The following is a 72089-nucleotide window of genomic DNA, read 5'->3' as shown; positions in this document are numbered from 1 at the left end:
ACACCCCCTACTGGGGATATGCCCGCAACCAAGGTACATGCCCTTGACCGGAATCGAACCCGGGACCTTTCAGTCGCCAAGCCGATGCTCTATCCATTGAGCCAAACCGGTTTCGGCCCTATATCAAACAATTAAACTTGGCACCACTATTAGTGAGAAACCCAATATCATCTATAATAATAAAAGTATAATATGCTAATTAGACTGGACAGCCGAATGACCTTCCTGACATCCTCCCAGATGACCTTCTAGATACAGCCACAGTGGTGGGGGCCAAGACAGAGGTGATTAGGGCTGTTTAGGCAGGCAGCCAAGCAGTTAGGGGTTATCAGGCAGGCAGGCAATTGATTAGGAGAGATCAGGCAGGCAAAGTGGTTAGGGGCTATCAGGCAGGCAGGCAGGTGAGCAGATAGGAGCCAGCAGTCCTGGATTGTGAGAGGGTGCAAGCTGGACTGAGGGACCTCTCCCCCTCATGCACAAATGTCATGCACCAGGCCTCTAGTAGTGTCATATAAAAAGTAATCAGGCCGAAGCCGGTTTGGCTCAGTGGTAGAGCGTCAGTCTGTGGACTGAAAGGTCCCGGGTTCAATTCCGGTCAAGGGCATGTACCTGGGTTGCGGGCACATCCCTGGTAGGGAGTGTGCAGGAGGCAGCTGGTCGATGTTTCTCTCTCATTGACGTTTCTAGCTCTCTATCTCTCCCCCTTCCTCTCTGTATAAAAATCAATAAAATATATTTTTTAAAAAAATAAAAATAAAAAGTAATCAGGAAGAACTGGCCTCAACTAGTGGCAGAATAAGAAAGCTCAGATCATTTCCCTTGCAGAAGCACAAATTCAACAATGAAATGAGCCAATTTCCTTTGTTGATAAACCTTGTGATTTGTTAAAACATATGTAGGTATTACCAAAGGACAAATACTACATGACTCTATTTATATGAAGTTTATAAAGTAGTTAAACTCATCGAAGCAGAAAGTAGAATGGTGCTTGTCAGGGGCTGAAGGGACAGCGAAAATAAAAAGTTGTTTTTCAATGGGTATAAGTTTTAGTTACACAGATGAAAAGTTTTAAAGATATCTGCTATGTGACATTGTGAATATAAACAGCACTATATATACTTAAAAATTTAAGGAGGTGGATGTTATGTTTTTTTTACCTCAATAAAAAAAAAGTAGATATGATTACTGTAACATTTAGCAATTTTGTGCAACATTTAACTATAAGTTTTTGCTTACACATCTGCAAAATGACTGGGGTTCTGCCGATTCAGGCAAGGCTTAGCCAGGCTGTGGTTTCAAATCAGGTGAGATCTGTATATCACCAGGTTCTCTGAGCCCTAGAAAATGTTCTTCACATGTTAATGCAGAAGCACAAGAGGACAAGCCCAATTATTCATAACATGTCTGCTAACATCCCACTGACTTCAGCAAATCACATGGCCAAACTCTATAACTTGAGTAGAAAATATGCTCCTTTAGCTGAGAAATGTTGGAAAGGCAGGGAGAAGAGTAATGATTTTTTCTTGGGGGGAAGGAGGAAAAATAAGTTAATTTACCTCAGCCAACTTTGCAATATTCCTACAAAACAAAGGTTATAATTTAATTATAAATAGTCAAACAAATCCAGAATAAACAATGTTAGACAAAATATCTAGCGTGGGTCTCAAAAAAAAAGTAATTGAAGCAAAAAAAAAAAAAAAGTAATTGAAGCAGAAAAAATCAAACAAAATTAAAATATGAGGGAAATTTTTTAAGTAAAAAATACAAAATGCAAAGCCTGAAGCTTGATTGTATCCTAAAATAAAAACAAAACAAAACAAAACAAAAAAACTATGGCATTTTTAGGCCAGCTAAGGAAATTTAAAAATATACATTAAGTAGTAGCATGTGATTCTTATTAAATTCTTTGAGTGTGACACAGTTGTTAATAGCAAAACATCTTTATTCTTAGGAGAGCAGTGCTAAACTAAATATTTGTGAGTGAAATGTCATAATATCTGCAATTTCTTTTCAAGTAGTTCATAAAAAATATACGTATTTATATAAATAAATGTAAATATTATGTTAACAATTGATTTATTAATTCATTTATTCATTAATTTATTAATTAATTAACAATTAATCCAGGAAAATGTGGATAATCATTGTACTATTATTTCTCCTTTGTTGTAGTTTTCTAATATATAGGATTGAATTAATTACCTCAGAAATTCATGAAAAATTTAAGACATATTGAGGAAAAACCACGCTTATTACACTGAATTCAACAAATTGGGGCTATAAGGATTACATCTATATATCTATGGATATATAGATATATAGCATTCAGTTTGCTTCACACTTGTTGTGAGTTGCTCAATAAACTAAAAGCAGTGAAACTTGACACAGAGCTTGGCAAGTTAGACCATTTATTTAGTGATGGTATTAATTTGATTTGGAGGAACAATCACTAATGATAGAGAAAACTATATAATAGATAAATATTTGTAGTAAGAAATCCAACAAGGAATAAAACTACTAATGTGCAGGCCATAGAAGATGGAACTGAGGAAAACACAGTATCTCTACATCTCCTGGTAACTCTGACACCTGGTATCTTCTGAGGAATTCATTTACATAGTCATACTTCCATGCTAAGTAACACTTTCTAGAAATATTGTGGCCTTGAGTCCCTATTGAGGGAGCATCAGCAATAAAACAAGAGAGAACAAGAGGTAATGCAAATGTAGCTGCTAGTAGGCACATCCCAAGTGACTACTTTCTCATATATATACAATAAACTCAGCAAGCCTTTGCTGTTCAGGAGTCTCTTTTGGGAACTGCAGTCAGTCCTGATGAGGAGTCTGCTCATTAATTGGAAGGAGAGTTTAAGGATTTTGTATTGTTTAATTCCCATTTTCCTAAAAAAAAGAGAACACTGCTATTCTAAATTTACCTCAAGTAGTCTGTTGGTTCAAACCTCTGGAGCTTCCCAGGTGAAATCTGAAACTGACCCTGTACACAGAGGGCAAGGAGAGACCTAAGGAAGAGGAACCACTCCAGATTGGTAGGTTTAATAGGCAAGGGTCTTTACACATGAGGTTTGACTGGGACGGGTTTCGAGGTCTACAAGACTAATGGATCTTGCAACCCACCCTTTGAAATATTTAAAGTTTATATACAGGCTTTACCAGGGGGTCGGTCACATATTCAGTCCAGACAGTCTCAACCACACATTGTTCTCTCAAACCTGTGTCCTCGCCAATGGCTCTGGCTGTGGGAATGGTGGGAGAAATTGCAGTGGTGACATTTACAGAGCACAGGGGAGTGGGGAGGAGCGTCCCATGGCTCCCTCCAGTTCGCAGGCCAATCTGCAGTCACACCCTTTGGATGCCTTCTTCCCACACTCCACACCTCAGGACTGGCTCTCACAATCTTGTATGCCCCACTCTTCTGCAATGATTCCGGAGCAGTCAGCAAGGGGTTTCATTAGCATGGAGGAGGCTTATTTGGTGACTATCTGGCTACACTGGAGTCAGATATCACAGTAACATATAGGCATATGAAAGAGAAAACACATATTAAAAGAATTATTCCCAAAATAAGTACCAATTTTTTTTTCTGCCAAGAGCCCTGTGATCTGGACACCGATTTATTAAGTCTCCTAGATGGACGGTTAGATCACTCAGAGCATACTCTTGCATCCTTATGCAATTTAATGAAGATGATACATTGGCAGACTCATCAGGCATGAACAGAAAATCCTGGGAAATGTCACAGGAGCCTCTTTCAAGGCAGTTGCAATGTCCAAGGCCATTCTAATTTGGAGGACAGCTTTGCCGGTTATTATTTAAAGCTTGCTGGGTGAATATAGTAAGAGTTTGTATGCGTTTTATAACATCCCCAAGCCAATGGAAAGGACAAAGATGGCAACCAAATGATCATACCAGTGAAAAAGAGAACATGCCCATCAATCTTGGGGAGTGGGAAGTTGGCAACTTTTACTCTCATGGGCAGATTCTCCTCTATGCCTGGGAAAACCCCAGCGGGGAACAGCTCAACCACCAAGGTGGAAGCCACACAACACTGGATACCATCCTGGGTTTCTCAATAAATATCTGAATAGCATGACCCTTAATGTGACAGAATGACCACCCAGTTCTATTGATATATACCATATTCATGGTGTAATTGGGTTGGTTCTGTTTCAAGTGATTTTTCAGTTTCCAATATAGAGGTGTTCAAATATACATAACCATGAAGAGCCACACTTATTCCTAGACCACCTGCTGTAGTGCAGGCCTCGGGGATAATGTTCTATTTGGGGGATGGTCCTCCCATGCCACAGATGTAGAATACGGGCCAAGATTGCCTTCAGGTGAGGGCTGTTGGAAATTATTGGAGACCTCATGTTGAGCTCACTATATACTAGTCCCCCAGAAACTAACAGAAGGAAATGTCTCTGGTTGACAATAGAATCAATCCTGTAGTATAATATATAATAACCCTCAGAAGTTTCCTGGCCCCTTCAGCACCATCCATGACCTTTGTAGGGTCAAGAAAAGTTAGGAGATAGCCCAATTCCCCTTCACAGTCAGTGGAAAGGTATCTGCCTGGCCAGTAGCCACGAGATGCAGAGCAGCACAGATCCAAGTGTTTCCCACATCTTTGACCGGCTAACAAGCTTCACCAGGTTCTTTATTTGTCCTTGGGCTGCATGCAGGCCTTTCTCAGCATGTCTCCCTCTCTCTCTCCCTCCCCTCTGCTAGGTAAGCCCCTAGTCTACCCTGGCTGAGATCAGAAAGTCTCCTGACCAGCTCTTATTAGGCCTTCCCCAGATGTAAGTAATAAAGGCTATGTCTCTTCTCTCTGGTCCCTAGCAAGTTTCTTTTTATTGTTGTTGTTGTTGTTTGTTTGTTTTGTTTTGTTTTGTTTTCAGAGTAGCAAAGAACAGTGTGGCACTCACTGGGTTAGGACTCCTACAGTACAACTTTTTCCAACAGAGTCACTATGTTTTGACTTTCTTATTTAAGCTCTGATAGTAAAATCACTTTAAAGTTATTCCTTTAGCACTTTCTTAATATAACCTTTGGTTTTAAAGGCACTTGATTTATACAGCTACCTTATGAGAAATATCCATCTGGTTAGAAATGGCTTTATCTATAAAGTGAAGTTGGACTGTTTTTTTTTTTTCATTCTTTTATTATTTTATTATTTTATCAGCCTGCAAACTGAGGGTTCCCAGGTTCAATTCCAGTCCAGGGCATGTACCTTGGTTGCAGGCACATCCCCAGTGGGGGGAGGGGGGCCATGCAGGAGGCAGCAAATCAATATCTCTCTCTCTCATCGATGTTTCTAACTCTCTATCCCTTCCCTTCTTCTCTGTAAAAAATCAATAAAACATATTTTTAAATAAACTGTTCTTAATATATCAGATATAATATGATGCATAAAAGTGCAGCATAAATTCATCCTATCAGGTAAATATTGAGACCCTTGGTTTTCTGATTAAAAACTGTAGGTACTTGAAGCCATAGCTGCTTTGAGAGTCCTAAAAAGTACCTACATAGATAAAGAGGATGTTTGCAATGTTTAAATTCTTATAAGGTTTTTTTCCCCTTTAGTTTTTTTTCTGTCCTAAACATTTGTATTAGATTCAGGGTTTTCTAATGATGATTCTAAAAACTATTGCTTTCAAAAAAATCTGCTTTCTCTCTCAAATGGAGTCAGAACCAACAAAATTTACCCCTCCTTTACCTGCACACACCTTCTAAGGGCTTCCTTGACGGACAGGCCAGCCAAGTTCTTCTATACAAGTCGTCAGGGGCAAATATGTTATTCCAGACCACGGCCAAAACTGGCCCCAACCTGCAGAGATTTAGAGCCTTCACCACTATGGAGGTTCAAGGAAACAGGACGAGGCAATCTCACTTGGTATAGTAAACATTTAACCTGGCAGTGTTTACTTGAGCTGAGAAATCTAAAGTTCCCTGTGAAAGACTCGAAGGTCACTCTACACTTTAGAAAAGTGTTTTGTGTCTGTTTGCTTTAAGAACAAAATAAGTCTTCTCAAGATCAGGAAAGATAAACCAAACCTTGGTGGACTCAGAGGGACATGGAAATACAAATGGCCTTGTCTCCATCATGCTACCCTCTCATCCCCATCAAGAAGAAAACTACAGCCAGAAGGACCTGGGTTAGGATATTGTGTTTTAAATAGCCTTTGGGTTCAACTGTTATTAAATGACAGAGGAGGAAGGCCATGAGGTTTAGGTTCACAAAACTGTTAGAGAACAAAATTAAGATTAAAATTAATAACTCATATTTCTAGTCCCGTGTTCCATACTCCCTTCCCCTTCTACTTTTTCATATTTTATTCTCCATTTAAATACATTTGGCTCTCATCAACATGGGCTTGAATAGAGAGGGTCCACTTATATGCAAATTTTTAAAAAATACCTGAATTTTGCTATATGTATTCAGGAATCCACAGATGTTAAGGACTGACTATATGCATTGATCTATGCCATTTTATGTAAAGGACATAAGCTTCAGAAGATTTTGGTATCTATGAGGGGGAGTTGGGGGAACCAATTGGGCCAGGAACCAATCCCCCACAGATACTGAGGAACAATTAAATGGGAGGGTCAAAAGCTATCCACAGATTTTTGACTATGCAAGAATGGGCAACACTGACCTGAGTTGTTCAACATTCAACTATATAACTATGGTAAAATAAGAAAGAAATCTAGCATCAATCAATATGTAAGAGTTTGACCTTTTACTCTCACCTGTTCCTTTTCATTCACTTACAGTTGTTTCTTTAAATCACGAACACTGTCTTAAAAATCTATAAATAAAAGGCTTGATTTAGACTGTTCTAATTTCCATAATGATCCTCTATTATCATCTGCCTCTAAATCAAATGTTCTTCAAATATTGATGTTTTGCTCCTTATTTAATACCATCAACAGTATTAATTATTTTTTCAATAAACAAAGGAGACAGGCAAAAATATTTTTTTGCCTTAGCTCTTCAATTTTAGGAGTATCTGAGATTACATGTTGAACTGCCTTGCTGTTATATTATTACTACCAATTCCTCTTAATAAACATAATAAAAGAGAGAAAACTGTATGTAAATATCTGTGTATGTGTGAGAGGTGTGTATATATACTATGGACACATACATACACATATGCACACATATATGAAAACACACAATTTATAAGATCTGTGAATAAAAGTAAGCATAATAAAATCAATGATGCCATATTCTGTGCTTTCTTACTTTTTTAATCACTCAGAAAACAAAATGAATAAATAAACATTGGATTAAAATATTGAGTTTTAAATTCTGCTAATTACTCATTAGTACCACCATATATTTTTTAAGTATCTGTATATATCAGAAATTGTTCTTGCCCTAACCAGTTTGGCTCAGTCAGTGGATAGAGCATCAGCCTGCAAACTGAGGGTTCCCAGGTTCAATTCCAGTCCAGGGCATGTACCTTGGTTGCAGGCACATCCCCAGTGGGGGGAGGGGGGCCATGCAGGAGGCAGCAAATCAATATCTCTCTCTCTCATCGATGTTTCTAACTCTCTATCCCTTCCCTTCTTCTCTGTAAAAAATCAATAAAACATATTTTTAAAATAAACTGTTCTTAATATATCAGATATAATATGATGCATAAAAGTGCAGCAAAATTCATCCTATCAGGTAAATATTGAGACCCTTGGTTTTCTGATTAAAAACTGTAGGTACTTGAAGCCATAGCTGCTTTGAGATTCCTAAAAAGTACCTACATAGATAAAGAGGACAAAGGGATGTTTGCAAAACAAAAGAACCCCTCTGAAAATATATGAAAAGCAAACCAGTCTTATGCACAGACAATGGAATGCTGATTTAGAAAATATAAGTGTAACAAAGGACAGTGACAGATTAAAACTCATTAAAATTAAATCAGCTCATTGTGTATCCTTAGCTAAAAAGAAAATGATTCTTTTGTAAAAGCATGTATAAGGTTTTTTCCCCTTCATACACAATAGTCCAGCAAGGCATTCCTCGGGTATATTAATGCCTATTCCTATTCCTACAGTGTATTTCCCTATAGACAAAAGTAAAAGTGTCAAGGCATCCAGCCATTCAGGACATATGAGAAACTTTGTAGGAGAAACTTTGTTTGACCATCAGCCACTGGGCTGAAACACAAAGCAGGCAATACTGTCATCATGGTCTCTGTGGGAGTTTTATGTAGAATTCTAATTAACTAACTCTCCATTTCTTTTCAGATATTGGAAAAAACAATCTGACTAAAGTTCCTAAGGAATTTAGAAGGAAAATACGAATTTATATGTGGCATACATTACAAGGGGCTCCCTGCAGATTCTTCTGGAGACTATTCAGGCATCTGTTTAAAACATTTCTTTAAGTCATGAAATTGTAATGCCATTCATCAAATATCGAAACCCCTGGAAAATATCAGCTTACAAAGAGAAAACTGTAGCATTTCAGTGTCTTGGGGTTGATGAGAACAAAGTCTAGGTGAAAAATCTTTGAAGCTCAAATCCAGTTTGTAATACCCTTTTTAATGGCCATCTCCTCACGAACTAGAAGCTCCAGGAAGGACATGATGGTTGGCTTGGTGGCTGCTTTCTCCCAAGGGTTAGCACAGAGGCCAGCACAGAGGAGGTAGTCAATAAATATTTGTTAAGTTCTTTCCTAGTAGCTTCTTTATATACATTGGAAGAAGTGGAGGAAATGAACAAGATCAGCAAATCTCAGTACAGAACTAGGAGGCTTTTGACAGAAAAGCAGAAAGGGAATTCAGAGAAGTGAATTCTCGTCTCTTGTTAGTGTTGCTCAGGTTTTCCTCCCTTTTTTGCAAGAAAAGTTTACAATGATAATGGCAGAAACAAAGCATAGATAAGAGAGCATACAGACACATTTTCCAGGTTTCCTCTGACCCTTAATGAGACATCACAATTATCTCATTTGGCCCAGGTGTCAACAACCAATTGGAAATCTGTGAATCACGTATATGTGTTCTTTTGGAAAAAATAAAAATCCAAACAATCAACAGAATGATGGACATCAGTATGCAGTGTTTATTGTTGCACTGTTTGTCATTGCGCATGCTTAACAACCTGCTTTAAAAATTCAAAACTGGTACAAGTGTCTGCACATATGATGAGAATTATGCAATGTAAAATGCAACATGGCCTATCTGATGTCTTGGTTTTAGCACTTGTTCTTTTGAAAAACATCTGTGGCCTGTTTGACAACTACCATGGATGAAGCACAGATGCTTCAAAAAGAATTCCAGATAGGCTGGTGCCTATTCTGGCCTATGAATTATTCTGAGTCAGTGTCTCAATGTTAACATGCTTTCTCTGGCTTTAGCAATTATTCCACCAAGCTGTGTAAAGGCTGTTTTCACATGGGACAAAATTAGCATAGGTAATTGCGTGTAAGCAAATATCTGCCCTTCCATTGGGTAGTCATAGCATCACCCATGTTCCAGAGCACCAAACTCCCTTTTTAGGAATACACTTGACATGTTATCATTGAAGTAATTAGCATGCTTGAGGGTTTTTTAATGTATAAATGCATCAGATTTCCACTAGGGACTTTTGTTCTTGTCAAAAGCCTCTAGTGGAAAAATCTCTTGCATCTCTACCATTACAACCTGTGAATTACTATAATAGAGGGTAATTGAAACACAAAGTTCCATAAGAACCTGCTGAAATATAAAGCTACCTCTGTGTAGCATTAGTTGGGGAGACAGGTGCAGATTACCAAGCTCTCTATGCTATTTTCCTGAGTTTCTGTTTACACTGTAACTCAAGAAGTTCAAGTACACGAGCCTGAACTAGCCACAATCAAATGGTGGTACAAACACATTAAAAGTAAGGAGAGTCCCCCATAATTCAGGCAAAGCAATTCAAAGCACAATGCAGAATTCAGAGACTTTCAATGCTCACTTATCTGCACTAAAAGCAACAATAGCCATATTGATTTTGTTTATTTGCATGTTGATCCAAAAACTGTAAATGCATCTTAACAAAATACAAATAACACAATGGTGACTTTTAAAAGCAACTTCAGAACTCCAGGGGAAAACATACACACACACAAGAGAAATAAAATGAAGTCTGAGGATCTCTGTTCAATGTGGCTCGGTTGGTTGAGCATCGCCCAATGCACTGAAAGGTAGCCAGTTTGATTCTTGGTCAGAGCACACACCCAGGTCGTAGGTTTGTTCCATCCCCAGTCAGGGTGCCTTTCGGAGGCAACCAATCTATGTTTCTCTCTCACATCTATGTGTCTCTCTGTCTCTAAAAAAAATCAATTAAAATATTTTTAAATGAAGTCAGAGTGAATTAACACACAAAGTGCAATCCATAAAGTCTCAATTAGGCATTGATAGTAGCACAGAGAGTAATAGGACCAAATTTGTGATGCCATTATTCAGGAGAAGCACAACAATTCATGGTAAGCAGAAGGATGTGTCCCAAATTAATTCTATTTGGTTTAGAAAGATACCTGGTGATTTATATTCTTCACTGGATTTACTTTCCTAAATAATCTAGACTAGGGTCATTCAAGTTTTGAATTACCCAATAGTAGGTTAAAAATAAATTTTTGTTCATGAACAAAACATTTTAAAAACCTTATTAATAGGCATTACACATAGGTTAATTATCTATCTATCTTTATAAAAGGCTATATGTAAAGAGTGTTCCCCCAGAAGTTCTACTGGGAGACTGGGAGTTCTATCACTCGCTATGATGTGCACTGACCACCAGGGGGTGGCACAGAACATAGGGAGGCCCTGGGCAGCAGCAGGAAGGCCCTGATAGTCCCTGATCACAGGCTAGGCCTAGGGACCCTATCCATGCATGAATTTCATGCACTGGGCCTCTATATTTCATTGTGGCTAGTTCAGGCTCATGTACTTGAACTTCTAATATATATATATATATATATATATATATATATATATATATATATATATGCTGGATTGTAAAATTGTAACACACACACACATATACATATACACACACACACACACACACACATATATATATATATATATATATATATATATATATATATATATATATATATGCTGGATTATATGCTGGATATATATAAAATTGTTTGGATTTTAATGGTGGATTATAAAAATTTTAATTTATTTCTTATGGTTGTGGTCAATAAAAATGTTGAAAGAGCCTATGCTAACCTGTCTCTACTTACTTTCATTAGGCAACAACATGAAAACAGGCATGAAAAATGCATAGAATTGGAGTAAGGGAGTAGAACTGTGCTTCAGAGCCTTGCTCAGTGATGAAGGCAGCTGTACGTAGATGAGGCAGTTTCTCTGGAGAGTTCTTAGTGAGGCTTTATACCTGAAGCAAGTCCCAAAAGACAATTATCTTCAACTGCTTTCTTGCTAATACTTTTGATGAATTTTAATTAAGATGAGAAGATAAAGACACATATGTAATACCTTAATCAATAAAGGAAAAAACAAAAAACAAAAAAATAAATGTCAACAATGACTAATGGAAAAAATATACATATAAATAAATAAATCTGGCCGAAACCGGTTTGGCTCAGCAGTAGAGCATTGGTCTGCAGACTGAAAGGTCCCAGGTTCGATTCCGGACAGGGTCATGTACATTGGTTGCGGGCACATCCCCGGTAGGGGATGTGCAAGAGGCAGCTGGTCGATGATTCTCTCTCATCAATGTTTCTAACTCTCTATCTCTCTCCCTTCCTCTCTGTAAAAAATCAATAAAATACATTTTAAAAAATAAATAAATAAACAAATAAATCTGTAATAATAAAACCATAATATGCCAATTAGAACGAACAACCTTCCAGACATCATTCTGGATGACCTTCTGAATGAAGCTGGGTCTGTGAGGGAAGCCTGGATCCTGGGTGTCAGAAGAAAACCAGTGCTGGTAGCGGGGGAAGGAAGGCCTACTCTTGCACAAATTTTGTGCATTGGTCCTCTAGTAAATAAATAAATAGATAGATAGATAGATAGATAGATAGATAAATGTATGTTTTTAGCATTTGTATGAAAATTGGAGCATAATTAAGATAATTAAATGGCCCCCAAGCAAGGATGACAAGGACATTCATGAAATGTTTCATATTTTCACAATGTTATGTGTCCATTATATCTTGATGAATTAAAATAAATTCACTGTTCACAATAAATAAAGAAGATAATAGATATTAAATTTTCTCTACTTCATAAGCCAAACAATAACACTGACACCTGCTTTTGGGCCCTGTTTAGGAGAACCTGGAAGTGTATGACTCCTTACCCAAAACCCTCCCAGGTACAACCTATGGATCTAGTAATCCGTTCCACAAGATTCTGGGGGTCTGACAACATTCTTGTATGCACATCCATCTCCCTCACTACATTGAGAAACTTCAGAGATGGAGAGTGTGCCTTTCTAGCAGCAATCACACTGCTCAGCACTTTGTAGAAACTCAAAGCATATTTGTGAAGGAATGAATGCATAAATAAGTAACTATTCACTGCTGGTCCTGTATTTCTCCAATGCAGTAAAAATCTGATCTCATAATGAGGACCACCTGACAATCCAACAGACTATAGTGCTTTCAGAATTAAGAGAGAAAGGGGGCTTTAATGTTAATTTCTTAAAATTAGCCAATCACTCATCAAGGATGGCAGATCAGCTTCAGCTTATGAGCTGAAACTGAGGGACTGGCAGCAGCTTCCAGGCTCCAAGACTAACTCAGGGCTGAGTTAGCAGAAGCAAACTTGGACTGTCAAACATTGTCCCTGAGGAAATGACAATGGTCCATGTGCCACATACCTGCCATCTCCAAAGAGCTAGTCAGAGAACGTGCATATTCACCAGTATCAGGAATTAAAAACTGGTTTTGTTTAAAGTAGCACTCCCAATCTTCCCCACTCCTGCTCCTCCTGAGAAATAAGAGACATAAAGAATTAAAGAATGAGCAACGTAATGACCATAAGTGGTTAAATCCAGGTTCTTTGTTGACATTAATAGTACAACCGTTAATTCCCATGTGGGAGAGATGACAATCCTATCTAATAAAAGAGTAATATGCAAATTGACTGTCACTCCAGCACACAAGATGGCTGCACCCATGTGGTCAAAGATGGTTGCCTCCATGTGGCCACAAGATGGCTGCCACAAGATGGCCAGCTGGGGAGGGCAGTTGTGGGCAATCAGGCCAGCAGGGGAGGGCATTTGGCAGAGACCAGGCCTGCAAAGAAAGACAGTTGAGGGTGATCAAGCCTGCAGGGGAGGGCCATTAAGGGTGACCAGACTGGCAGAAAAGGGAAGTTGGGTGTGACCGGGCCTACAGGGGAGAGCAATTGAGGGGGACCAGGCATGAAGGGGGGTGGGTGGAGTTGGGAGGGCTAGACCTGCAAGCGAGAGCAGTTAGGGGTGACCAAGCCTTCAGGGGAAGGCATTTAGGGGCAATCAAACTGGCAGGGAGAAGTTAGGCATCAATCAGGCTGGCAGGGTAGTGGTTAGGGGGTGATCAGGCTGGTAGGCAGAAGTGGTTAAAGGAAACCAGGAAGGCAGGCAAGTAAGCATTTTGGAGCCAGCAGTCCTGGATTGTGAAAGGGATATCCGACTGCCCATTTAGACCCAGTCCTACCTAAGTGGGCAGTTGGACATCCCTCAAGGAGTCCCAGTTGGGGGCTGGGGTGAGGGACATACATCCTCTTGCATAAATTTTGTGCACTGGGCCTCTAGTAGAAAAATATACACAATTTATTCTCCTTGGAATGGGGCAGAGGAAGAGAAAGAACTGTCAAGCATTTAGGTTGTAACTCCTAAAACAGGTATTTCATAATTGCTACTTAACAACAATTTTTAAAAATGAAGTGAGCAGCTGCAGTAATTATAGTTGAGTTGTCAAAACCATTCAGTATTTGTTATATTTTGATAGATAGTCTTTCTGCCATTTCCTCCAGGATCTGTAGGGTTGAAATAGGGTAAGTGAATGTCATAAAAGCTATAGGAGATATGCATTTCAAAGAGGGTCAGTTGTTTTGCTTTGTTTTTCTTAGATCCCTGATTATATCCAAGATCTCTGTGAAGTAGAAAGTAATGTACTCTAGAGAAAATTGTTTGCAAACCCAAGAGAAAATTCAAAATTATGGGTCAGAGCCATTTGTATGCAATTATAATGAAAATCAGGGTTAGATTTCAGTGTGCTGCTTAATCATTAAAGTATTGTTTGTGCTGCTTTACCTGAGAAATTAAATAATGGACTCTTAATATCACTCATGCTGGTAATGTCCTCCGGAGTAGAGAGGATCTTTTTATTTTTTTAATTTCTTTATTGATTATGGTGTTACGTATGTGACCTTATCCGCCCATTACCCACCCACCCCAACCTCCCTTCATGACCTCACCCCCTGTTGTCCGTGTCCATTAATTAGGCTTATATGCATGCATACAAGTTCTTGGGTTGATCTCTTCCCCTTAGCCCCACCCCCCCTATCTTTTGTCTGAGGTTTAATAGTTGATCGATGTTTTTCTGTCTCCGGATCTGTTTTTGTTCATTATATTCCACAAATGAGTGAGATCATGTGATATTTATCTTTCTCTGCCTGGCTTATTTCACTTAACATAATGTTTTGCAGTTACATTCATGCTTTTTTTGCAAATGGTAAAAACTCTTTTTTTACTACAGTGTAGTATTCCATTGGGTAGATATAGCACAGTTTTTTGTTTGTTTTTTTTTTTAATATATTTTATTAATTTTTCACAGAGAGGAAGAGAGAGGGATAGAGAGTTAAAAACATCGATTAGGGAGAGTCATTGATCAGCTGCCTCTTGCACACCCCCTATTGGGGATGTGCCTGCAACCAAGGTACATGCCCTTGACCAGAATCAAATCTGAGACCTTTCAGTCCGCAAGCCAATGCTCTATCCACTGAGCCAAACCAGTTTTGGCTGTAGCACAGTTTTTTAATCCACTCATCTGCTGGAGAAGCTTTCTGATGGAAAGCACACATCAGTGGAAGCCCCTTTGCCCCATGGAAAGACTTAGCCAACTTAGGGAGAGCATGAGTTCAGAATGGTGCACTGACTGGGAGGAAACACATGAAAGCCCACAGATACAAAGCTACTTGCACTTGCCTTTGTACAGACATTTAATAATTTCCAAGAAGGGAAAAAAAAGTTGAACCCATTTAGATCTTTGTTTAACAACACTTGGGCAGCAAACTGTATTCCAGAGAAGGAAGTTTAATTGGTTTTGGGAAGGATCTCATGAATAAAAGTTCTGGGCAGAGCGCTTTAGGTTAAACATGGGGAAATTTGGAAGAAGACAAAATGGGAACAATGTAATCATACTAGAGTCAAAAGAAAGTGCAAAAGAGGAAGAGAAAGAGATGTGACCACAGATTCAAAAACAAAGTGAGAACTGAGGTTGGCAATCTGGAAGAATTAAAAATAGCAATAAAAACAGGAGACTTCAGAAATTGCATTTGAAAGGAAGGAAGGAAGGAAGGAAGGAAGGAAGGAAGGAAGGAAGGAAGGAAGGAAGGAAGGAAGGAAGGAAGGAAGGAAGGAAGACATCTGTCCCTGGCTACTGTTTTAGTTTTTTCAAGGGTAAGAGCATTGGCCCCTAAGAATAGCAGGTTTGGCCCTGGCTGGTTTGGCTCAGTGGACAGAGCCTCAGCCTTCTGACTTAAGGGTCCCAGGTTTTGATTCCGGTCAAGGGCACATGCCTGGGTTGTGGGTTCAGTCCCCAGAAGGGGGTGTGCAGGAGGCAGCCAATCAATGATTCTCTCTCATTGATGTTTCTATCTCTCTATCTCTATCCCTTCTTCTCTGAAATCAATAAATATATATTTTTTTAAAAAGTGCTATAGGTTTGATTCCCAGTCAAAGGCATGTACCTGGGTTGCAGGAGACAACCATTCAGTGTCTCTCTCACATTGATCACATCTCTCTCTCTCTCTCTCTCTCTCTCTCTCTCTCTCTCTCTCTCTCTCTCTTTCTCTCTCTCTCTCTCTCTCTCTCTCTCTCTCTCTCTCTCTCTCTACTCCCTCCAACCCTCTACTCTCTCTCTTTTTAAAAATACATTTCTATTGATTTCAGAGAAAGGAAATGAGAAGTAGAGAGAGAAAGAAACAACAATGATGAGATGAGAGAGAATCATTGATCAACTGTCTCCTGTATACCCCATACTGGGAATCTAGCTAGCAACTGGTGCCATGACCAGGAATGGAACCTTGACCTCCTGGTTCATGGGTCAACACTCAACCACTGAGGTACACCAGCTGGGCCCCTCCACTCTCTTTAAAAATCAATGGAAAAATATCCTGGGATGAGGATTCACAAACAGAAAGAACACATCTATAAAACAATAGCTCAAGCTAAGGTAATAAATAACAACAAAATAAAATGAAAAGGATCATAATAAATAAATTTAAAGCATGAAAAAAAGAAAATGTCCATGATTAAAGATCAAACTAGTCACTTCAATCAGAGGTCTTCACACTTTTCTGAAAAGGGTCCAATAAGCTTTGCAGGCTTTGTTACAGCTATTCATCTCTGTGGCAATATACTATATATTTAATATTTACTATCCATGAAGTGTTTAGAATAGGTCCTAGACATAGTCAGTGGTTATTATTATCATCAATATCAAGGCATACCCAAATTAAATTATGAACTTCAAAGAAATTATTCAGAGATTTAAGCAGAAAAAGTCACCCAGTGGGGAATCAGGCTAGCCTTAAACTTTCCCACAGCAATATTTAATTCCAGAAGTAGAGTCAACAGCACAATGTTTATAGCATATTAAGAAGCAGTATGTGTAACCAAGAATAGTATACCCAATCAAGGTTTTCAACTATAAAGGCAATAGCCAGTCTTTTCAAATATAAAAGAACTCTGAGAATGAAGAATTTATAATCCCTTTGCTAAAAATTTAAGCAAATAAAAAATTTTAAAGCTATACAACAATAAAATCCAACCAACCAAGTGATAAATTAAAAATTAAACTCAGTAATGGAAAAGTCATGGTAAAAGAACTAGTGCTGAGCATTGCATCCCTTTAAATAGAGAACTCATGATGATTAACAAGGAATTGTGTTTGCAGAACAAAATATAATGCTAAATTGCTGACAAAGAAAAACAATTTGAAAAAAAATTAGGAGGAAGAGGAAAGAAAGGAAAATCACCATTCCTGTCAGGTTGCCTATCAAATACTATTAAAAGTTGAAATATGAAATTTTAAAAAGGTTGGCTCAATCTTATAAAAATGTTATGCCATTAGTGAAATGACATAAAAATTATTTGCTATTGTTTAAAAAACATTGCTAATTCTGTAAGTTTCACTTCAGCTTCTTTTTTTCTAAAATTTAAATAAAGTTAAATGCATTTTACATAGAAAGTGATTGCATTATTTCAAAATTATTTTTCACTTATATATTCAACCATTTGTCTACCCATGCTGTATACTTTCAGAAAAAGATGTACAGAATAATATTCATCAAATTATTTTTAGGTGGTAGAATTTAGTGTGATTCTTGCTTTCTTCTTTGTACTTAGTTGTTATTGTGTGTGTGTGTGTTTTGTTTTGTGGGTTTTTTTGTTGTAGTTGTTTTGTTTTTTGTGTGTGTGTTTTTTGGTTTTTTTGTTTGTTTGTTTGTTTTTACAAATAATGCATGGCATTCCTAGCTGCCCACCCTAATGTATTCTTATTTTTTACCTGTATCCATGACTACAGCCATGTTTTTTAACCTTTCTTAAATCTACATGTGACCTTGTGACTGAGTTTTATTCAATATAATGTGAGCAGAAATAAGGTTCAACTTCCTTTGAAATGATCTTTGATTTCTTTCTTTCTGCTTTCTGACTGGTGATCAGTGAGCTGTATGAACATGTGTGAAACAGAGCTACTGAAATACCAGAAACACCCACCTTAGCTGTGCACAGAAAGAACAAAGGTTGTATTCTTTTAGTCATGTTCTTGTGAGTCTCTTGACAGAGCATCCTATTCCTTTACTATCCTACCTAATAAAAGAGCAATATGCAAATTAACCATCACTCGGCTCCACAATCCATGCCCACCAGCCACTCCCATCAGCCAATCAGAGTGAGTATGCAAATAAACCCAACCAAGATGGTTACAGCCACAGAAAGCAGGAGGGAGGCATTTCCCCGGCAATGGAGAAAGCCAAGCTTTCCGCCTGCCCTTGCCGGCCTAAGCCTCCACTCCAGGCTACAAAGTTTCAATTACAGAAGGTAAACAAATCCAAACAGAACCGCTGCCGCCACAGGGCAAGCAGGAGGCTTGGCTCTGCTCCAGGCTACAAAGTTTAAATTGTAGAAGGTAAATATATCCCAGATACATTTAGGGCCTCCGCTTAAGACTCTGGGGGGCATGGCCAGCCTGAAAACTAACACAAGGGAACCCCCACCCTAATCCAGGACACCCTTCAGGGCAAACCAGCTGACCCCCACCTGTGCACCAGGCATCTATCCTATCTAGTAAAAGAATAATATACAGATTGACCATCACTCCAATACACAATATGGCTGCCCCTATGTGGTCAAAGATCCTGCCCCTGTGTGGACACAAGATGGCCACCACAAGATGGCCAGCAGGGGAGGGCAGTTGGGAGGCAGTTGTGGGTGATCAGGTATGTACGGGAGGGCAATTGAGAGGCACCAGGCCTGCAAGGGAGAGGCACCAGGCCTGCAAGGGAGGACAGTTGAGAGAGACCAGGCCTGCAAGAAAGAGCAGTTGAAGGCGATCAAGCCTGCAGAGGAGGGCAGTTAGGGGTGACCAGGCCGGCAGAGGAGGGAAGTTGGGGGCAAACAGGCTGGCATGGGAGCAATTAGACATCATTCAGGCTGGCATGGGAGTGGTTAGGGGGTGATCAGGCTGGCAGGCTGAAGCAGTTAGGGGCAATCAGGAAGGCAGGCAGGTGAATAGTTGGGAGCCAGCAATCCTGGATTGTGAGAGGGATGCCCAGTGGGATGTGGTCTAAACGGGCAGTTTAACATCACACCCCTCAAGGTGTCCCAGATTGGAGAGAGTGCAGGCTGGGCTGAGGGACAACCCCCTGCCCCTGTGCACAAATTTCCTGCACCAGGTCTCTAGTAATTAATAAAAGCATGCATTATTTTATTTAAAAATAAATAAGCCAATAAACTAAAAATAGAATCAAACTAGTCTAAAAAAAAATAAGCAAAACCTAGGCCCAAATCCCCAGAACATAAGTCACATATTTCAATTATTCCAGCAATAGTGTAAAAATAAATGTGCTGCCACCATCATGACAGACAACCTTTAAATATGAATTTCACCAGCTAAAAGACCTAGTGGTAATACCACTTAGTGGCCTCATTAATCTTCTGAATTGATTTAATCTTTGAGACTTATTTGTTTTTCAGAGATAGTCTGGTTTATAATGTTTTAGATTAGCCAAGAGAATGTTTTCTCTAAATTCAGAAGGATATTGGTCTCTAATATCATTATCCTTGCTACTCAACCAGATATTCCACTTTGGTTTGATCTAGATCAGTTGGATCTAGACAAACATTATATTCTCTAAGTCTAACCCTTGTTTTGTGGCATTTTAAAAATTAATTTTTACATAGAACCTTTTTACATTCATTAATTAAACTCCTGTGTCTAGGACACAATCTGGGAATCATCACCATTACACCATTCTTTGTATTTGTGACATGCAATAAGGGATTATAACTCTATATTAGTGTATTGGGCTAATGAAGGATCATTTGGATACTAATCCTTGCACTGAAATATTTATAGAAAAAAGTCATCTGAAAATTGGAAAGAGGCTCAAAAAGCTCTTCCAAATAAGGCACCAAATATTTTTCTTAAGCTTTTTAATTAAGCTGCAAGATGACAGGTTTCCAGATTTTATTTATCACCACAGAGATAAATGGTTTTCAAATAATCACTGAGGAGAGGAATGTGGGAGGTTAACATAAAAATTCTCATTTAGTTCTCTTCACACATCTGCCCCTGGAAAATCTTTTTTTACTCCATTTTTTTTTAATGAAAGGAGAAATTCAAATATTAAAAGCATGAAAATCCTAAATGTCTGGTTCATTTCCTCTCAGAAAATAAAAATCTTTCAACAATGTGTTTGTAAAGTATAAGCCAGACACAAATACTAATTTTGTAGTCCAGAGATATCCAAAATCTCTGCAAACCAGAGTGTTTTTAGAAACCATGCCAGACTCTGGCCAGGTAGCTCAGTTGGTTAGAGCATCATCTGGCTGTGCCAAGGTTGCAGGTTTGATACCAGTTAAGGCACATACAAGAAGCAACCAAGGGATATATAAATAAGCAGAAGAACAATTCTCTCTCTCTCCTCTCTCTTTCACTTGTCTAATAAATTAAAAATAAAAAAATAAAAACTCATACCAGTCAAAAATAGTTAAAACAATGCTGCCTGATTCTTTTCTGAAGTTACCTTTGTACCTATTAGCTATTATTTCTAGTGAGTACTTGGCCCCCTTAAAGATAACCATTCCATTTCTTTTATTCTTGACTATCTTATTAATTTTGACATTTTTTCCTTTTATACATTAAGGTAGCAATATCAGCACTATCAAATATATCAAATAGAGAAAGATACTTCCAACCTGAAATCTAATTAATTTTTCATGTTCATTATCTTTTAAGAGTGTCTCTTGCAAAAGGATATTATCTGCTTCTCTTTTCATGATAATTGATGCAGTTCTTCCCATGTCCTTCTATTTTTTCTAATAGGTGAGGAAAGACTTTTAATACTTATACTTACAATCTTGCCAATAACTTTTTAAAGGATAAGTATTAAACATGTCATTCAAGATGCATAATGTGTTACAAAAGTCAGATCCATTAAAATAAGGAACTCATTAAGGGGTAAGTTTAAAGAGTTTACAGAAGTACACCATTACTTTATAAAGCACTAAATTGTTAATATGAAACATGGTGATGTGAATTAACTTTATATTTTTAAGAAAACATGTAAACAAGAAAATTATTCTAGTGAAAATATAACAAACAGAATACTGAATATTGTTAAATGCTGACTCCCAATATAATAGACTAGCTTAAAGGAAAAATGAATTTTAGGAGATAAAGGTGAGAGTGTGTGTGTGTATGTGTGTATGTGTGTGTGTGTTATAGGAAAGAAAAGGGAAATACTCTGGACAGCCAAAACTGCTTCAGGTGCTAAAGCACTAGCTGTCCGTTATTAAAAAGAAATAATAAAAATTTTAGATAAAATTTTAAAATTTTTTAATGTTGGCATTGAAAAAAATAGGAGTGAAAGCTTGCCATTTTATATATATATATATATATATATATATATATATATATATATATATATATGTATATGTGTATATATATAGTTTCTTATAATGTACATACTAGTAAGTATGTCTGCTAAGGGTATGTCTGAGACTGTGAAAGGTCTCTGGCATTCATTCTAAGCTGATATACCCAGATGGGCCAGAAAGCTGTAGGTCAATAATAATGAGAGGATAGTTATACATTGTCAAGGAAAAGAAAAGAGACTTAGATCCAGAGAGAAGCCAGATAAAACGAATGGGATCCAACTACTGGAGTAGCAAATTCCTGACAGCAATGCCTGGACAAAAAGAAATCAGAGTGAGTGGCAATGGGAAAATACACACTAGAAAAGACAACTGCTTTTCAAACAGAAACTAATACATTAAAAATAAATAAAAATAAAAACCCATATCAGTCAAAAATGTCTAAAACAATGCTGCCTGAAACCTGGATAGAATTAGAGAACATCATGCTAAGTGAAATAAGCCAGTCAATGAAAGAGAAATATCACATGACCTCACTCATTTATGGATATTAAAGAACATTATAAACTGATGAACCAAAACAGATATAAAGACAGTAAAGCAACAAGCAAACTATCAAATTACAGCGGGGAGGGTAGGGAGATCTGGGGGAGATAAGAGATCAATCGAAGGACTTGTATACATGCATATAAGTATAACCAATGGACACAAAACTCTGGGGAGGGAGGGTATGTATGGAAGGGAGGGGCAATGTTAAAATATGTACCGTACACAGATAATAATTTAATTTAAAAAATAAAAAAAATAAAGTAATGCTGCCTGATTATTTCCCGATGTTAGCTTTGTACCAATTAGCTATTATTTCTAGTGAGTACTCAGCTCCCTTAAAGATAACCATTCCATTTATTTTATTCTTGACTATCTTATTAATTCCTCCTTAGGGGAATGAGTACATTGAGCACACACAAAAAAGCTATTATTAGTCCAGATCAAGCCAGGGTGCCTAGCAGATCATAAATGAAGAGAGGTCCAAATCAAAGCTTAGTAAGACTAAAGCATATACTAGAGTTTGATTAACTTTTCAATCTCCCTCTTTTTAAATCAGCTATTATTTTGTAGATGGTAATCCTTCCCTTTCTCCAGTAAAATGTATCACCTTTAGTTGTCTTCTGAGCAATGGAAGCACACTCCCTCCCACTTCGGAATCAACAGAGCACACTAACAAATTGAAACCCTAGCTTTTACCTAATGAGTGAAATTTTTCTCTGTGAAAATCTAACTAGTTCATTAACTAGGATTGAAACCATATACCCAGCTTCATTAGGCTACAAGTCTAGTGAACTGAAATATCCAGCCCCAAAATACATTGAAATGCATGTAATATGAACAGAACAATTCTGAAGAATCATATAAACATATACCATTGCTTCTCTACTCAGGTGTAGATTTTAAAATAATTAAAAAATATATTAAATGGAACAATAAAACTGTAACAGGAAGGAAAGAAAAATTGCAAAAGGAAATTAGAGAACTTGAAATTTTTGCCTGACCTAACCTAAGTCTCATCTTGAAGGGGAGCAGGAGGTTTGACAGTTATATGGCAAAATCTCTGCTGGATAGTCCTCAGGCTTTGCCTAAAAATTTACATCAAAACCAAAACAGGCTCTCAGCAGGCTGATTTTAAAGCTAATTTAGAACATAATTTTAATGCTTTCGAAAATTATGGATTTTGTATGCATTTTCTTATTTTAGCTACTTACGTCTCAATCCTTTTTCTTTATCACAGAAAGAAAAAATGTAAGCAAAGTTTGAAGAACGAGGCTAAAGGGTGAGCTGTTTTATAGAGATGAATAAGCTAACATTCCCCTGGTCGTGATTTCCTGTGCTATGTAATTTCATGAGAGAGTAAAATGAGTCTCATCTTCAACCGATGAGTCTTCAATTGCATTCTGAATAAACCCAATTATAACACCATCATCTTCTCCATTTAGTCTTCTATTAGATACTCAGAGTTTAAATGATCACCTTTTCTTAGGAAAATGCATCCTCTCTCCCTGTAAAAAATAACATTTCCTGTCTTGGTGGTACCTTCTTCAAGGGAAATCACTTCTGTGTTGTACAAAACTAGTTCTGCTTGCCTGATCATTATCATTATTAAGCATTTATAAAGCACTTTAGACTTATTTACTAGAGCACATGATATCATAAGATAGGTTAGTATAATGGTATTCTCATAAATGAGAAAATAAAGGTTAAGCAACGTAGCCAAGGTCACATAGTAATTTAGAGAAAAGACTCAAAATCCCTGACTTTCTAGTTAGTACATAAATTAAAAACTCACATATAGAATAAAAATATTTGTTTTAAAACTTTACATTTCCACTGTTACTTAACATGAGTAACAAGAGAAACTGTGTATGTGTGTGTGCATGCGTATGTGCTTGTGTGTTTGTGTGTCTTCTAGCCCTATGGTTGATGGCATTGTTTTGGTGAATACCTGACACCAGACCAGGATCTCTGTAGTTCTCTTGTTCTTTCCTTTTTGATCTCAATATTACAACAATAATACAGCTCCAGGCTAATGTTTGCATTAAAGACACCAGAAAAAGGAGAAAGTGTTTTACCAGCCTGTCTATACCCAAAAGGAAAGCAGATTTTTTTTTTCTCATAAAATTTCATTAAAATTCCTACTTATAGGCCTGCAAGGAAGTTTAATAACCTGATATTGGGAACATTTCTTTCTGTAAAGATTCAGTATGTAATATTTTTTTTTAAATAAATCTTTATTGTTCAGATTATTACAAATGTGTTCCTCTTCCCCCCTCAATTGCTCCCCTCCACCAGGTTCCCACCCCACCCTCTGTCCTTTCCCCATCCCCCATTGTCCTCATCCATAGGTGCACAGTTTTTGTTCAGTCTCTTTCCGCACCCCCACTCCCCTTTTCCCCCAGAATCGTCAGTCCACTCCCCTTCCATACCTCTGATTCTATTATATTCACCAGTTAATGTGGTTCATCAGATTTTTTAATTCCCTTGGTTTTTAGATTCACTTGTTGATAGTTACATATTTGTTGTTCATAATTTTTATCTTTATTTACTTCCTCTTCCTAAAGAACCCCCTTCAGCAATTCATATAATTCTGGTTTGGCAGTGATGAACTCTTTTAGCTTTTTTTTTTTTTATTTGTGAAGCTCTTTATCTGGCTTTTGATTCTGAGTGATAGCTTTGCTGGGTAGAGTATTTTTGGCTGTAGGTTCTTGCTATTCATCATCTTGAATATTTCTTGCCATTCCCATCTGGCCTGCATGGTTTCTGTTGAGAAATCAGCTGACAATCATATGGGTACTCCTTTATAGGTAACTACCTGCTTTGCTCTTGCTGCTTTTAATATTCTCTCTTTGTCTTTTGCTCTTGGAATTTTAATTATGATGTGTCTTGGTGTGGTCCTCCTTGGATTCCTTTTGTTTGGGGTTCTGCGGGCTTCCTGGACTTGTAAGTCTATTTCTTTCCCCAGGTGGGGGAAGTTTTCTGTCACTATTTCTTCCAGTATTCTTTCGGTATCTTGTTCTCTCTCTTTTTCTGGAATCCCCATAATTCTGATGTTGGTTTGCTTGAAATTGTCCCAAAGGTTTCTTACCCTATCTTCAACTTTCTGGATTCTCTTATCTTCTCGCTTCTGCAGAGGAGTGTCCTCTGGCTCTTTGTGTTCTAAATCTTTGTCTTGATTCCTGTGATCTTCCAGTCTGTTTTTAGGACTCTGTGTAATATTTTTTATTTCAGACAATGTTTTCTTTATTTCTAGTTAATCCCTTTTCATATCCTCATAGGACTCATTTATTTTATCGGCCTTTTTTAGGATATTGTTGAATAACCTTATAACTGTAGTTTTGAACTCAATGTCCAATCTTTTCTTTTCCTCCATCTCCTTCCTTTGTGTCCTTCCTCTTGTCTGCATTTTAGTTGTTTTTCCCTGATTTGATGGAATAGCTTTGTGTGCTAGGTGTTCTGGTAGAGCCCAGTAGCACGGCCTTCCCAGTTACCTGCTTTGGACAGACTTGGTGTAGCCCTTGTTGTTAAGCCTTGCTTATTGTTGGTATCACTGGGAATTGTTGATCTCCAAGCCAATTGGCTGTGAGGATCAGCAGTGTCTGAGCTAGGAGGGCTTCTGTACACCGCTTGGATAGGGCGGGGTCTTGGGTGGCACAGACAATTTTTGGTTCCCTGTCAGTCTCGCTTTAGAAAAGTCCTGTTCGTGGAGAGTTTCTTAAGATTGGTTGCAGGCGCACACACCTCTTTGGTAAAGGTGCAGACAAGCTTTGGCTTCTGGCCAGACCCTCCTTAGAGAAAGCCAGCCACTGGGAGAGCTTCTGTGTTCAGCTACAGATGAGGCAGAGTCTCAGGTTGATGCAGACAAACTTTGTTTTCCCTTAGGCTCCTCCCCAAGTCCCGCAGTAATGGCCTCTGGCTTCACATACCTCTGAGAGATCTCTGCCCACTGCCTGACAGTCTGACCTCTCCCTGTCTGGGGCCATCTATCAGAGCAATAGGCTGATTCTGTTTTCTTCTCAAATAAGAAAGCCAGCCGCACATTAGCTGTCCGCCCTCTCCGCGCGCCAGGAGTAAGCCAGTTGCAAACTCAGCCCGGCCCGCCCTCTCCGAGCCAGGAGTAAGCTAGCAGCAATCTCCGTCTGGCCTAGGGGTGTCAAACTCAATCAGAGAAGGGGCCAAAATCTAAAATCCAGCCTAAATCGTGGGCTGAATGGTTTACTGAACAGTCATAAACTGTCATTGTGATGGAAACGCACCGGAGTGCAGTGATGACAGCAGGGTGCGGGCCACATTGCAAGGCCTGGCGGGATGGATTTGGCCCGCAGGCCTTGTGTTTGACACATGTGGTCTGGCCCTTCCTCTCCCCACGCCAGGAGTAAGCCAGCGCTTTTTTGCGCACACAGTTCTCTGTACCTTCACAGTTCCTGAGGTTCAGCATGCCTTCTCTCTCCTTCCCAGATGGCAGAGCCTCCTCTTAGCTAGCCATCCAGCGCTTCAGGGCAATGCCTCCCCTGTTTTCCAGTTCTAAATTCAAATTTGTTGTGGTAGGCTGCATTCGGGTATCTACCCTATGCCACCATCTTGGTTTTCCAGTATGTAATATTTCAATTATGTTTATTTCACATCCTCAAAGAAGTGACCACTTTTCTGTTTTGTTCTTGCTGGTAGTATATGGAACAAAAGTTAACATTTATTGAGCACTCAGTATGTGTCAAATACTTAATACATAGCTCATTTAATTCTTACAACAACCTTATGAGACCAATATTAGTATTGTCCCCATTTAATAATGAGATAACTATGTTCAGAGAGGTTAGGCAACTCACTCAAAAATACACAGGTAGCAAATAATGCACCCGTGATGCAAATCCAGACACTCACTTTTAATCATTCTGGGGGTTTTCCCCAGCTTATTGAGATATTATTGACATATAATATGTCATTTTAAGATATAAAATGTGATATGATACACATACATATTGAAAAATAATTAACACAATAAGGTGTTAACACCTCCATTCCCTCATATAATTACCATTTTTGTATGTGTGATGATAACTTTTAAAATCTACTCTCTTAATAACTTTTAAATATGCAATATAGTATTGTTAATTGTAGTCACCATGCTCAACATTAGATCCTCAAAATTTATTCATTTTATAATTGGGAATTTGTACACTTTGACCAACATCTCCTCTTTCCTCTGCCTGTCAATCATTTTGAGATAAAGGAAGGAAGGAAGGAAGGAAGGAAGAAAGGAAGGAAGGAAGGAAGGAAGGAAGGAAGGAAGGAAGGAAGGAAGGAAGAAGAAGGAAGAAGGAAAGGAGGGGGGGGAGAGAGGGAGGGAGAGAGAAAGGAAAGGAGGGAGGGAGGGAGGAGTTGTGTGGACAGTAGTAAGAAGGATAAAGGTAAGCAAGTAGGTAGCAGATAGAGGTGGATTTACTATGAAGCTAAAGAAATTTAACCTTTGGGGCCCCTCATTTGCACAGGCTTTACCAACACCTTGAATGAGGCCCTAGAAATATATTTATTTTTTTAAAAAAATTTGTGACATTTTCAAAAGTTTAGCTACAATTAGTTAAGATATCTGTCTCTTCACTCTAACTCACCCTCAGTTATTCTTGTCCTCTTGATAGGGACATTGAATGGTCATGGGTGATTTTAGATCCAGCTAAAGGTAAATTGAGTTTAGGGTGTGTTTAGTTTGGATTTAACAGAATATACTTATGTCCTGCTCATTGAGGTGTATGAATAACTTTTATTTTTAGTTGTTATAAATTGAATGTTTGTGTCCCCCTAAAATTCATATGTTGAAATCCAAATGCCCAATATGATGGTATTAGGTGGTGGAGATCTTTGGGAGATAATTAGATCATGATGTGAAACCCTCATGAGTGAGATTAATGCCCTTATAACAAGAGATATGACAGAAATGATCTCTCTGTTATATGGAGGCACAACAAAAAGATGCTTATCTATAAAATAGGAAGAGGGTTCTCCCCAAAACCCTACCATTCTAGAATTCTGATTGTCATACTTCTCAGCATCCAGAACTGTGAGAAATAAATTTCTGTTGGCTAAGCCACACAGTTTATGATATTTTGTTGCTGTTTTTTTTTAAAGCCTGAAATAATTAAGGTATTATTCATCCTGATATAAGCATGGCTTCTAGGGAAATTCCTACTCCCTATTATGTCAAGTAACCAGCTTCATTATATGAAGATACCATATATGCTTTCACCAGAGATAGTGTCATCATATGAATGTGGTCTATGGTGCCTGTTCTGAAAAAACGTATTGGCATTAAAAAAGAACAAGGTTTGAAATGCATGGGGTCAGAGCTGCTCTACAGAAAATTCTGAGTATCAGATATTTAAAATTGTAAGCAAGGAATTTGTTCAGTGAATAGTCAAATGAAATGTTTTCCTTCTTATGAATATTCTAGCTAATACAGAATATGACTTTATAATACACCTTATGTTTATTTCCTTTTGGAAGGGAATTGTACTACATATAATTAACCAGCATCCTTACATTTTTAAGGCAAAAACCTATGGTTATACTACAAACAAAAATATGGCTATGAGTAAACCCAAATTTTACATGCATTTTACTGTGCCTTAGGATTGCACTACCAATAACTAAAGTATAAATACTATAGACTGAATGCTTATGCACTCAACCCCTAAGTTAATATGTTGAAACTTAAACCCTAATGTGATGGTATTAAGAGGTCATTAGGTCATGTGGATGAAGCCTTCATGAATGGGATTAGTGCCCTTAAAAAAGAGACCCTAGAGAGCTCTCTCCATTTCTACTCTGTGAAAGCACAATGAGAAGATGGCCATTTATGTGTCTATGAACCAGGAAATGGGTTTCTACCAGAGGCCAAATATGTTGGCAACTTGATCTTGGATTTCTTAGCCTCTAGGTCTATTTATATTAGTAATAGGGAAATATGCAAATTGTCCAGGACACCATCACAGTAATGACCAAACAGCAGGCTGCATGGGGAAACAAGGCTTGCAGGGGAAGTTATTGAGGAACATTAAACGACTGAACAGCAGGCTACCTGGGGCAACCAGGCCACTAGGGGGAGGCAGTTAGGGGTGACCAGGCCAGCAGGGGGGAAGTTGGGGTGACCATGCTGGCAGGGTGCAGTTGGGGAGGACCAGGATGGCTCAGGGGGTAGTTGGGGGTGACCAGGCTGGCGGAGGGGACAGTTGGAGGTGACCAGGCTGGCAGGGGGGGGAAGTTAGGGGTGATCAGGCAGGCAGGCAGGCAGATGAGCAGTTAGGAGCCAGTGGTCCCAAATTGTGAGAGGAATGTCTAACTGCCATTTAAGCCCAATCTGTCTGTCATCCCCCCAAGGGGTCCAAGATTGGATAGGTGCAGGCTGGGCTGAGGAGATCCCACCCCAATGCACTAATTTTGTGCATTGGGACTTGAGTAAAAAATAAATTTCTATTGTTTATAGGCCACCCAGTCTGAAGAAATTTGTCATAGCAGCACAAATGAATTAAGACAAAAGCTCTTCTATCAATAAAAAGATACAAATTTTTTCAACTAGTTGTGCTAGAGGAAAGGATTAATTTAATTTTCCATATATATAGAATAATACTACAAAACCTTTGTCATATAAAGAGATAATTAAAGAGCATACACCCTAAAAATGTAGGAAAAAGTGTTAAAGAGGCATTTCAAGGGATAAATTAATAAAGAGATACATTATTTTTCTGAATTGTGTGATTATTGTGGGTTTTTATTCAGCTTTTAAAAATTGTAGCTTGTTATAATTTGTTTTTTAATTTTAGATAAATATTAATTTGTATTTATAATTTTGTGATCTTTTTCTAAAAGGGGCTTCAAATATTGCATGAGTGATATGACTCTTTATAATATGGTTCTGCCCCTGAAGAAAGAAAGGAAGATAATACTACCTAATCAGCATATACTTAAACAAGAGCAACACAAACACTATTATAAAGATTACAAGTATGAGCAGTGAATGGATCAGTCAGGGTGGTGAGAAAAGCACCCCTTTCCCTGTATGATAACTATGGAAATTTGTGTTTAAAGCCTCTATAGTACTTAATGTTATCCAGACTGATTACGGAAAAGCTGAGTAGGGAAAATTGGCAACAGCATTTATTCACTGAACTTTTGAAGACACTCAATATTTCTATCTACAATTTTTAGTACAAAATCAAGTACCACAATATTAGTATAGTCATGACTATATGGAAAATAAGAAACAAAGGCATTGAACCAGCTAATAAAGAATTCAACTTCTGAAGGAGTAATGATGGAGACAGATGATGAATGCTCTCAGCAAGACAGATTGTATCAGAGATGAGAATAGAGAATAATGTGCAAACATCAGAAACAAAAGGACAAATGACAACAGTACGAGAGTGAGCAAGGAGGGCTCAGAATAATTTCAAGGGAGTGAGAGAGCCTAACACTGATGTTGCATAGCTCAGTTCAGCATTGCTCTATCCACACTTACCAGTTGAGGTTTTATGGAGCTAGACAAAAGAACGGTAATGTCACAGGGCCTATTGGGCTGTGTTTATTGTCTCTTTAGCAATTTAAGATCTAATTAAAGGAAAAATGATAAATAAAAAGAACTAAATAAGAGGGAATGGAGAGAACATTGGAAATGCTGAGAGATATATATACAGAGAATAATGACAGAAAAGAAAGTGGAGAAGGGAGGAGGATGCATACTTACTAGAAGCCCAGTGCACAAAATTTGTGCACAGGTGGGGTTCCTTGGGGTGGCCTGCAGAGATCCAGCCCCAATTCAAGCCCCCAGGCTTGCAGCCCCACTTGTATTCACCTTGGCCTGGAACTGCCTGATCCATCATCTCACTGCGGTCTGGCTCTCATTAGGGCTCATTGGGGCTGGCGGCACCTCCATTGCTGCCTGCTGCCAGTGCTGACACCTGCCATGTTCTGAAAGCCCCCTGGTAGCCAGCACATGTCATAGCCAGCATGTCGAGCTGGTTAAACAATTTGCATAATATGTTTTTTTTTATATAGGATAGTTTTGTTTTAGTTCCATGGCTGGCCTTCGCTCCAACTCCATCCCATGCCATAATACTCTGTTCTCTGCTTTTACAGAGGACAGGGGTTAGGGGTGAAGAGTGTTGATTAAGGAGGACTCCTGGGTAAGTGATTTTTATAATAGAAAGAAGAGCAAAAAGAACCTATCTTGGAATGAGATGTCAGCTACACTTTATTGGATTTACCCAAACTATAATCATAATAGTAATTGCTTGTGTTGATTGAGTATGTGTCATGGACCAGATATTAGTCTAAGCACCTTACAAACAATTTTGCATTTAATGTTCACAACACTGTGAAGTAGGTATAAATATTATTTCTATTTTACAAGTTGAGAACATTCAAGCCCAGAAAAGTTAAGAAATATGCCCCAGGTCACAGAAATAGTAATTGGTGGAGTTTTTAGAATGGTCTTTCTGAAAAGAGAGTTCAGGTTCTTTTACTCTACAACTTGGTACCTACAATTAAAAAATGAACGCTCAACTGTGACTCACTTTAGAAGCAAATAATTTCCATTTATAATTTTTCTAACTTAAAGTTGCGGATAAGATGTCATTTCATCTTTTATTATTTATCCACCTTTCTCATTCACCCATGTACCTCTGTATGTGCAGAGGAGGCATTTCACTGCTGACTTCCTCAAGTAGAAAATGTTATAGCAGTCTATGCTGAATCCTTTCTTTCATGTTTCTTATAAGCATCCAGATATTGGCACCAATCTCCTAAATTAGTGCTCCAGCCAAAAGTTAGAGTCAGCTTGTTGAGCATATTTTATATTCCATCCTTACTGGTTAATGAATTTGGGTTCCATTAACCAACACCCAGTGACTTTCAGCATTCCCTTAGAATCTGTGTAGCAAGTTGTTCTTTACAGATGGCTCCTCTGCATGCAGGCTGGAGGTAACTGTGCTGTCTAAATCTCAGTGTCTTGCCAGTTTAGTAAATCAATACAATTATAAAAAATAGCTAAGACGCTAATTCCCATTAGGAACTAATAGTCAACAATATTTCTTCTTCTTTTTTAAAAATATATTTTATTGATTTTTTACAGAGAGGAAGGGAGAGAGATAGAGAGCTAGAAACGTCGATGAGAGAAAAACATTGACCAGCTGCCTCTTGCACACCCCCCAACTGGGGATGTGCCCACAACCAAAGTACATGCCCTTGACCGGAATCGAACCTGGGACCTTTCAGTCCGCAGACCGACACTCTACCACTGAGCCAAACCGGTTTCGGCAATAGTCAACAATATTTCTTATCTTGCCTTGAAACTGTGTTTGAGTTAGAAAGCACTAGATTTATCTTTACCCTTATATAACTCAACTATTCAAAGTTGGCATTGCATAATTTTTATCATACAATACATAAATTATCTCTCAAGCAAAAATATTAATAAATTTTTACTTTAAAAGAAATTTAGATTTCTATAATGAATATCAATGAAAAGTGAAAATCTTCTCCAAGATTCTGGTGAATTTTAGACTAGATATTACAGCCATCTAAAAAATACATGGTGTCCCAAGAAAATGTATACAACCTTTGAGTAATTATAAAGGCAGTGTTTATTAAAATACATTTCATTTTCAAAATGTAATAGAATCAGTTGTTAAGTATATATACATTTTGGGGGATGCTTCTGTATATAATATTGTGCCAAATAATAAATATATGTCATAAAATATGACTAACCATTAGCAATTCTAGGCTTGTGTTAATTAAAACATTATCAGAAGAGCTCACATTAAGGGTTTGCCGTGTATATGTTATAGATGTGGGAGAAAGCAAGTCAAAACAGGCAATGTTGTTGGGAATGAAGAGCAGTGGTCTCTGGAATGCTTTTGTCTTGGATCTGTGAGAAAATGAAGGGAACCATTTTAGATCCTTGGGTTTGGAATAAAATAGGTCTGATATTGGCCTTGAGTAAGTTACTTTAGCCTTTGTGAATTTCAATTCTCACCTGCAAAATTGGGATCATAATTTAGCTGAGCACTAAACATTCTGTGTAAAAAGCACAGAACTATAGACATTCCATAGGACATCTCATAAATTTCCCTCAGGGATTTAAAATCCAAAAGTGAACTTACCAACTCTCCTTCCTTCCCCACCACTCCTGCCCATTTCAATTACTCAAATCTAAATCATAGAATTATCATTGAGTCCCTCAACTTCCATATTTAGTTAGACCTGCAAATGCTGTAGAAACTCTCTCTTCAATGTATCTGACCTTGTACCAAGGTGAGGAGGGTTTTATATGAAGCCTTGAGAGTCCTGGGGGAAAGGTGGGGGGGGAAGGAATGTAATATCAGATGCATCTCTTGGCCCCTTTTTCTCACCCTCTAAAAGCTCAGAAACTTCATATGGTCCAAGGTCTGCCACTTCTATTCATACTCTGGCACAAAATTTTTCTGATGAGGTTATTACCTTAAATTGTCCCTCATGATAGTGTGAAAAAAATCCTAAGATGACTTCCAATTTCATTTAAAGCCACCAACCACAGTCATTCACAGAGCCTCCTCACACAGATATAAAGTGGTGGAAAACAGAAATATTTTGAAATCCTTACCAATATATTTTCCCTTCTTGGTAATTGTTTTAGATTTAATAGTGTTCTCAGATCTCAAATTCCTATGTTGACATTCTAACCCCAGTACCTCATAATGTCATCTTATTTGGACATAATAAGATCTTTACAGAGGTAATCAAGTTAAAATGAGGTCATTAGAATGGACCCTAATCCAATATGACTGAAATCTTTATGGACGGAAATTTAGACACCAACAGATACAAAGGGAAATAATGTGACCATACCAGGAGAATACCACAATCTACAGACCAAAAAGAGGGTCCTGGCACAGATTCTTCCTCACAACCTTCAAAATTAATCAAATATGCCAGCACCTTGATTTCAGACTTCTGGTCTCTAGAAATGTGAGACAATACATTTCTGTTGTTTAAGACTCTTAGTTTGTGAGAATTTGTTACAGCAATCCTAGAAAACCAATACAATAGTCCAGATTCTTTCCCTACAGCCCTTCAGCAGTCCTGCTGTCTGGGAAGTGGCAGATGAAAGACCGCTGAGGGAGGAAGGTCGAATTGAGTAGTGACTCTTGCTAGGCGACAGGGAATGGAAAGCCCATCAGAAAAGAGACAGAGGAAGTAAAAGAGAGGCAAAAAAGAGGAGAAGAAAAGCCCAGAAATACCTTAAATTTCTACCTAATATCAGAGTTGAACATCTGTGGAAGGGTCAAGTAGAGACACCCTTTACGGGTGTTGCTCCTCACTTCTCTAGAAATGTGTAAGTCCTTAGAGAAGCCATGATTTGCTCATGATGCCAGAGCATATGGGATGGAAGGAGGGGTGGGTTGTCTAGCTGGATGGATGGAGGTAGTACTTCTGATTCTCCACTGCCTATGACCTAGAAGCCCTGCTTTGCTCCAGTGGGGGGATATGAGGGTGCTGTGCAAAGTTGTGGACAGGAGATACCTAGGTCTGGACAGAGTTCACAGGGCGGGGAAACTCAAGACCAGAAGTGATTGCCCCTGACTGGAGCAGCAGCTGTCAGCACAACACAAAGCACAAGGCAGGGCCAGCTACACATCAGTAGACATCCACTTGTGTGCTCAGTGATCAGATGAAATGAGACATCTCAGAAAAAAACAAACAAAATCTCAGAGGACAGTGAGTACAACCAAGGTCCCTCCCTGTTCCCTTGTGGATACTTAAGCATCTGCTTGCACACAGATGGCATCTTTCAAAGAACAGAGGCAAGAGAGGCCCTCTGTGTTGAGAGAAACAGACAGGAAATTTAACCCAGCAGAAGCCCTATTTTAGAGCAGAAAATTCTGAGCTATCTATAGCTGACAAATTGATGTTTCTACAGCCATCATTAAGAAGGTGGCTTCCAGGTAAAGCAAGCTTCGTTATAAGATAGTTACTATTTGTATTTCACACATCTGCATTGTAATGAGTAAATACCTATCCCAACCATGCCCCATTTGATAATGAGCCTGTCATGAGAGTCAGGTAGCTTAAATTTAAAGTATACAAAAACCGCACTAGAATGAGTGACTCCATTCATTCTTTTTAGTGCTAACAATGTGCAAGGAGTTGCTGTAATAGGCTCTGTAGAGGATCAAAGATGCCAAAGCAACAGACCTGCAAGGTCGGCCAACCCATAGCTGTTTGATGGGTACCCTACTGCACAGGGTGACATCCTTCTTCCTCCTCCAACCACCCGCTTTGGTCTAAGCGTTGCTTTCCAGAGTGCTGAATTCCTCTTTAAAGCTTTCAAAGATCTGCTGGAAAGAGAAGTGTCATGCACTGGGAGCAGGGGTGGATCGAGTGGGATAAGTCATATATGGGATAATCTCCACTTTCAAAAATCAATGGAGCTTATGGTTTACAACTACTTTAGCTCTCTGTGCAGCAAGCCCGCATCTCCTAATCTATATTCAGGTAGTGATTTTGAGCATTATGTAGCTTGAAAACTTGAAGTGAATTTTCTGGGTGGTTAATAAGCTATCTGTACAAGTATTAATGAACAGTGACCTTGCACTGAAACAAATGCTGCTCCCTAAGTGTTTGTCTCTTCATTACTTTTCTAATATCATAGCGTTTTGCCTCCTTAGTCTCCTAGATGATTATTGTTAGCCAGTGTTTCTATCTTACATGCTAAGTGGGTATACCAGATGGATTTCCACTTATCCTTCAGAAGCCACATGTAAAGGATGTGAAAAAAAACTCTAAGATGTTTTCTTTAACTTTCACTGCTGCCCAATATGTACTCATATAGTCTGGAATATTTATATTAGTGTGAAGATTTTAAGTAGATAAATCGAATTGTTTCATTAAGCAGTTGGTATGTGTCAGGCATTGTGCTAAATGCAAAAAAAAAATAATAATAATTATAATGAAGAACTATATAATATCTATCCTTAAAAATTATTTGCAGAAAATTCTGAATATTCTACATATGACATTGACATTTAATAATAAAAAAAATATTTAGGATAGGCAGAGGAAATATATATTATGAAAATAAATATTCAAATGCTATTAATAATAATAGGTAAATTTATTAAGTGCCAGATTCCCTGATGTGATTGTGCTGCATTGGTTTTCAATAGATGATCTCTCACAGAAATCCTATTTAGTAGGTAGTAGTATTAATTCTATAATAAAAGTACCTAAAGTCATGTTGCATCTGAAATGTGGTAAATCTACTATTCAAACCCAGAACTAGCTAACCAACATCAAAAGGAATATTCTTATACCCCATGCATTTGTTTTTGAAAATATTGTGCAAGAAGCCCATATTCTAATATAATACAGACTTTAAACATGCAAATTTTCAGAATTATCTGAGAGGCTTTATAAAAATTATATATACCTGGGCTTAATACCTAGAGATTCTAAGTGGATAGACATGAGCTGGGCTTGCAAATCTGTAGTTTTGTAAAGCTCTCAGCTCAGTTCTAATGGCCATTCAAGTTCAGCAGTCATTGCTATAAGAGCTGTAGAGACAGGGTCTACACAGGCCATTGGGTGAGAGTAATGGAAAATATCCACATTAATTAGAACTTTTTAAACCACTAATTCAGAATGCACACCCACATACACACACACACACACACACACACACACACACACACACACACACACGCCTAGCATCCTAAAATATACTGATTACTCAAATTTGTTGGGGGTGGGGGAGTATGCTTTTGTTCCCTCCAAGTGCCCTGCATATGAGTACAAAAAATATGTGTGCAGCCAAGGCCGGTTTGGCACAGTGGATAGAGCGTCGGCCTACGGACTAAAAAGGTCCCGGGTTCAATTCCGGTCAAGGGCATGTACCTAGGTTGTGGGCACATCCCCCGTAGGGGGTGTGCAAGAGGCAGCTGGTTGATGATTCTCTCTCATCAATGTTTCTAACTCTCTATCCCTCTCTCTTCCTCTCTGTGAAAAATCAATAAAATATATTTTTAAAAAACGTATGCATTTAGAGAGTATGCTTTTGTTCCCTCCAAGTGCCCTGCATATTAGTGCAAAAAATATGTGTGCACTTAGAGTCTCACCCTCTCTTGCTTGTCTTAGAATTAATCTTCCTGAATCCATAAATTCTCCCATCAAAGACCAGAGTTGAACCTTATAAAGAAGAAGAAGACTCGATATTAGACTCAGTTGGAGCATTGCCCTGTGCACCAAAGTGTTGCAAGTTGAATTTTCTGTTAAGGCATATGCCTGGGTTGCTGGTTTGATCCAGGGTCAGGATACATGCAAGAGGCAGACATTTACTAAGTTTTTTTAAAATCTCTCTCTCTTTCCCGCTTACTGTCTCTCTAAAATCAATCAAAACATATTCAATAGTGATGATAAAAAAAAAGATTAGGTCAACACAGTTCTTCTTTAGTCATAATGCTTGTGTCCCTGCTTTATTAACTGTGTCCAGTCCCTACACACAGTCTTACCCTTAAATTCCAGGATAACCTGGTATTGGTTCAAATCATTTGAGGACTGAAAGGCAGTCTCCAGTTGCTTAATTATGCATGTAGAAAAGATATCAAAAGTTTCTCAGTGTTGTCTATCATGTGCATAAAAGTAAGAAAATGAAATGAGTTTGTTGTCATAGACACTGTCACTAAGAACAGATTTCTCTTAGTCTGTCCCTGGAAGACAAGATAAAAACAAAAAGACATAAAGGTATTTTGAGTCTTTAGTTGAACTTAACTTGAATGCCATTGTTTCTCTACTCAAACATCTCATTAATTAAAGCACCATAAGCTTCAAACATCAACTTTGATAGCTGTTAAACAAGCACCAGTCATCATTGTTTTAACTTTATCTGTGATTGTCAAATTCAGGCATTCGCTCATTTGCCGTTTTCTCTCTGCTTCTTTTGTAATTCCTTGGCAAAGGTAGATAAGTAGCTATGATGAACTGAATTACCAAGTATCAGAAGGAGACTAGAGAGAAAGCTATTATGCACCCACAAATCCTTTTATGCAGTGCAACTTGTTATGGTAAAGGGCTTCTCTTCCATTTATGAGTGCCTCTGTCTCTCTCTTCCTTCCACTTACATGGATTTCCAGTTCTGTTCTGTCTACTCTTCCTGTTAAGATTGCAGAGGTCAGAGGTCAGAGGGAGAGAACACACATTCTACTGTAATAGAAAATGATTTTCTGAGACTAGATAAGTGGGGAGACAAGTATAGCAATTGGTTGCAGAAGCAACTGCTTTTAGATCACTAGATTATTCAGGCCCAATAAGGCAGTCAGTGGCTGACTCCATCCACGCACCTGCTCCTAATGGGAAACCAAAAGTTGAAGTAATTTTCTGGATCACATAGTTACCCTTTGGAGAAAAAAAATATTTTCATATTACAGAAAAATATCACATTATAGTTAAATGGATTACTATCCCAATTTTTGTTTCCTCAAGGCAAGAACCTATATTGACAGCATTCTCTTTGGTTGATTCTATGCTGACTGCTCTTGCTCAGACATGCTACGTATAAATATATATTGGACTTGATCTCCTCACCTATCATTATTAGGTAGAAAGAAAGCAACAAAGTAAGCAGGTATAATTACATTGCAAAAGAAAAGATCTACAATTATTTTCTCTTGCCTTAAGAATATTTTAGGATTAACACCAAATTTATTAATTCAACAAACATTTACTGGGTGACTAATATGGCCAGAAAATGTGTTAGGTCCTTGGGTTATAGCAGTGATCAATGCAAAATAAACACCATCCTGGTCTTTCTGAGGCCCATAAGCTAGCAGTAGAGAATACAATTACAGAAATAACAAAGATCAAATGTGTGGGCAAGTTTAGGGAACTATAGGCACAAATGGCAGGAGGAGCTAACCAGGTCTGAAGGGAGTGAAGTTGCCCAGAAAAAAGACACCTAAGCCAGAAAATAGAAGTTTGCTGTGCACAGAGAAAACGGTCTGTGAAGGCCCACAGGTCAAATAGAGCTTGTTGTAGCTGAGGACCCAGAGAAACCCAGGTGGCTAGATAAGCAGATGAGGAAAGAGTAGACTGACAAAAAATTGGGGAGGTCAGAAAGGCCAGTTTGTGGAGGGGTGGCACAACCCCTAAGAATGGCAGTCCTGCTGCTAGTCAGTCCTTTCATGATCTCTGGTTGAAATTCTTCATCAGTTCCCTTCCCAAGGGCTGCAGATCATTTCTTCATTTCCCAACTTCCTCTCAGATGATTCTCACCTCTTTCCTGTGCTAAGGTGATTCTTCTTACACAGTTCACAATGATTCTGTGCATTCAACTCCTCTTCTTTGCCTGGAGCAAACACTGATCACCCACAGGGTCCAAACCTTGTGTTAGGAATTGAATGTATGCAATTCTGAGAGAAAATATCAATAATTAAAGCTAACATAAATAGCCCCTAAAGTTCTCTCCTTCCCTGAGGGTAAAAGTGGACTGAGATGGGGGATACAGAAAGAATAGTCTTTGGAGGAACAGTAGCAGGATCATAACCCTGGATTCAGAGAAGGCAAGAATCAGATATGGATTTGGCTGGCACACATCTGTGTTTTCCTTTCCCATCTTCTTTTCTTCCCCATTCTAAAGCAGTATATAACAGTGGAGTGCAGAGACCAAAAAAAAAATGATATGGAAGAAACTATGTATTTTCTGTATGAAAAGCAACAAAACAGACAAGGCCGAGAGTGAAGCCTAGAACAAAGGACATGAGGGGCTGACTTTGCTATGACTCTGACAAAGGGGATGAATGGAGTTCTGAGACCTCTTCTCTGTGCCCCAGAGCAGGAGAGCAGCCAGGAGTCTAGGGGACAATAAAAACAATTACAAAAAAAAAACCCCCACCATCAACCAGGTTGTTTGTTTGGTTTGTGCTTTCATAACTTGGGAGATGTTAACAGAAGAGACTTAGAGAAGGAGAAATACAATTACAAGTCACAGAGTCAACTGAAGTGAGAGAGCAGGGATGCACTGCTCTCAAACTGAAGGGAAATGTTACTAGAAGTTTTCTGATTATACATCTTTCATTACAACTGACAGATATTTACTTAGGCAAATCAGAAATATCATCAACAGTCAGTATCTCTCCATCTTCTGGTTCAGTTCTTGTCCATGTGGCTTTATTCCCTGGTTCCATATGGTGGCAAGATGGTCCTCAGCAGGCCCAAGAATACAGACAGCATCTTTGCTTTGAATTCAACAGAAAAGAGCACTCTTCTTTTCGCAACAGATGATGATAACTTATAGAGTCCTCCTCTGCCAGAAACTGAGCTAAGAGTTTTCCTTATATTAACTCATTTGATCTGCATAATGGTTCTGTATTATCCTGAGATATAGAGTGAGGTAGCTTTCCCAAGTCATTCATCTAGTTAGTGACAAAGAAAGCATTTGGATCCAATAGTTATGATTCAGTTTGTACTCCTAATCACCATGCTACACTGCCTTCTACTGATATTTTAGGAAGTGAGTCAAGTGTGTATCCCTGCACCAGTCACCTTGAACTTGATATCTTGACTATCCAGTCCTAAATCCCATACCACAAAGAGCTGAAAGTAAACTCAAGGCTGCTGTGTACTGCCAGGGGACAGGGCAGTCATTCATGGAAAAATCATGCCACCAACATAAAGGGATGAAAGATAAGATGTCCAATACTGAGTACAACCAAAGTGTTACTTGCCACTGGCAAATGCCATTCTCATTCCCATTCCTAGTGTGTTCTCTCTCTCTCTCTCTCTCTCTCTCTCTCTCTCTCTCTCTCTCTCTCTCTCTCTTTCTCTTTCTCTTCACCCTCCCATCTCCCCTGCCATCATATAATCCATAACAACACTATATACACTATGTATCAGACACATGGATTGAGCATTAATTAAAAGTCCCATTACACAAAGCTTAAATTCTAATAGGGATAGTGACACACAAAATATAAATGTTTATTATTTACTAGAGGTCCATTGCACAATATTCGTGTATGGGTAGTGTCCCTTGGCCTGTCTGGCAATGAGTGCCAATCTGTGGGGTGACTACCTAGTGAGGTGATTGGGGGCGGGGAGCACTCCATTGGCACCCACCTTGGCTGGCCTGGGGCCTGTGGGCTGGTGGCAGCTCATGCGTTGAGCATCTGTCCCCTGATAGTCAGTGCACATAATAGCAACTGGTCATTCCACCAATTATTCTGCTATTCGGTCGATTTGCATATTAAGCTTTTATTATATAGGACTAGAAGCATATATAATATGTCCCTCAGCCTAACTTGCCCCCTCTCACAGTCTGGGATCCCTGAGGGGATGTCTTATTGACTGCTTAGGCCTGTTCCCTGTGGGGAGCAGACCTAAGTCACAGTCTGGCCTCCCTCTGTGGGAGACCACTGGGCCAATCAGGGGAAAGCACCGCCCCCCATCACCTAGCTGCTGCCTGCTCCTGGCCCTTTCATCTACCACAGCTTTGTCAGGAAGGACTTCCAGAAGGACGTTTGACTGATCTAATTAGCATATTATGCTTTTATTATTATAGATATATGCTTTTAAAAAACAGTATAGCAAGGTGACAGGGAATGACAGATGGAAGAAAGAGTACCATTCTGTATAGAATGATCAGTGAATACTTTCTGCATGAGGGAATATTGCAGCATAGATCTGAGTAAGTGAGAGGGGTGGTGAACCATGCAGATTTTGGAGACAACAGAGGTGGTGGAAAGAGCAAGTAGGAAGGCCTGAGGTGAGAGGGTGCATACTGAGTTCCCAGACCTGAGGTCAGTATGGCCAAAGTGGAGTAAGGAGAAGTGGGTGGAACTGAGGTCAGAGGGCTTCCTCCAGGGTCACCTCTGCCATTGATGCCACTTCTCTATTTATGCTGATAACTGGAACTGGCTCTTCCCAGCAGGTATCCCCTACTTCCAACTACCTCAATTTATAATTCATAACCTCACCCGAAACTCAACATGTTGAAATTAAAAATCATCCTCTTTGACTCAGACCTATTTCTTCTCCTAGGATCTTCATAGTTGCTGGTAACTACCCAATCTCCTAGTGTTTTCCAGACATGAACACCTTAAGTCATTAGCACCCCACCACCTCTCTCTTAACCACCAAGACATGTTCAGATGGTTTTTACTCTCTTCCTGCAATGTCTCACATCCCTTTCTGATTCCATTATAGGTAAGAACTTCATCATTTCTGACAAAATCTAATTGCAACAACTAATTGCAAGAACTAATTCCTGTTCTCACAACTTCCATCCCTCCCAGACTGGAGCTTTCACAGCTGAGAGCAACCTTCTGAACACTTAGCCTTCATCACTGCTGGTTAAATCCTTCCTAATAAGATTTAATCTCTGGACATGGACTTAGTATTTAGAGTCTTTGATTAAGAAGGTCCTGGCATATGTTTACAGCCTTGCCTCTTATTTCCAATCAGTACCAAATCACATGTCTTTCTGGACTTCTCTACCTTTCTGTCTTAGTTTGCCATTTTCTTCTCCTGCAATGCACAAACCTAAACCAACAAGTTATGGGAATATTTTCAACAAGGCTCAGTTCAAATACTGGTGGAAATTAGTGGATGGGGAGAATATCTGGCAAGAACAGAACAACTACTGGAGGAACCCTGTGAAGTTCAAAGATGTCCAGGCCATACTTATTATTGCATCTAAACTTCAGCCCTTACATCACAATCAACCCTTTTATATCTTGACAGCAACCTAAACCTTGATGATTGAGATATTCAGAGAGCAGAAGTGCCTCCCTCAGAAGCACCATAGGCACTGATCGAGAGGAAAAGGACCACGTGGCAGGGTGGCAGGTGGTTGTCAAAAGCATAAACTTCAGAGCCAATAAAGGCAACTTGTGGGGCATGAAAGCAAGGGGCCCATGTCCTTAGGGGTATGAATTTAGATTAATCAATGCTTGTGGCAACAGTGACACCCAGTGGAGGATTCACTGGCCACTTTATAACTGAAATCTGAGTTTTTGAGAGCTCATTAGGCTTCTCAGTGAAAACAAATGCCTTCTTCCAGAGCCTAGCATTGTTGCCCTGGACAGTGTGACTCAGTTGGGTGCCCCAAAGGTTTGGCAGCTCCATCTCTGGCAGGGGCATGCAGGAGGTAGCTAATCAATGTTGCACTCTCACATCAATGTTTCTCTTTCTTTTTCTCCCTTCCTTTCTCTCTCTAAAAATTAATTTAAAATATTTTTAACAATTTAAAGAGTCTAGCATTGTTAATTCTGAGAAGTAAAATTAATGCTCTGCTTAATGTCTGGAACTATACCAAAGAGGGAAAGTGTCCTAGTGAAGTCTTATTTTAGTATATAGACATCAGTCACCTTGATTTACATCTTGTGTGTCTATGGGGCAAGAGGTTCCCAGAGTTTTTACTCAAAATGAGACAAGACTCAGACAACAGTCCAAAAATTTGTAAAAGGTGCAGATGGTGTCATTTGTTGGCCAGGGATTCCTTGCCTTAAATAATAAGAGACAGCCAAACACATGATAGCCAACACTGGACAGAAAGTGGCAGCAGTTCATTAGTCATATATACTCAACAGCCCATAGCAAAAGGATAACATATGCCATCCAGAGTCACAAGGGGATTCCACTGAGGAGCAGAGTGAACAAGTAAGGGTGGTTTGGACAGGATCTGTAAAATAAGAGCATGCAACAGGCTTTGTTTCTAGTGGGAGGATGTGATTAGCTTGTTTTAATAATTTCACAGACTGGCAGGAAAGTGAAACCTGTGAGGTAGAAGACCTGGTGGATTATAGCTGGTACAACTGATGTAGGAAATAGCCAGGTGGGGAGCTCTTGCTTCTGGTTGGGAAGCACATCTGGCAACAATAGAGAAACTCATACTTAGGTTTTTGGGGCCCTGTGAAACTCAAAGATGTCAAGGAAGCAAAAGCACCTTAATTTCAGGCTTTATCATACATCACTATTCATAAAATACATCTGATTATCATTCACTTCCATTTCCTCCATGAGTACCACCTGAGTGATAGTCATCATCTCTCACCTGTTCTAGTTTAATAGCCACCTATGCAGTCTCCCTAACTTCATTTTCTTTCCACTTCCCTCATCATCAGAGCCCATAATTCACCCGGCATCTATCATAAACACCTGCATTCCCTACTCAAAATGCATACATATATTTCCATAACACTTAACATTAAATAGAATTCTTCATGATGGCCCAAGGCCCCATAAAATCTGAGCTCCACTTCCCTTTCCAACTTCATTTCCTTACTACTTTTTCCATTGTTCACTCTGGTACAGGCCCAATTGTCTTCTTTATTTCCCTCTAATATGTCAAGTTTATTCTACTTGAAATCACTTTCCCCAAGATATGTGCAAAGTTGATGCTTCTCATGATTCACTTCTCAGTTTAAGTGTTACCAGACCTGCCCTGACCATTCTTCCCTGTTTTATCTTTCTTCATAGAATTTATCCATACTTGAAATTGTATTACATATTTTTAACCTATGTATTTTTGAGTCCTACTAGAATATATATTAGAGAGGCAGGGGTCCCTTCTGTCTAATTTTACACTATATTCTTAGCTTCCAGAATTATGCTAATACTAGAGGCCTGGTACACAAAATTCATGCATAGGGGTGTGTATCCCTCAGCCCACCTGCACCCTCTCCAATCTGGGACCCCTCGAGAGATTTCCGACTGCCTATTTAGGCCCGATCCCAGGCAGTCGGACATCCCTCTCACAATCCAGGACTGCTGGCTTCCAACTGTTTGCCTGCCTGTCTTCCTGATTGCCCCTTAACAGTTTCTGCCTGCCAGCCTGATCACCCCCTGACCACTCTCCTGCCAGCCTGATTGATGCCTAACTGCTCCCCTGCCAGCCTTATTGCCCCTAACTGTCTCTCTCCCCTCTCCTCCTCCCCCACCCCCGCAGGCCTAGTCACCCCTAACTGCCTTCCCCTGCAGGCCTGATAACCTCTTACTACCCTCCCCTGCAGGCTTGATTGCCCCCAACTGCCCTCCCTTGCAGGCCTGGTCCTTCCTACTTCTCTCCCCTGCAGGCCTGGTCACCTCCAACTTTCCTCCTCTGCAGATCTGGCCACCCCTAACTAACCTCCCCTGCAGGTTTGATTGCACCCAACTGCCTTTCCTTGCTGACCTGGTTCCTTCCAAATGCCCTCCCCTGCAGGCCATCTTGTGGTAGCCATTTTGTGTCCACATGGGGGCAGCCAGCTTTGACTACATGAGGGAAGCCATCTTGTGTGTTGGAGTGATGGTCAATTTGCATATTGGTCTTTTATAATATAAGTTAGGATGTAATAAGAGCCCAATGAATATTTGTTAACTGAAATAACAAATGAATAAAAGAAGAATTAAAAAAAGAATAAGTGAAATTCTGCCATACTTAACATATAGTAGATCAGTGGTTCTCAATTTTTTTAATGCCATGACCCTTTAATACAATTCCTCATGTTGTGGTGAACCCCAACCATAAAATTATTTACATTGCTACTTCATAACTGTAATTTTGCTACTGTTAATGAATCGTAATATACATATATTTGTGTTTTCTAATGGTCATAGGCTCTACAGCATCAGTTCTCAACCTGTGGGTCACAACATTACTCAAGGGGTCCCAGATTGGAGAGGGTGCAGGCTGGGCTGAAGGACACCCCTCTATCCCCCATGCATTAACTTAGTGCTCCAGGCCTCTAATATATATATTAGTAATTGTGGAATCTGGCTAAGCAAATCTGAGATCTGTGAGGCAAGTCAGAAACAGGTTGGAAACTCGCCAGCCAGAAGCTAATCCCTGGTCCAAAATTGGGAATTTCTTCTTTCTCTGGAAAATGTTGTTGATGTTTTTCTTAAACCCTTTCACTGATTAGATGAGGCCCGCCCAGATTATCAAGGATAATCTCATTTATGTAAAGTTAACTGACTGTAGATGTCAACCACTTCTATAAAATACCTTTTTAGCAACACCTACTTCACATGTGATTGAATAACTTGGCCTACCCAAGTTGACACATAAAAATAGCCATAACTATAGACAAACCAACCAGAACTTAAACCAATCCTCTGACTCCAATTCTAAATTCTAAAGCATCATGATGCCCTTTCTCATCACTAATATGTGTCAAATGAAAATTGAAGAATTACTTGGCTATGAAAGTGAATGACTATTGTTTTTCCTGAAGTAATTGCCTATCTTCCCTCTCACCTGTCCTCAGCCTTCCTGACTACCTCCATTTGTAAAATGTTTCCATAATTCTTTGAGAAGAGCTGTTTAAAATATATTTGAAAAAAGATTTGATGTGTGAAACTTACTCATTTTCTAGCCAGAGGTCTCTACATATGTTAGGGATTGTGACAAAAACCCCCCAAATGAAATTTCAGCACATCTGAATTCAAATGTCCTACTTGCCTGACAATAGGATTGACAGCCTAACAACTTCCAAGCCGACGTGTCTTACTTTCCTGGGGAGAGTGACTAAAAGCAATTTTCATATTACAGAGGGTTGAGAGTGTCTTTTCTTTACCTGCTATGGAGAGCACAATAACCAATACCACTACAGGGATTTAGAAAGTTTCTTTATCCTCTTTAGCCTGACTGGAAAGTTGAATGTTAAACATCATCTCCTTTTTATCATTCCTTTTTTCTCTGCTGAACGACTGCTATCTTTCTTTCCTGACTCCTCCAATCCATGCCCTTACCAGGAGAGTGTCAGGAATCCATGACACACAGTAGGTATGGATTAAACCTCTGGGATATGAGCTTTATCCTTTGTGCATCAGTTTCCCAGTTCTGCTTCCTTACTTTAATTTGAAATAATCAACATTTAACAGACTTTGTAGAATGAGGTCTTGGCTGGAAAAATATGGAAATACAGCATACCTGAGAATTAATGCCTGAAGATGAACACACTGTGTGGTAACTCTTTAAGGCATTGCTAATTGTTTCTATTTCTCTCTGGAACTAAACAGCACTACTTAAATTTGTTATTCAATTTACTTTAACAACAAAAAGAGTATAATTGAATTTAGTAAATATATACTAAGCATCTGCCCCACTAAAAGCACTTTGAAGGGTAAAAAGTTGAATAGATCAGGGGCCCTTGAAAAGCTTCAACTCTAAAGGAAGAAACAGTGTGTAAGTTTATGGGAGATACCAGAAGACTATCTATGGGCTATCATGAAGGGAGTAGCGCTTGAGATTTCTCTCAAACACCCAGTATATACAAGCTGGCCTTAATCTAGGCACTGGGGATCCAATGAGTCATTAACAAGAAAAAGAATATATTTCTTTAGTGTGCAGGGGTGGGGGGAGCTAGACAATAAACTAATGATTATAAATAAGAATGTCATTGAACACAAATCAGACTAATAGAATGAATGCATAGTGACTAGAGTGAGGGGAGTATTTTATGCCTGGTGATTGAGGACACCCTCTTTGAGGAAGCAATATTTGAGCTTAGACATGAATTTTAAGAAGCAGAGATTTGGTCCCTGGCCGGTGCAGCTCATTTGGTTGAGTCTTGTCACAAGCACCAAAAGGTCACAGGTTGGATTCTTGATCAGGGTACATGCCCAAATTGCAGGCTTTATCCCCAGTAGGGAATGTGTAGGAGGCAGCCAATTGATGTTTTTCCCTCTTCCTCTCCCTTCCTCTCTTTCTCTCTCTCTCTCTCTCTCTCTCTCTCTCTCTCTCTCTCTCTCTCTCTCTCTCTCTCTCAAAAAAAAAAAAAAATAAATAAATAAAATTTAAAAATTAAAAAAATCAATAACAAGCATATTAAAAAAAAAAAAGAAGAAGAAGCAGAGATTTGGGACTAAGTGGATACCACAGATGGAACAACAAATGCAAAGTCCCAGAGAAAAATACGCTTCAGTTGTTTAAGGAGAAGAAAGAAGGCCTATCAATCAAGAATATAATGTGCAGCCCAGCTGGTGTGGCTCACTCAATTAGTTGAGCATCGACCCATGAACCAGGCGGTCATTGGTTTGGTTTCCTGTCAAGGCATATGCCCGGTTTTGGGCTCAATCCCCAGTAGGGGCATTCAGGAGGCAGCAAATCAATAATTCTCTCTCATCATTGATGTTCCTATCTCTCTCTTCTTCTTCTTTCCTCTCTCTCTAAAATCAATAAAAACATATTTTAAAGAATATAATGAGCAAAGAAAGATGTTATTTTCTTTGCTATTCAGGAGGTACCAGAGACCATATTCCTAGAGCCATTAGAAACCACTGTGGGTGTTAAGCAGGGACTGATATGATCTGCTTTACACTTTTAAAAGAAAGATCATGCTGGCTGCTGAGTGAGAAATGTTTTGTGTGGGTTAAATATGAAAATAGAGAGACAAGCCAGGGGTTTGCTTTGAATGTCCAGAACAGGTGGTGGCTTAGAGAGTGGTCATTGCAGAGATGGTGAGCTCTTAGGATATGAGAATTATACTTGGTAATAGGATTGACAGGAGTTGCTAATGGGCAGATGATGGGGAGAGGAAGAAGAAGGAACCTAGTAAACCTCTTGTTTTTTGTCTCAGGCAACATAATAGAGGATGAAACCATTCACTGAACAGGGAAGCCTCTCAGGATATACTGATTACCACATGTTCAGTGGCCAGAAGCATGTTTTAGATAAGGGGAGGAGCATAGACAAGGCTTGTAGTCAAAGGATGGAGCAAAACGTCAAGAAATATTTTGCGGGAAGGCAATGCACATGCCAGGCAGCTGGGGAGCGCTGAGGCTGAAGAAGTCAAGGTCCTATATTGAAGCGATATAATGTTGAGAACCAGAAATCCCATGAGGGATGGGCAAGAAGAGGCATTAGACAAGAAAGCTACAAATAATGCCCCCCAAAAAGAGACTTAAAAAAAATAAGAACTTGAAAAGTCTCATGCACATATTTAGTCCCAGAATCTGGAGGGGCTCACATGAGCAACTAGTTAGCCCCACAGGCCAAGTATAGAGCGTGTCATCAATAGCAGCCAAAGCCTTGTCAGAACCCTTGGAGGTGACATTTATGCCCTAATTTACTCTATGTTGCTCTGTACAGCAGAAAAATGGGAACCTACTTGTTGGAGACTCACAGAGTACAGGATCCCTTCCTGACAATCATATTTGTGATCCAGAATTTTAGTGCACACCCTTGATCACAAAGATAGCTCTAAAAAATATGCTACTTAAACTCTCATAACTACAAAATGCACCTAAAATATTTCAGTTTGAAGAGAATTTAGGGGTTATCTAATTCCCTCCCCAATACTTTCTATTGAAACATTTTCTTCATCAAGATCAGGGCACTGGTTTTCAAGGGGAGAAGGAGAGCCCACACCTGTTATTCACCGCAAGGCTCTACTAAAATGACCAGAGGAGACATTCAAACCACACATCTACCTTCCAGAACCCTGGAATGTTGTCCTGCCCCAGCACCCACTAGTCATGTGTGACTCCCCACCCTTAGAAAGAGCCATACAGGAAAACAGAAGACAGAGGAAAACCTCTGTTAGGGCTTCCTACAGGCATTGCTTTTTGTCCATTTGAGTCACTTGATATGCAATTTTGTATCAGTGGAAGGAAAAGAAAAAGGATTAGACAGGTTTTTGAAACCAAATTATTGCCTTTCTGACAGATACCATTGCACTGCTTACACATATTTTTCCTATTAACTTTTATTTTCCAGTGCAAGGGCTATAGTAAATAACCTTTTATCTGCAGATGCTTTTCAAAGAGTAATGCAAAGTAATCCTGGGAAAAGTTTAAAGAGAGATCATATCACCTGAATTCAAAGTAATAGAATAGAAGGAAAGGTAGAAAACCATATACAATTGCTTTATAGAGGTATCCTTCTTTCTAATATATAATTTATATGCAAATGTTGTGTTACTGTAAATAATTAAGTTTACTTGAGTTGGAAAAAATAGATTACATTTGAGGCAGCAAAAATAAAAAATAAAAATCTAAGATTAAGCAACCATACCTCAAGACATTTAGGAAAGTTTTGAGATCAAATAGTTAATGGATAATTCATTTTGTAGTTTCTTATTTTGCATTTTTCTTTTTTTCCTAGGCTAGATCACAGAGATAGGTAATTTCTCTGGCATACAATGGTAACTTGTGAGGCTGTATTACATTTTTTTAAGATTCAACTAAGCTTCTTTTATATAATAACTACCACATTTCCTGGAGAAGTTAGAAAGCCTGATAATATTGCACATGAAAAGGAAACATTAAGACTAAAGCATGCTGGAGTTTGCATTGTTTTGAAATAAGCATGCATAGCTAATCAATCAGAAAACCCTGGATTGCACAAACCAAACCATAACAGTCAAATATAAATGAACACAGAGAACATGAGGGATTATTGCTGGGGAAATAAGTTTGAATTATCAAGTAGTTTTCTGAAAATTAAAAAATAGAAGACACTCAGTAATTGGCAGTACATGTCCTTGACTAGGCAAATCTGTGTGTCAGTCAACCAGAACATGCAATAGAATAGTTTAGGTTCATTCTCTGGCAATCTACAAACATAATCATTTTCACATGGAAACTTGGCAATGTTATACCTCATTTCTCAGCAGACTTAAGAACAGTGTGCAGTCTGGGGGTGTTTTTGGATCACCTTTCCAAAATGAATCCCTGTACATTTCTACTCTCCTTACAGATTATTACCACGTACAATTAAAGTTAAACGGCTCTTGTCAAAACAGGATAATAAATTGCACTTTCTGGTGCAATAGCCCTAGATTTCTTTTTAATCATCCTTTGTCACCTGCTCACAAAGTTTGCCAGTTGAAACATTTGAAATGCAATCCTAATCCTTACTAGTCTAAGTTATTGCCATAATTATAACTTTTAAACTTAAACAAATAATTAGTACCTACCAACATTATATGATGTTTGGTGAAACAGTAATAATGTATCAGAAATTATAATTTAGAGATGTTATAGTTTTTTTGAGTTTCTATTTTGAGGACCTTTATGGTGATAAAAATGAAATCAATACCTAATATGGAACTAACAATGTTTGGGGGAAGAATACAGAGTCACATATGCATGGGCACACTGAAAGGCTTTGCTTGTTTCCAATATACCCGTTAGGGGAGGTAGATCTCACAAATCTCAGTGACTTGACACAGCAGAGTTAATCCTTGGTCATGCTGATGCCAGAATCCTACGGGTAAATGATGGCGAAGTGGCCACTGAAGGGCAGGTTCTGTCCTAATCCCAGGAAGAAACTTGAGGCTGGTGGGATCATCTTTTACTCTGCATCTACTTCTCCTCAGCAGCACCTATTTCCACTAGTGGGAAGATAGTTTTTTTAAATGTTCAGTTCTTCATACATTGAAAAGCTAAAAAACAAATAAATGAATCACAAAGTACAATCATATATTTCAAGAAGAATCATGAATGTTCATTTTCTACTTTGGGTTTTCTACTTACACATTGGTCAATGAATAGCTAGGATAAGTGACAGGGGCTGAAGAGGGGAGGAGTCTCACGCTGCCAGTTCTGTGTGGGAGCTGACCAGCAGTAACGAGTGATGTAGTCTGGGGGCCCAGACATGAGATATAAAGTGAGTTTCATCAATATGTTCACAAGCAGGAAGTTCTGTCTCTGGCCACTTGAAGCAGCCACTCTGATGCAGTGTTTTTTCCAGGCAGACAAAGACAGCTATTTTAACACAATCATTTTGATGCAGTCTTGTCAAAATTGAAAGGCAAAATGTAGTATCATTCTTTTATTGTCAACATGTATGTAACACACATTCCCACACTTCCTAAGCTTAACCTCATCACCAATATATATCCTAGACTGGAATCCTATCAAAATGAGAACACTCTGCTTGTGTGTTATTCCATTGACCTTCCATCCTGAATATCTCCCCATTCTTTAATGTCAACTCTTCTCTTGTGTGTTTGTTACCACATTCAAACACTATTAATCCTTCTCTTCCTATCCCAGGACCAGTGTCTTCCTCTGCTTTTAATATAGTTGTTGCCTAGACTCAACATTTGTAGTCATTGAAAATGATCTGTAATAAATTTTTTAAATTTGCAGTTCCCTGTTTTGCCCCACAGATTTGGCATATTATTAACAATAATTGGAACTCATTACGAACAGGACCAAAGAAACTTGACCAGCATGGCTCAGTGTTTGAGCATCGCTCTAAGAACCAGGAGGTCATGGTTTGATTCCAGGTCAGGGCACATGCCTGGGTTGTGGGTTTGATCCTTAGTGTTACAGTGTGCAGGAGGCAGTCGATCAATGATTCTTTCTCATCATTGATGTTTCTATCTCTCTCTCCCTCTCCCTTTCTCTTTGAATATATATTTAAAAATAATTGGCCAAAGACTGGTAGAATAATTTCATAGTTAATCCACAGGAAACTGACAGCTATTCTTCTCTAGTATTTGAGGAGAATTTTATTCTTGTATCCTTTTTCAACATTCAAGATTTTTTTTTATGTCTCCTAATGTGCTATAATGGCCATCCATTTTTCTTTTGTTGTGTTTATGTCCTTTATTTCTTCCAGATTAGACTGTAGTTTCTATCAAGAAATTTTCAAATGTTTGCACAACTGATAGATGCCTTCAGCTAAGAGGCCATTTATTATACTTAATCATTAACTTATTATGAAATGACTTAAGATAACATGGAAATAATGTCCTTGATCCTTTATATGTATGTGTGTCTGGAGAATATGTATACACATGAAGAGGTATATAGAATCTTCCCACTAATTTTAAGTTATATGAATTTGCTCAATTTCATTGCCTTCTAAGACTTTAAATGTATACATCAATCTAAAATAATAATATAGCACTTTAATTTTTTTAAAAGACCCAAAAAGAATATTACATGTAGGAAGATGATCAGAAATATTGAGACATATTTCAAAACATTATGGAGTGATAAACAATAGAGTTAAAAAAGGAAAAAGTTTAAAAATGGGACAAAGGCCAGGAATGAAATATATATTGCCATTGTGCACATAATTCATTAAATATATAAACAATTCAAAAGTTTTGTTCTTTTTTGTACATTAAGATATCTCTAAGTCAAAATTTCTGCTTCAATATGTGTTTTCTATTTCCTGGCTAAGGTTTTATGTCTGAATAATAATTATTCAGTTATCTGTGGTCTAGGCTCATGTGCTTAAGTGCTTTGGAGGATACTAAAAATTACACAGATCCTTACCTACAAATCTCATCAGTTGTAGAAGGAGGCAAGTACCAGATAAGGTGGAGAGTCCCTGGGCCAACAGGGGCATCAGGGAGGAAAGCTATTATGAAAGACCTAGGTCAGTGATCTAAAGGTTTACAACCTTAAAATAAAATCTTAGCCCTGGCCAGTGTGGCTGAGTTTGTTGGATCTTTGCCCATGCACCAGGAGGTTGCTGGTTTGATTCCAGGTCAAGAGCCCAGGCCCTCATTTCAGGCTCCATTCCTGGTAAAGGGTGTGCAGGAGGCAGCCGATCGATGTTGCACTCTCACATTGATGTTTGTCTCCCTTCCTCTCTAAATATCAATAAACTATTCTTTTAAAAAATTACATATTTGCTTATATGTGATTATTCTTTAGAGATGGGACTTGGTTCATCGTTTTAGAAAAAATTGAAAAAGCTCAGTCTACCAGGCAAGTGTAGGTGTGATTCCTCCAAGTTCATTTTCTGAGCACATGAAATTTGATCTTCAAAATATCAAATTTATGCAGAACACATTCTGGGCTGAGTTGCACGCCTATGTTTAAGTGCCAACTGGTCTGGCCAAAGGAAGAACGGCTTCCTGAGACTGCAGGCATTGATGGGTTGGAGACATCTCAGCCTCCAAGGCTAGTTGACTTAAAACATGGTTGGCAAGAAGAAAAATCAGATCCTTATCCTGTGCCTTCAGTCGCTATGTTCTGCTTCTAAGTTGTCACTGGGCGGCCTGCCAGACCAAAAGACTGTTCTTTGAAGGGAATAGGAACAATTTGTATGCCAAGTAACTGCCTCATTGTGCCAGCCTGAACAGAGTGCTCTACTCTGCTAAGTAGATACCTGGGAGCTAACATTTCAATTTCATTGCCAGGTTTGATACTTTTACTAATAGATGTCCTTGTCTGAAACACATATTTAATTAGTATATATTGCATAAGAAAAGGGTGAGCTATAGGAAGTGTTATAAAGCTTCTATAAGTAGGTTTTCCATCAAAAGCTACAAAAATGCACTGCACAATTAGTATTGTGTGGTCATGGCCTGTTAAGGACTAAGAGTGTAATATTTAAGTGTGTTACCACTTATATCAGGCAATTGCCTCTTTGAAATGTGTGTAAATAAAGTTATTCTAAGCATACAGACTTTGACCCTGGCTGGATAGCTCAGTTGGTTAGAGCCTCATCCCAGTATGCTAAGGTTGCAGGTTTAATCCCCAGTTAGGATACATATAAGAATCAACCAATGACTACATAAATGAGTGGGACAAAAAATTGGTCTCTCTCTCTCTCTCTCTCTCTCTCTCTCTCTCTCTCTCTCTCTCTCTCTCTCCCCCTCTCTCTCTCCCCCCCTCTAAAATCAATAAACAATTTTTTTAAAAAGGAAAAAGGTTAAACATACTGACCCCAAGCAATTTTATAAAGTAGGATTATGTTTTATCTTCAATGATATCTTCCTTCCTTAAATCCTCTTTATCTTATTAGTTTCTAATTTTGGATTCCTGCTCCAGCAAGATAACTAGTGCCTCCTGCTGCACCACCACATAAGGAAGCCACTCTGATACATTCACACATTCAACAAGCTTATTCTGAATGTCTAGTGTGTCCTAAGCAATGGGAATAGAAGGAGCTGATGCTCTGTAGTAGCCTATACTCTAGCTAGGGTAATAGAAATATAAAGAACACCTGCTCTCAACAGTTACAACCCATAACAATCCATCTTCTGATAGAAGCCAACCCAGGTTGCAATGGGAAACACATGAGGCTTCCACACTCAGACTGTGGAAGGCTTTCTGGAACTAGGGATGCTTGGGCTAACCTTGAAGGAAAAAATAGGAGCTATAAAAAAAAGGGGGCTGGGGGGAGAAGACAGGAGCTTGTGCACAGTCACAGAGATGAGAAAGGAGATGCCCATCAAGTGTGTGACCCATCCCAATATATGAGGAACCCCCCAAAGCCAGGCAGAGCCAGCTGGAATCCAGGCTCTGAATTCTGGCCTGAAGCTCTGGGCTCCACACACGACAGACAGACCAGATGCCTAGACCGGACCTCAGTCACCCTGACATCCCAGCGGGTTATTTGTCCTTCTGGAAAAATACCACTCTCTCTGCATTCTACTTCACTGAGTAAGTTAAAATTGCGTCCGCTGTTTACAGCCATTTGAATTTTTTGAAATAGCAGCAATTCAGAAATATAAAAATGTAATGATAAAATGAACATTCCAGAGTATTGTGTCCATTATCTCACCCACAGAGATGGTGCTGGTGAGAGATATAACTGGCATTCTGAGTCCCCTAACAGTCTGTCACACTACAGGTCATGCAATCATCTCTCTGCTTCGAAGCTCCCAAGGCCCTAGGCATGGCTGCTACTCACTGCCTTACAGCAAAACGCACACTCTAGACTTTATGATGGCAACAGATGAAGGAGATGCGGACTCTAAGAAATACTTATTTTTATTCTTAATTTCAAGAATTAACCTACATAATCCTCATACTCTGTCCGTCCCGCCAGGCCTTGCAATGTGGCCCGCACCGCGCTGTCATCACTGCAGTCCACTGCGTTTCCATCACAATGACAGTTTATGACTGTTCAGTAAACCATTCGGCCCGCGATTTAGGCTGGATTTTAGATTTTGGCCCCTTCTCTGATTGAGTTCGACACCCCTACAGAGAGACATATATGTATCATTTTCCCATTTTAGATATGAAAAAGCTGATCTCGTGCACATTTAAGTTTGAGAATCCCTGAGACAGACAAACTGGAAGTTGTGAAGGTGGAGGAATAGATGTTTAGGCTGACAGGAAAAAACAAACAAACAAACAAAAAAACAATGTGCCCAGGTACAGGGAGATAAATATGAGCATGCTTTCAGGAAATGGAGTCCAGGGAAGCAGGAGAGCAGGCCCAGCTGAGGCTGAGGACACAGGCAAAAGCTGAGCCAGTGCAGGCATAGGTAAGCAAGGGATGCAAACTTGATCCCATGAGCAATGGGAAGCCACAGCTAGTTTCTAAGCAGCCCTGGAACAAAACCGAATTTGCATTGTGCAAAGATGACTCTTGCTGCAGCGTGGAGAATGGATTGAATTAATATGAAGAGACCAGTCAAGAAGCTATTGCAGTTAGTGAGGTGAGAGGTGATGGTGGCCAGAGCCAGGTTGTGGCAGTGAAGAGAAAAGAGCTCTGTAGGAGGTACATCCCTCAGTCCATCCTCCACACAGCAGAGCGCTAAATCAGATCACATCCATCCTCCACTTGTAACTCTCAGAGGCTCCCCAGTGCTGCCGGGATGAAATCCAGGTCCTTTCCAACAGGACCCTCTCCTGAGGCAGCGCCTCACTCTCTGGGCTCCAGCCCCAGGCCTCTCTTTGTTCTAACCTCAGATGTTTCGCAACCATTCCTGTCTGAAGCTCTTCTGGCAACTTCCACATGCAGGGCTTCTCCTTGCTTTTTGAGCCTCAGCTTAAATGTCCCCTCCTCAGCACAGTCTCCCTGGAACATCCAGTGGAAGTGGGGACTCGCACTACTGTCTACCTCAGCACCTCATGTGTCCCTTCCCAGGTGTTAGAGATTTGTCATTCTTTGTTTTACATTTACTTTCTTTTGTTTATCTCTACATGAAGTATGTCAGACCCAGGAAAACAGAAAGCCTTTCTTGTATATCTAGCACAATGCCTACCTCCCATGCATTAACCGACCTAAATAAATGCCCACCACATTAACAATGCATTCTTATGGACACCCGGGGAAGCTGGGGGTGTCAGGCAAGGGCAGTAGTTGGGTGGTGCTGACCTCCAAGAACCAGATTACTTGACAGATAATCATATTTTAAATGCGGAATCTACATGTCAGCCTCATCTTTATTTTTCCTTTCTTCCTTCATTTTCCCTAAGATTTTTTTTTTTTTTTAGAAGGGGACAAGATCAGAGCCATTGGCCTACACAGTCCCAGACAGTGTATACAGTTTGCCAAATTATCTTTTCCCATGTCATTTGTTATATTCACATTTTTTCTTCAAAGTTGCCAGGACAATGAGAAAGCCAGCACATTTAACAAGATTACTAAAATAACAAAAGATCATGTTTATCTGCACTTTTTTTTTATTGAGATGTATAGATTACTAAGGAATAAGACTCTCTTCTAATATGCATGATTTTCATCAGTACCATTTCTTTTCGCATTCTGGAGCTCTATTTACAGCCTCACTTCCAAAGAGTAATCTTTATTATTCCCCATGGAAGCCAAGGTTTAGAAAAGGATGTAATCCTTATATTCTAACTCAGGAAATTGAAGCAGAGAAAGATTACCTTTGCCAAGAAAGAACGGTTTTACCGCTGAGTCACTTTCAAATTCAGAGTGTATCCCAGGCTTTCAACACTCCACTAATGAACTGTGTACTACTTTCATTTCTGTTTGCTTACGTGCGTATTTACCGAGCCACCAGCATCACATCAGATCAGCATCCAAGCTACAAAGGCTTTTCAAATTGCTAACACCAGACATAGCTCAGACTTTAAGTACCAGGAAGCAACTGGGAACAGCTGCTTCTGAATCAGACATAAATCTAAGCAATGCTCCAATACAGCAAGAGGGGGAAAACGACCTTGTCTCATTAAATAGCTAACAGGAGAGTGTATCTGATAGTAAAATCTTGGCAGAACATAAAATACCTGTTTACTGCCAAATTCTAGTCACACAACATTAAGGTTACCCATTTAAGCACAGAGCACTGGCTTCTCATCATATATAAGGAGCCTCCCTTGTGAATCGTAGTTGCCTTTAGAGTGAGTGGAAACACTATTGCCAAGATAACCAGAGCCCAACCTTACAGGGATTTGTAGATAAAAATTAATCCCTCGGATGGTGCCCAGAAGCAAATCAGTGACTAATGGTGACTAGCAAGCAAAGGCATAACTAACCTCTTGGCTCCTGTAGCAGCCAAAGCCTTTGAATAATTTTCTAGGGAAGCTCTTCAGTAGAGCACATAGACAAAATTCCCATCTGAGTGTTAGAAACAGAACTTATAGAGGCATGGCCTGTTTATTTTTCCTTATCCTTTGTCAAGGGCCTCTTCCAATTATTATATGTGAGTCTCTAGAGTTTGTTACCAGGTGATCAACTCCTGCTCAGTGCAAAGGCAATTTTTGTTTTTAACTTTTAGGAAGCCAAAAGGTGATTTTAAGAAAAATCCTAGGGAAAAATGCACATGGGATATTTTTAATCAAAAAGCACAAATATCCCATATAAATGTTGGTAGAGGTGCTATAAACATAACTCATTAAGTAAAATATTCTAGAATCAATCTAATAAAGTTAGGTAGAAAAATCAATCTTTCTACTTTGGAATAGAATGTTTAATAAAGCAATGTTCCCACAGCATTCAACTCTTCAGCCTAGTGTAATCTAGAATATTCACAGAAAAGCAGGGAGTAATAAATGGGAAAATAAAAGGGTGGTAGCATTCTAACATGACCACAATTAATAGATCTACCTTCAAAGAAAAGAAAAAGAAAATCAATTCAGTTAGAGAGATGTATGGATGGAACAATTATTCATGGCTAATTACTTTGTAAAAGATGACAATGGGTTAGTTTTCCCTCATATTGATGAAGGAAAACCTTTGGGGAAATCATTTGCAAAGGTTAGCAAGGATATGAATTATTCTCTGGTATATTGGAAGGCAAAGAAGAGGGAAGAATAAGTAAAATACTAATATAGTCTAGTAAAGGTCATCAAGACAACTGAGCTAATACTATAAATTATTGTTTTCTAAACTCCAAACCTGTCATCAATAGGCCTCATGATTATTTCCTAAAAAAGATGATGTGCTATGAAATGTTCAGTAACTCACCAAATGACTTCAAATAATTTTACTGACTAGTACATTGTGAAAGGTAAGCTTAGATGTAATTTTTCTACCAAAAAATTAAGAATCCTTTTAAAACTATTTTAATGTATGCCCTTGGGTTTGGCCTTAGAAAACTTGGTGGTAGGTAGTGACACCTGCTCAGAGTTTACCTGGAAAAACAAAAAAGCCTTGGTGGTTTTCACAGGCAGTCTGAACATAGGTTAATTATAGATTATAGCCTAGAGCTGTGATCAAAGACCATGCACATGAATAAGACATGGACAGACTGTGACATGGTCGGTCCATTCATTTTCATCATTAAAAGTGCCTATAAATAACAGGAAGAAATACATATCAAAGAAAACCCTTACCCTGGGTATGGTGAAGCAAGGGCTGCTTACTATACACCAGGATTTTTAGCAACACCTATACAAACTTTCTCGAAAATACACATATATATATATATACATGAAGGGATCTGTGTATATGGATATAGCTAGGGGTTCATATAAGGCTATCTGATGGGGATTTTCTGAGAACTGTTATCATTGACTGATATACAGACATACTATGTTCAGAAAATATGTATTCATTTGCTCTTTCAAAGCATGGTGAACAAAATAGAGACCACTAGCTAGTTCTGTTTAGTCACCCAGTCTTTGATACTGAAACCTGAATAGATTACTGAGACAACAAGGTTAATTTGCACTTGGACAGGAATTTATTTATCCTGACTTGCTGAAGTCACAGCCAAAAGTTCTGGTTCGAGTGGCATGTTCTCCGGCAGGTTGGAACTGTCTCCTGTCTGGTCTGCCACTCCTCTGCTAATTCCCCATTACTCCAGGTTGATTGACCTGCCCATTGCTCTTCCACTCCATCCCAAAAGCCTGTAATGTGTGGCTGACCCATTTTTACTTGTGCCAAACCCCCTCCCTATAGCACTGTGCCTCTCCCTTTTCAATCCTTTATAGATCTCATAGAGTCCTATACATATCTCTACCTCATAGGTACCATAGCTAATACACTTCACTTATCAAGCACAACCCAGAAAGCCTTCTCTGACCACAGCAGCCCACAGTGAGCTTATTACCCTTCGGCAGTTCTACTGTCAGGCCTGACATTCTCTTACTACATCCTGTGATTATTTGTTTTTAATAAATACATTAGTTGTAAACTGCTTGAAATCAGGCCAGTGTGTAATGCTTCTTTGCATTTTTAAAATGTATAGCATCACATCTTCTTTATAGAAGGTACTTAGTCAATGTTTCAATTCAGGAATGGGTGGAGTTTAAATGGCACTAACTTTAAGTAAGCACATTAGCCTATAAGTGGATGGCATTCATATGCAAAGAAGATGGATTTCTCTTAACCATAATATATATACCAGAATTCTACAACTTGATGCCACTAGATAAAAGTATTAATCTTACTTAAGTAAACAATGTAAAAACCCAAATGTAGAAAACAAAATTTAGTATTTTAGTTTAAACTTTTCTTGATTAAGGTAATTATTTAAAGTTGGGAATGTGATGGTGGATAAAATAGTAACTAAAAGTGAATTTTCCTTTTGTTGTTCATATTTAAGAATTTTCATCCACTGCTTTTTAGGAGAGCTGTTGAGAAAGAGAAGTTGAAGATAGAAGCTGAATAAAGTCTTTTGGTTAAATATAATTGCAATGAAACCACTCTTGCTTTCTTTTTAAAAACACATCTAGAAATGGAAAGAATAAAAAAAGAAGAAACAAAAGGAGGAAGTGTCAAGACTCTAATATTCCTAAACATGGTTATAGAATATTAATGAAAAAACTAACTCCAATTGCTAAGTCTCAGCAAAAGTTTCTGGAAATACCCATTAGCTTTCTTGAATATGCATATTATAATCTTTTTACCATCTTAACAGAATCAAGGCATTGATGAGGTTAAGTTGTTGTAGTCCAGAGAGATTGAAAAAATTGGCATTGTGTTGTCAACTCCATAGAAGAATTCACCATGTCTATTTGTTGATACTTGTTATAAACACTTTCAACACCTTTTATAAAAATTTAACATAACTGGCTAAAAGCATTGTTTTTTCAAAACTTTGGAATTATTAAGAAGTGCTTGCACCACCTCACTTCTGAACAAAGAAATGATTACTCTGGCCTGGCCAATGTGGCTCAATGTTTTAGCGTTGACCTACAAACTACCAAGTCATGGTTCATTCCTGGTTAGGGCATATGCCCAGGTTTCAGGCTTGATTCCCCAGTGGGGGCATGCACGAGGCAGCTGATCGATATTTCTCTCTCATCATTGATGTTTCTATCTCTCCTTTTCCCTTCCTCTGTGAAATCAAATATATATATGCATATATATATAAATATATATATATAAATATATATATATATATATATATATATATATATATATATATATATAATGATTACTCTGATTATTCTTATTTTTTCTGGAAAATATTTTAAGATTATGAATGCGTTGAAGCCTGTGTATTTTAACTCAGCTCGGCTATCTCTATGGGTACCTAGAGGATTCTTAGAAATACAATAAAACTTGAACTAAATTCCACAAAACTCAGATAAGAGAAAATTACCTATCTCTGAATCCTCTTTGGAGAGTGTTTTAGAGAGATCGAAAAAAAGACATTGATGGATTCTTGCAGACAAAAGCTTAAGAAGTAATAATATCTAAGCTGAATGGGAAGGAAAAAAAACCAACAACAACAAAAAGAAGATGCTGAAGTGCTCCCAGTGTGTTCTGCTGATGCTTTAAGTTCTACATGGTGGTAATTGGAATGGGATTTCATTATGAGAAGTTTTTACCCACTCAGACCAACTGCATCCTTATAAGAGTGATGGAGAGTAAGTGTACTGGTTATGACCATTATCATTACCATCTCCAGGGAAACAGCCCAAGGAAGTCATCAAAACTGTAAAAGTGGATGAGGAAAAGATGAGGCATTGCCAACAAACTCGACTCTCCAAAATACTTGACACTTTAAAATAAATAAATAACAAACTCATATAATTCAGATGAAATTATCATGAGGGAGAAAAGCTGAAAATCCTTATTATTTCAAGGGTCTTAGCATTAAAAACAGACCACTTCCCTTGAAAAATATTATGCAATACATTCCTTATTTTCTCAAAGAATATAGGGCCTTCATAAGGTTGCCAAGAACGGTGCATTTTAAAGTACAGAGAAAATCAAAATTAGCAATGAATAGGAATAATGCATCTATCCTAAGTTCTCCAAATATAATAGTTGTTCATGCCGCTTTCCTGGTTCCATTTTAGCTTCCAAAGGTATATGGCTAAACCATTCCTAAGCAAGACATTTTAAAGAAAACCATTATATATGGTGGCAAAACTCCCATCCCAATTGTACCTCTGGATGTACATTTCCCTTCTTGCCCAGAGCAGTCTTTGAAATTCATAGGCTTTTTTTTTTTTTTTTTTTTTTTTTTTTTTTTTTTTTTTTTTTTTTTTTTTTTTTTTGCAATGTGATAAATAGTTTAAGGACAAAGAGGTAAAATGTGGCTGTGGCTAGAGGGTTTTCTCTAACCTTCTTAGTCCTCAGTCCAACTTAACATGCCTCAGTCTCCTGCTTCAGAGTCTCTGTTTAGTGAGGAAAGAGAGAACTCTCTACATCTATGCTACTGAAACAAGATGATACAGTACAGCAGACCTGAGAGTATATTCTCCAGATCCAACATTTCCCAGAATCTGCTATGCTGTTCTCAGGGGTACATGGAGTTGGCCAAGCCTAAGCAATTCCAGATCTGGTGGCAGCTGATCAGTTGCACCTGATTTGTACTTACTAACTTGACTTTCTAAGTGAGGTCAGGAAACCAAGCTTAACAAACACTTGAAGAGTCACAAGACTATGGAAAGAAACAAGATTGGGGGTGGGAGGATATGTTCCCAATCGTCAAGTCACAGGTGGCTCTGAGTATTATGACAGAGCCTGCACAATTTGAGATATGATGCAGTAGGCTCCTGTTCTCTGCCCATCCTCCATCAAATCCAGGCAGGATGAAGCATTGGTCTCTGTGAGGGGTGGGGAAGTAGAAATCCTCTTCCTGCCAAGAAGATGGAGAAGAGCCCAGTTAAAAGAGGGGCTGAGGGAGGATAGGGACAGGTCTCCACCTCCCTGGAGTTTTCTATGCCCAGAGGTCCTTGCTTCTCCATTTTTACAGAGGATTCCTCAGCTGTAGACACCCATGTTCTTGGATGCTGCCCTCACTCCACTAACTTTCCTCTATAAGAGTCTAGACCTTTGGCTCCAACTACCAGAGAGGATTTGGTTTTTGTGGAGGCAGAATTTTATAGTTATGAAAAATAATACAAAATTATAAATACAAAATTAAGTATGAAAGTGAATGTTTAATAACAATAAGTACAAAAGCCACACAGACTTTTGATGGATAGGTCACAGCTGGTCCTATGTGCTACCCACCAGGCCCCTCCACTGTCATAGGATGTGGATTTGCTGCTGTCACAGAGAACAAACTGCCATTAAAGTCTGTCTGGTTCCATTTTCACATAACTGTGCTTTGGAAAATTGCCTCTTTCACAAATAAGATGCCTGGATAATTAAGAGATTTCACTCAGGCTTATGAGTCTTTTGTGCAACATTTTGTCAAATTTTGCATATTCTGGTTGATAAATAGAAAAATAAATGAGCAAAGGTATAACTGAAATTACAACTTAAAATATTAAAAAATGAAAATCCTTCAAACAAAATTCTCTTTGTCCAACAGTTGTGTGTTTGTCTTACATACATTTCTTAACCACAACCATACATTTAAAAAAAAAAAAACATTTTACTCTAATAGCCCACCACTACTTCTAAAGTGCACGCAGATTTGCAAGATAAACAAAATATAGACTACAAATTACTCTCGGTAGTTAAAATTCATTGCATTGATGAAATTATGAGAACGAATTCATTTTCTGATGCTGTCTGTGGATTTTTAAAATCCTGGTTGCTGGCTTACTCACTAGTTTGGTAATTTGCAATAGGTTTCCCAGTCATTAGTACAAATTAGCAAGGTTTCACTATAACGTGAATATTAATATCTTTATTTAGAACCTTTCCACATTCCCTTTCCTGGTTTCTAAGGACAAGTCATTGTTTTGTTTTTAATTTTGGAAAAGGCTACATAAAATGCATGAATACGATGTTTATGAAAGACATTTGATAACCAACACATTATTTTTCATCTTCTATGAATAAAATGTCAGCAACTTCAGTAATATTGTATTTCACAAGCCCCAAACACTGGCAGACAGTCCTATGCACGTAATGTGCTATATTAAAAGAATATGAGGCCAGTCTAGAAAGGATTTTCTAGCCCAGTTTGAGCAATAACCACTCAATCACACATCTCACCTACATCTACGTTGCCAGTGGTGGAATATGTGCCTCTCATTTCCTGGCTCCAAGCCCCCAAGCCAGCATCCTGCACACTCACCAGGGCTGTGTTCCTTCAGACACATGACCTCTGGGGCACACTAGACAAATGCTGCCTTCTGTCCGTGACCCCTTTAAAACCTTAAAACCTTTTAATCTCTTCCAAAGTTGTCACCATGACAATTATAATTCTCCCTGACAACCCCTCCTCCTCAGTGCCTGCTTTCACTATGGTGTTCTAATTTAAGTGCATACTGTTGATCACCAAGGAAATGACACTGTGGGGTTTTTTTGTTTGTTTGTTTGTTTTTCGTTTTTTGTTTTTTGTTATTTTTTTCTGTGAAAAAAAAATCAACTTTCCAGTTCCTTAGCATAACCTGCACAGCCCTGGCTCCCAGTCTGTTGCCTCATCTGACTTGCGTCTCAGAGAATGCCACAGCTTTCTTCTCCTCTCGCTCCTAAACACGGTATTATTTACATTTAACATGTCATCAATAAGCTTGGAGACAAGAATGATCACATGAAACAATACCCTCATGGAAAAGAAAGATAAATTTACCAACTAATACCAAAACAAGACAGGAAGATGGATGGTGGGATGAGAAATTGGAGTTCCTTAATTTTCTGAATAGTATCACCTCCCACTTATGGTTCTACTACTCCTGAAAGAATTGTGAGCTTTGGATAGGAATCTGTGCTCTGACACATTTCAGAGACTCTGTTCCCTTTTGTGTAAAGTGTGGATACTGCCTCACAAAGTTATAGTAAGCATTCAAAAGTAAAATATGTAAACTACCTAGCTCAGAGTCTGGCGTATAGTGGGACTGAATAGATGGTGATGCTATTGTAATTGAAATCATTATTAAAATGCCATGTGTCTGAACATCCACTCAGGTTCTTGCTGGGACCCTGGGGTTAATTACCAGTGAAATAGCCATTAACATAGTTTGTGCTCCACATGCAAGAAGGATTCTGAACAGAAACAGCCTGATCTACAATGATTCAGAGGGAGAAGCCAACTCTAGGTTCTTTCAGAAAAAGCAAGACTCAACCATCAAGAAGGCGATCATTCAATACTGGATCTGCCCATTGGCATGGCTCAGTGGTTAAACATAGACCTATGAGTCAGGAGGTCATGATTTGATTCCCAGTTGTGGCACATGCCTGGTTGTGGGTTTGATCTCCAGTAGTGGGTGTGCAGGAAGCAGCTGATTAATATTTTCTTCTCATCATTGATGTTTCTATCTCTCTCTCTCTCTACCTTCCTTCCTTTCTGAAATCAATGAAAAAATAATACTGGATCCAACAGACCAAGTACAGATTGTAGGGCTACGTTTCAGAGTTGAGATGGACTTGGGTTCAGAAGATCAGGTGGGGTTAAGGCGACAGTCATCTTAAACCTTAAACACAGTGCTAATTTCCAGCTCACCTCCCCACGCCAAGTCAGATGATATAGGATGCTTGGCAAGGTGAAATGGGCATAAAGAATCTGAAACAGGACTGATGGCATAGGATAAAAGAGATAAGAATATTTTCAGCCCATTTGAGCTATTTAAAATGCTGCATAAATGCTGTTCTAATACTACCCCCTGTGGAAAGCACCTGTGTTCAAAGCTGGTCTACCTGAAAGACCACATTTTCTGAGCAACAGTTCTATTTCCTGAAAATCAGGCACCTGCTACCCGGAGTTACACTCCCCGCTGCACATCAGGTCCAACAGCTGTGTCCACTTGAACTGTGTGGCCCAGGGACCCCGTGGCGGCAGCAGAGCTCTGTAGAGCATTTCTTTGAACTGCCTTGGTAGCTCTTTCCAGCTTCAGTCAATCGGTCAGCAGCATTATTGGATACTTGTCCTCAAGGCAATTCTGGGAACCAAGGTGCGGTTCTTTCCAAGAGGGAATGAGATGGCATTTCCCCACAAATGAATATGGGCTACCGCTCAAAGTTCAAAGCCCTTCTCCCTACCCAATCTCTTCCTATTACACTTTGAGACATCTTTACATCCACCATCCTGGTGCATCTGTACTTTTTAATACTTTAGTATAACATGCTTTCTCTTTATATTCCTCATGCCTGTTCTTGGAACTCATTGAACCCTTTCCCCTCAAGTTACACACACTTTCTGCTAGTCAGTGTGCACCCACTTCAAAAATTCATTTCCAGTGGAGTGTTTAAGAATTTGGTCTAGAGAAGAAGAAAAAAAAAGGAAAGGGAGAGAAGTGAAAGTATGAGCCTCATGAAATGGAAAACCAGAACAAATTGCAATGAAACTAAACTGTCTATTCATTTGAATCAAATGCTATAAATTTCTAAGCATAATGTTTGACAGTAAACTGTCATCAAAGCAACAGACTCATTATAAAAATGCTAAGGGTATATAAATTTCATTGACTGCTTATCATTAACTGTGCAGGGTGCTGATAGGAAGTGCCTGGTTATAATTTATATTTCATTAATAAGGTCCATTTTAGAGCAAAGCTGTCAAATCTATTACTCACCTTTCTCCACTTTTATAGTTGTTCTGGACAGCGCTGAAATTGAATGTTGAAAGCATAGCTTTCAGCATTATCTTTTGCTCTAATATCTCATCCTGCATATTGAGCATGCCTCCCCTCTAACCGGAACTCAACAACCAGGTTGTTTTTCAGAAAACAAACCCCCCACTCTCTAAAATGAGAAAGAAAACCTAAAAAAAAAAAAAAAAGGAAATATGCAAAAAGAATATTCTTTGCCCACTTTCAAAACTTAGAAGGAAAAATTAAGTTCAAATATTGGCAATTCAACTTCTTCTATTCTTCTAAGATGTTATCAGCATTAATAATTAATGATGTTCCCTTTTGTTTTGTTTCTTTGGTTGTGATGGAAGAACTTTCCAATAAGCTACTACGACATGATAGGTGCAAGACTAGGCATGTCTACTTAGATTGTCCCATTTATCTTTCAGCTGGTATTCAAGAAACTTAAAGCAGTTTACCCAAGTATTATCATGTCCTTATGATCTTACAAGTCGGGGGGGGGGGGGGGGGGGAATGCTCATCCTTGCAGATGCTGTCTAAGACATGGAGCATATCCAAGGAAAATATTAATACAAATGCCAAAACAAAGCAGCACATGGTTTAATCTCCACCACACATTATTGCCCATATTCTTTTTATCTTAAACTAAAAAAGTCTCGGCAGACTATAAGAGAAAATAGTTTTTATAGGTTTTTCATATCTCCAATGCACTGGTTCTCACTTCACTGAAGGTTTCTAGAACATGGAGGAATAGAATAAAGATTCTAGAAGGTGTCAAACTGATATGTTAGGCAAAAATAACAACTGAAGGCCACCGTGACAGCTGAGCATTGCCAAAACATTAAAGCAATGAAGAATAGGTTTTCAGTATTCAAACCACAGCCCTCCTGGCTAAGAACCAGTTCTGAATTAAGAAGTCCACATTTGAAAGGTCTAAGATAAAGCCCAGGGCAATGAGTTGCTGTCCTAGCCAGCTGGTTTTGCTTGCGAAATGCTTCCTCTCATGTGGCCATCTCCTCTGTGTGTTTTAAAGCAGCACTACTTCCAAGCTATCCCTGACACAAAGGATTGTGCTTGATTAAGGAAAATCACTGAGTTGTAGCTCCACTACCCAGATGCACCATTCTCATAGTCTGTGCTCTTGGGACTTCTCTTGTTTCTAATAACTAACATCTCCATTGGAAGATGAGCCGGAACTGTGTTAAACTGAATTCTGCCATAGCCAGGATTCCCAATCCCCAACTAGATTATTCACTTAAAGATCAACATACTAAATTATGAATAAATTACATGTTAGGGTAATTGATGCATAATATTAGACACCTTCCATCATTTTCTTCTGAACTTTGTTATAACTCTCCAAAAATGTTCCTTTAGGCAGTAGATCTTTAACCAGAAAATGTAGGACTTCTCCCAGATGCCCATTTGTCATTTTCTCTAATCTTTTGAAGGTCCTTCTCAACCCTTAAAATTTGGCCCAACTGCCCTCTTTTCATTCTATTCTACCGTCCAGCACTCAGCTGTCTCTCCTCTGTGTGTACTGTAAATCCTTATCTACCTGCCCCTGTTAGTCTTCTCTTCATCTTTTATTGAGATTAATACAGCACTAATGCATTTAGTCAATGTGAATAAAATCTTGCCTTAAATACCCCTGTATCTTAAACATTCCTGGATCTTTAACCTAAAAGAAAGTCACTTAAAGTATCTCAGCCGGTTTCTTTGTTAGTTACATGAGCATGCAAATCTGGCCCAATATACCCCTTCTCAAAATGCTGGATAGTTCCCAGCCACCAAGGTAATAACTTCAGCTCTTTCCCACTCACATTTGACATGTTCTCAGGGGCATACCTAGCTTTTTTAGTCACTCAGGGGAGTTGCAGCTAGACAAAGGAAAATGTATAATTGCTGCTCTCCCCACTGCCATGTGTCACTAACTCTGCCATGATTTTTTTTTTTAAGCACGTAAAAAGCTTTGAAGCTAAATTCTTTGTGATTAGCCTGATTCTGATTCTCAATGTCCACCCAGGCACACAACCTCCCCCCAATATTACCCCCTCTCCCCACCCCACACACACATAAACACACTTTAATCCCCACAAATACTGAATAACCAAGCTCTTTCTTGCCTGCAGTCCTTGGTACATTTCCTCCTCCTCATGCAATGCTCTTTTGTTTGTTTATTTAACTTCTAATCTTTCTTCAAGTCTCAATTCAAATTCTATTCCCACCAGGAAACTTCCCCAAAACCCTCAGGCAAACTGTAATTCTCCTACACCCATGCTCTCCCTACAGTTTACATACTCCCTCACAGCAGTTGTCACTGTGTTTATTTGCAAGTCTGGCAACCTCTAAGATGCTAAGCTTCTTTAGGAGTTGTGTCTCTTGATCTCATTCCGTGATGTGCACAGTACCCAGCACACCGTAGCTGCTCAATAAATGTTAGAAGGATAAATTAATGCTATCAATCTCTTCCACAAAACCTCTCTAAAAACTTCAAATAGAATCAACTACTATTCAATTCTGTAGCTGTGTAAATAAGACATCCGTCTCCCACATTCTTCTGGCACTATGTCTATAATGAGGGCTGAGAAACAATGTGCTCAAATCATCCTACGCCAAATGTAACCCCATCTAGAAACATGAAAAGTGACCACATATGTGAAGTTCACATAAGTCTTGGAGTTGGAGAGGATCAAATGGTGCAGTCATCTAACTTGCATTCACTGGAGTAACCTATTCCACAAGTAGGTATCAGAGGGGGAAAGGTAAAGATGGCAACTCAGAGGCCCTTGGAATTAATGAGTTGTACATGAGAGTGGGGTGGGTGAAAAGACTGCTGTTTATTGTCTGGCCACATCCCTAATTGTAGCCAGGTACTTCATTTCGATGAGAAAGCACATACCAAAAATTCATCTCCATGCTTGGGAAAAGAATTCAGTGCATATGTATCAAGATGGAGAAGTGATGATATGGTTTTGTTAACAAAAGCAAGTACGTATATAAGCTGTATAATTAAATGCCTATAGATGTTCTAATCTAGCCAACAATATAATCAGAATCAAACCCAGATGTGACCAGCAGTGAGAGTAGAAAACAATCTTCCTCCTAATTTAAGCTCACTTCCATATCATCATAAACTAGTAATATAGTATATAGTTCTACTACAAATGCTGAAATCACAATAGCCTTGCAAAGTACTCCTGAATCTCCAGACATGCTACTCAAAGAAAAGCAATTTTTATTTTTTTGCTGATAAATGGTTTAATCAAACCTAACCGATGAAGTAATGTATTTTGAGAACATTCTGTTGTTCAGATCACGGGGTCAGTAATTTTCTGTGGTGCAGACACATTATGGTGTAACTGAGTGTGTGTTGGGGGATAAAGTGGTAAGGAGAGCTGACATAGATTTTCTGCAAAAGGTAGTAGAATATGTTATCTCAAAAAGTATTTTATGTTTCAAAGGCACTATAAGAGGAGAAAGGCCATCGGGATTGGTAGTTTTTCTGTGGTTTTGCAGGAAGAGAATAAAATGTCAAGGCAGCATCATGCTTCTAAAACACACACACACACACACACACACACACACACACACACAAAGCATTAAGGGTGTATGCTAAATTTCAATATAGCTTTCAAATTCAGCTCATCCTGTATATGGTCTGAGGCCTAATTGGACAAATGTCATTAAAAATAATGACCAGGTAGTCAGAAATATCGTTGTGTAACTTGCAAGGTTCCATTCTGTAAAAGATGATCCCTGGCTACATCTTGCAAGACAGATACTGCTGTTTGTGTCTGGCCAGCACTGCACCACACCTAACCTATGCAGCTGTGCATCATGCACTGGCAGATTGGCTTCATGTTTCTGCACAGGTCTGTTTTTTATGCTTGAGAGCAGACACTTCTAGAATTATGCCAACTATAACTTCTGGTGGAAAAACTCAGCCAGTGCTCACATAACATTCCTAAGAGATAATGGTAGTCACAATGGCAGAGCTCTCATGGCTTTCAACTTCTTCTTACATACACTATCCTTTTGAATCTCCAACAACCTGGGATGCATATAGGAAAGGCATTTCATTTTACAGATGAAGACACTACAGCTCAAACAGATTAAACAGGGGGCCCAAGGTCAACTAGCTTTCAGGAATCTAAGATTCCAGATCTTCTCTCAGTTCAGGACTCATGCCACTCCTCACAGCTGCCAGGAGAAGAACCTCTGCAGATGCTAGGGCACACCAGTTATCTCACAGGCCTACTGCCAGGACATTACTAAGTCTTCTAGTTCCTCATCTTACAGAATATTGGTCTGATCTTAGAGAGCCTCAGCTCACACTCAACCTTTTTTAACCTTTTGTAATTTTCCCATATGGCTGCACCCCTTGGAGGCAGGTTATGGAACTAAGTAGAGGAGAAGTTTTAGGGAGATGAGCTTCAAGGTGTGGGATTTCTAAGGTAAACAACAATTCCAGTGTGCCCTGTTTGCATAGGACTTTGGGGGAATTACACAACATGTATGACTTCTGGGGATGAAAACAGGAATGAGGGCTCTCCCAGGAAGTGACACTTTAAGTACCCAGGACAGTCCCAGACAAACCAAGTTTGTCAGTCATCCTAGTTTTCCAAATTTTAATGAAGCATCAGAAATAAGAATTTGACTCACCAAAAATGTTTGGAATGTTCTGCACTTCTCTTCCAGTTTTCCCATCACTAAAAACTTATAAGGATTCACATGAAATGAATCCTACTATGAAAGATCCAGCCCTAGCCGATTTTGCTCAGTGGATAGAACATCAGCCTGTGGACTGAAGAGTCCAGGTTTGATTCTGGCTGAGGGCAGGTACCTCAGTTGGTGGTTTAATCCCTGACCTTGGTCAGGGTGCATGCAGGAGGCAACCAATCCATGTCTCTCTCACATCAATGTTTCTCTCTGTGTGCCTCTCTCCCTCTCTTCCACTTTCTCTAAAAATTAATGGAAAATTTTACTTGGGTGATGATTAAAAAATTAAAGGAAGAAAAGAAAGACCTAGTGTGGGCAAAAATTGAAATGGAAATGTCCCTTCCCTTACCCTTTATTTTACTTTCAGTCATTTCCTTCTTAATTGTTAAGTGTTTAATGTTTAATAATAAGCTAAGTATTAGTTAAGTAAACAATATTTAGTGTAGAGAGACAAGCAGAGAAGCATCCAAACTTTAG

The 72089-nt window shown here is 38.8% G+C and overlaps 1 long non-coding RNA gene across 1 annotated transcript; it reads right to left on the bottom strand.

Annotated features, from left to right (window-relative positions):
• Positions 1-28615: 28615 nt before the first annotated feature.
• On the bottom strand, positions 28616-44906 carry LOC118728466. Its single transcript, XR_004990906.1, has 3 exons — positions 44896-44906; positions 42027-42032; positions 28616-28693 (listed from the first exon to the last, which is right to left on the bottom strand). It is a non-coding gene; the product is annotated as an uncharacterized LOC118728466 (long non-coding RNA).
• Between the last annotated feature and the right edge of the window lie 27183 nt (positions 44907-72089).

The sequence above is a fragment of the Pipistrellus kuhlii genome, unplaced genomic scaffold, assembly GCF_014108245.1.
Source record: "Pipistrellus kuhlii isolate mPipKuh1 unplaced genomic scaffold, mPipKuh1.p scaffold_m20_p_3, whole genome shotgun sequence".
In the NCBI taxonomy this organism is placed as follows: domain Eukaryota; kingdom Metazoa; phylum Chordata; class Mammalia; order Chiroptera; family Vespertilionidae; genus Pipistrellus; species Pipistrellus kuhlii.
The sequence above is the reverse complement of the archived record's forward strand: the minus strand, read 5'-3'. Positions and strand labels throughout refer to the sequence as shown.